General features: G+C 45.7%; 2 protein-coding genes across 6 annotated transcripts; one reads left to right on the forward strand and one right to left on the reverse strand.

Moving 5' to 3' along the window:
* The first annotated feature begins 4,197 nt into the window (after positions 1-4,197).
* Positions 4,198-25,716, forward strand: LOC310679882 (eosinophil peroxidase-like). Its single transcript, XM_083445779.1, has 17 exons — positions 4,198-4,233; positions 6,999-7,098; positions 7,907-8,000; positions 8,163-8,338; positions 8,431-8,563; positions 10,294-10,423; positions 10,876-11,082; positions 11,814-12,174; positions 12,963-13,123; positions 14,761-15,019; positions 16,281-16,451; positions 16,590-16,827; positions 19,054-19,265; positions 19,759-19,923; positions 20,904-21,035; positions 22,390-22,486; positions 24,517-25,716. Exons 2-17 carry the CDS (start codon positions 7,029-7,031, stop codon positions 24,608-24,610), a joined length of 2,700 nt encoding a protein of 899 aa, XP_083301905.1. The 5' UTR covers positions 4,198-4,233; positions 6,999-7,028; the 3' UTR covers positions 24,611-25,716.
* RAB3IL1 (RAB3A interacting protein like 1) lies at positions 25,634-55,887 on the reverse strand. Of its 5 annotated transcripts, none has more exons than XM_083445793.1 (12): positions 55,306-55,670; positions 43,027-43,276; positions 41,215-41,310; positions 40,277-40,354; positions 37,603-37,821; positions 36,954-37,082; positions 34,810-34,938; positions 34,574-34,686; positions 32,955-32,978; positions 31,956-32,055; positions 30,412-30,478; positions 25,634-29,514 (listed from the first exon to the last, which is right to left on the reverse strand). In XM_083445793.1, the coding sequence occupies exons 1-12, from the start codon at positions 55,314-55,316 to the stop codon at positions 29,432-29,434; spliced, it is 1,299 nt and encodes a 432-aa protein (XP_083301919.1). In that variant the 5' UTR covers positions 55,317-55,670; the 3' UTR covers positions 25,634-29,431. The 5 variants fall into 5 exon arrangements, with proteins under 5 accessions (XP_083301919.1, XP_083301921.1, XP_083301922.1 ...); XM_083445795.1 differs by having other exon boundaries at positions 36,954-37,031; positions 55,306-55,668; XM_083445796.1 differs by lacking the exon at positions 36,954-37,082 and having other exon boundaries at positions 55,306-55,887.
* Between the last annotated feature and the right edge of the window lie 8,105 nt (positions 55,888-63,992).

Genomic DNA, 63,992 nt, shown 5'->3' on the forward strand with positions numbered 1-63,992 from the left:
CAAAATAAAGGAGTGACTATTCTCACCATACAGCCAGCCATATATACAGTCAGAGCCCATCTGACCTAGGAGTCTCATTCTGAGGGCAAGTTACTCCTTCTTTTTCTGAACTCCTTTTTAGCTGGAGATACCAGGCCTTAAGGGGACACATGTGGTGCTGTGGGTTAAACCACAGAGCCTAGGACTTGCTGATCAGAAGGTTGGCGGTTCGAATCCCAGTGACGGGGTGAGCTCCCATTGCTCGGTCCCAGCTCCTGCGCACCTAGCAGTTCGAAAGCACATCTAAGTGCAAGTAGATAAATAGGTACCGCTCCAGCGGGAAGGTAAACGGTGTTTCTGTGTGCTGCTCTGGTTCACCAGAAGCGGCTTCGTCATGCCAGCCACATGACCCGGAAACTGTACGCCGGCTCCCTCAGCCAATAAAGCGAGATGAGCACCGCAACCCCAGAGTTGGCCACGACTGGACCTAATGGTCAGGGGTACCTTTACCTTACCAGGCCTTAAACCTGGGGCTTCCAACATGCAAATCAGGTGCAGTTCCACCACAGCCACCCAAAACTAAATGTACATATCAGCTGCTGGAATCACTTTTCTAAGTCTCCACTTCAGCATGTGTAAGGCTGTCTCTTCCTTTCTAGGGAAAATAACCTTAATAGGTTGGAGATGTTGAACTAAGGTTGCTACTCATACACCCATTTTTAGCATCTGGATGAAAGAAAGACATTTAACAGGTGGGGGAGAAGCGGCAATGGAAGGACTTCACTTACTGAATTTCTGCCTGTGGTCATTGCTTTCTAAACTGCCCCCGTTTCTCTCTAAACTGCTTCCTGGGGCAAGGGCAGGCTAAAAATGTTTTTAAAAAATAAATATGAAAATTTCTACCAGGAGGGAAAGGTTAGTTACCTCAGGTTGCATGCACTTGTTTTGCTGCATTAAAAAACAAGAACAAATAAATTGTTTTAATTGAACTTTGTCAACAGAAATACAAACTTAGTGATGAACACACAAACCTTGGTTTATAGAGTCCACGTTTTAAGCACAGTACATTGATGACAAAGATGAAGATGCGATATTGAAAAAGAAGAAAAACCACCTGCCATTACCTTTCTTCTTATCAAGAAGCTTAGTGCTGAGCAGGCTAGGTGGCATAAAATGTGTTTATAACATGCAATAACAATTCAAATCTTAATGGTAAATCTTGATAAGAATGTTCTTTATGACAGGCAAAGAAGATTAGTCTGTGAGAGCGGGGAAAACAAAGCAGTTGTTTTTGCCTGTTTTGCTTGCTAGCCATTGAGTAAAGTAAATAAACTCTTTTATGGAGATAGAACCCTGTTTCTCCAACTCCTGGCACACTTTGGTTCTCAAATACAGTGGTACCTTGGATTAATTACTTAATTCGTTCTGGAGGTCTGTACTTAACCTGATACTGAAACTGTTCTTAACCTGAAGCAGCACTTTAGCTAATGGGGCCTCCTGCTGCTGCCGCGCCGCCGGAACACGATTTCTGTTCTCATCCTGAAGCAAAGTTCTTAACCTGAAGTACTATTTCTGGGTTAGCGGAGTTAAAGTTCTTAACCTGAAGCATATTTAACCTGAAGCGTATGTAACCCAAGGTACCACTGTACAGTTAGAGGCATGTTTCACTCTTACATTGCAGGAGGTTTGGCTTTTTTAAAGCACCAAACTAGTTCTGAGGACGGCAGCAGTTTCAATGTGTTTTAAACAATGTGTTGAACCAATGGTGAATACCCCACAAGCAAATCAGAATGGATGTTCATTGTTGTATAACCACCTCACAAATCCCTCAGAACAAATGCTTAGTAAAGACTGGGCGTAGTCTAACCTGCATGTAAGCTTTATGCAATCAAACTACGTCAGGGGTCAGCAAGGTTTACCGGCCATGGGCTGGATCACTCCCATGGAGATTGTCCATGGGCTGGACTGGGGCAGCGCAACGCCGGAAATTGCTTCTGCGCATGCCCAGTTTAGCACAGCGCATGGGGACTTGCTGAGCAGGCAGCTTGGTTCAAGGGCGGTTCATGGGCCGATAAAACGGTCTTTGTGGGCCGCATCTGGCCCATGTTGCCGACCCCTGAACTACGTCATCTAGGGGAGCCTGTTATCATTACCGAGTGAGGGTCACCGAACGTTAATGGTCCCTGCTCTTGTGGCTTTCACAGCATGCAGGAACTGCCAAAGTTGAATTTTCATGCTTAAAACTCTAGATGGCTTAAACTTCTCAAATTTGGTAAATGAAATGGTTTCAATTGTTACAAGCATTGATCATCTGTTTGGAATGAATGCTCAGGTTTACCCTCTTCAGCATATGGCGGAAGGTATACAGGGGTGTCCGAACTTTTTTCAAAAAGGGCCAGATTTGATAACGTGAACATGCATGAGGGCCGACCAAAGTTGTTGATCTTTTTTGAAGTTGTTTAGCTTTTTTTTTTTTTTAGGATTTTACCCTAAAGTTGTTGAACATTTTTTAAGGATTTCCCCCCCAGAAAAGAAACTGTTGCAGGGGCCACATTAAACCAACCGGCATGCCAGATTAGGCTCCTGGGCCTGACTCTGGACATGCCTGGTATATAATGAAAGTGCCCAATGTACTTCTGTGGGAAGGAAATTCCACAGTTCCAGAGTTTGGGCCACCCTAGCCCACAAAAAAGTCTAAGGATAGTGGAGCTACCGAGAGCCCTCTGCGCTGATCTTAGAGGCTGTAGGGTACAGGAACCATGCCTTCTTTTGCACGAGACCATTTTAGTTCCCACACTAGCCCCCAGTCCTTGCCTTGAGCTAAGGCTGGCTGCAAAACCACCCTGCCCACTAATATCACTGCAGCATCAGGAACAGGAGCGGATGAGGATGCCTGCTGAATACTTTTGCAAGGGAAAAAAATTGGTTTGGGGGAAGAGTGGAGCAATTCATCTGAGCATAATACCCGTGTTTGGCTTCCTGCTTGAGAAAGATGTGCCAATGGGCCTTTACCCTTTAATCTGGATCCAGTCCACATATTTGGGGCTTGCTTTATCTTTCAAACATGCCGTTACTCACGGAGCTGTCCACACTTGTAAATAATCACCCAATCTTTTGGCTTCGAGGCTTTCCTCTGAGGTATCTTCTCGAACTGAGCACTGTGTTGCAAACGTTATTCCCGTTTCTGAATTTTCCAGCACCCCAGCTGGCATTTTTCTGATCTCCATTCCTAGCCAGGCTGCACCTCGGATTCTTGCAGCATAAAAAACAATTTCTGGTTAGCATTATTAAGTGCAAGAACTGCCCTAGTGCCAACTTTTGAGCCCTCCGGGGTGTCACTGTATGGCCTGGGCAGCTGGGGGGAGTTACGCTGGCAGCACTAAGCTATATAAGAACATTAAAAAGAGCTCTGCTGGATAAGACCCAAAGCCAGCATCCTGTTCTCACAGTGGCCATCTGGATGCCCATGGGAAATTTGGAAGCAGAACCTGAGTGTGTGCAATCCTCCGTTGTAGTCCATTACTTAAGGATGAGACCTAATGTGTTTAGGAAACAATACAGTGGTACCTTGGGTTAAGAACTTAATTCATTCTGGAGGTCTGTTCTTAACCTGAAACTGTTCTTAACCTGAGGTACCACTTTAGCTAATGGGGCCTCCCACTGCTGCCGCGCCGCCGGAGCACAATTTCTGTTCTCATCCTGAAGCAAAGTTCTTAACCGGAGGTACTATTTCTGGGCTAGCGGAGTCTGTAACCTGAAGCATCTGTAACCCGAGGTACCACTGTAATGGTTTGCCTTTGTGTTGGCTAAAGCTCCCCCTGCTGGCTGACTAAGGGCACTGCAAAAATAGCATTGGATGCACAGAGGTCCTCTTCCATTTGATCACAGCAACTGTGTTAAAAAGTGTTCTACATTTTCCAAATATGAAGCTGTTTTCTGGACCTCCTGTTTTAACTTGAATTGTTTTATCCCATCTCCAAAGAGATGATCTTTGTTTTCCAGAGAGAGAGAGAGAGAGAGAGAGAGAGAAGACCATATCAAGAAGATAAAATAACCTCATGCTCTGTAAAACTAATTAGGTTTCTTTGAAGTTACCTTGAAAGGGCTTTGTTCTGGCAAGGTGATAATAACATTCTGGAAATGCCTCTTTAGAAGCCAGCAAATAAAAGGAAGGCGGCTGGAGAAAAGACTCAAACCTTGCAAGGCCTTTGGGGGGCTTTGGGGGACATATGGACGATAGGACACCAAGCAGTGGTAAGTCCAGGGGCTTCATTGGGGTGCCCCCCCCAGAAGCCTGACTAACTATAGGGTAAAAGCACCCACTTTTGTTATGTGCAGAAATTATGCCGCCTTTCCATGGCTGCAATAGTGTGTGCTAATATTCTAAATATTTATGCTTGGAGGGGAAATTGGGGTGGGAACTGCTGGCTTCATCTCTGACCTCTGTGCATTGATCCTTACTTCAAGGGACTAAACACTCCCAACCAACCATTTGTACTCTCAATTTTTGCAGGGTACAGTTTGGCTGGGACTTCTGCAAAGAAAGCTGCACATGTGTACATTTCAGCTCCCATAGGCTCCTATGTGTGGGCAGTCTGTGCGCTGTAAAAACGGAAAATACAGGTGTCAATGCATGTGGAGGTGCCCCTGGGTCTGCTTCTGTGCAGAGGTTATGATCAGTGTGTGCCACAAAATTCTGTGCACACTGGTGTACACCTCTCCACACATGGGCCAGCTGGACAGGGGCAGAGGTGGAAATAATTGGGTGGATCTGTTCTGTGTGTTGGGGAAAGCTGTACCTTTTGAATTTCTGCCTGTGGGGTTCTTTAAAGGCTGCATTTTATTGTAACCTCCCTTCCCCAACCGCCTGATCTGTATTTTGTCAGCATTGCAGCCCAGATTACTCAGTTCATGGTCCTTTTATTTGATCTTTTGGTATAGATTATATTGCTTCTGGCGTGCTCTGGTCCATGGGGTCACGAAGAGTCGGATACGACTGAACGACTAAACAACAACAACATATTGCTTCTTGGTTGAGGACATTCATTTGTATTTTTCTGCCCCTGATCTTTCACCTTCAGCCCCTCGCAGCCTTCCTGCCTGTCTGTTATTTGTTTCCTTTGGGTAAAGTCACCAAAAGTAAAGTGTCCAGAGCGAGGACGACTTTAATAGTTGTGCAGAAGTGGGAATAGTCGCAGGTGTAGCTTTGCCATGCTGAAATGCCTTCTGCTGCGCAAGTGGGAAGGGTGCAAGAGCCCTGTCCTCTTTGTTACATTTAATACACGTGGCTTCTCCCCAAAGGAATCCTGGGAACTGTAGTTTGTTAAAGGATGCTGGGAATTGCAGCTAAGCTATGTGCTTTAAATGTGTGGGGTGGATGTGACATCACTTGGACACCTCATTATCTGTGCACTATCTCAGTCTTTATTTAGCTAAAGTTTCTCATTCTGCCTTCTGTATCCTGGTATTTCTGTTTCTTCCTCCTCTCCTGCTGGAATTGTGGGTGCGCTTTAAAAAAAATATTATTCCCTTTCTTTTCTTAGCTCATGCATAGCTTCTGCATGTGCAATCTGTCTCCCGCCTGTATGGAAGTTATAACATCTCTTGGGTGCTGCTTATTACATTGCAAGTTTCAAGACAAGGTCATTATAAATATAAAATAAAATAAAATGCAGTACCCTAATTTCCATATGTGCTTAATTAATTATTCCTACTAGTGCTGCTAACTTTTTAAACTGCTCCTGTGCTTTCAACAGTGGTTTGATCTGCACACACTGGCGGGTGAATAATGCTTCTCTGTGCTGTGTTCAGCTGCTGATTTCTGGAGCTGACATTCCTCTCTAAAGGCACAAGAGCAGGAGGCCTAACTGGTTTGTGTTTTTTTTTTGTTGGGTCACTTGGCAACCTTAATTCCCACTAATAAATCAGGCTTCGAGGAGAATAAATAGGTTGACTGACTGCCATTTACTGCCTGTTCTTTGGGAAACCTGTCTGCGATGAATGTTATATAAAGATTATCATATCTCTCAAGCAAAGAGGAACCCTTTCTGATAGTGGCTGATGGACACATAGCCCTCCTGTTGCCTTTGCCCCAACAGCTGATTTTGCTTCCTCAGCTTACCTGCTAATCTCTTCTTTTTCAACTGAAAGCAGGCGATGACAGGGACCGTCACTGATAAAGGGCTGGATATTTGGGCAACCTCGTAAGGGTGATGCAATGAAATCTATTCCATCAAAATCAGATGGCCTTGCACTTCAAAGAGTGATGTGTGCGGATCTCTGAATCCACTCTCCTTAACGCAATCTGACCTAGCAAATTACACAGGAGAGAACAGATAAGAAAACTGTTACAGGGAGTGAAACCAGGACCACAAATGGATATGGAAAGGTTACAGGGAGAGAAAAGCAGGGGCACAAGCCGTTCAGGAAGGCTGCATCCACAACCCTACATTTAAAGCAGCAGGCAGGGATCTCGCCATATTTCCTTTCTCTAATCGGATCCCTCCTTCCTCTCTGGAGGGTGGAGCTGGGAGGCAGAAGGAGAGTCAGGCTGCTCATCTTTTCTCTGACCCCCTGCTGAGGATAAGGCATATCACTTGCCAGCTGCTAACAAACTTTTTCCCAGAGTGCTCTTAGGCAAAAAGCCTACTGATTGAGGACCAGTTTCTGTCCTTAGGCTGTGTGAGCACATTACTGGCTTAAAATTATCTTTTGCAGTTCTAGTTTGGGAGAGAAATGCATCGAAATGAAGCATTTCATAAGAAACAGTAGGGTAGACATGTATGGATTGTGGCTCATGTTTTTTGTACACAGCAATGAGAGCACACTGGAGGGCACACACCTGCATGTGGATCTTTCGATGACATATATTGTTTTTTACTTGCTTATTTCCAGCTATGCATAATGTTGAAGTTTTAAATCATCTACATAAAACACCAATTTTATCTGAAAGGGGGTTGCTGATAATTTATTCACAGCACTGTAGCAATTATTAATCCGTGTATGTGTTCAATCCTCAGCACTCTGTGGCGGCTTTTCCAACCCAAGTGATGCTCCCTGGACTTGTGCCAATTGTGGTCATATCCCTATTCAGCACTCATGCCAATCTGGCCCATGCAGGTAACCTATACTGTGCACTTTCAGCTCTAATCAGTTATAGTTTTCAGTATAAAGCTGTCAGAAGCAAAATTACAAAACTGGCAAATAAAAACCTTTCTGTTAAGTTGTGGGTGAACGTATCAGACGACACAGTGATTCTTCAAACAGCTCTTGTTTATTCACAGGCCAGAACAGAACTGAACTGAAAGGTTCAGCCAGCCTGCTTATATAGAGCTCCACTAGAACGCAACAGTAACCATTTTCTGTAACTATCCAGTCACTGAATGTCACTTTCCATCCCTTATTTGCATATGTGGACCTGAACTATCTACAGTATCCCCCTGCTGGCCCAGGGTGAGAACTTCAGTACATAACATTTTCCATTTTTTAAGACCAGTCCCAAAAACTAGAAATCAGGAATTGGCACCAGTCAAATACTCCCAGAGCTCAAAAGGTCAAATGCAGATGGTTAAAATCCATTGGGATTGAGAGGCTCAAGTAATTGTTAAAAGCCCAGTGGAATAATAAAGTTATTTTCAGTAGTCATCTGAAAATGGTGAGAGAAGAAGCAGTCTGCAAACTCACCAGTCGCACTTCAGTTTGGGATGGGATACAAAGCAGAGGCTCATGAGATGATCTCTTAAGCTGCGCAGAGGCATATGGAAGAAAGCAGCTCTTCAGGTATCCTGACCCCTGGCCATTAAGGGCATTAAACGTAATCATAAGCACCTTGATTTGGGCCTAGAAACAAATAGGTTTGTACTGGGCCATGGAAACTAATGTGGACCCTTGTACTTCTTTTCATTCTGGGACTACTATTTTCCCTCAGAAAACGACAGCAAACATGAAAGGCCAGTGGTGAAAGAGGCCCTGGCACGGGCAAGGCAGCTGGTCTCCTTGGCGTATCATCGCTCTAGAAGCAGGTATGAATTTCCAGGTGATGCAGGAGGCAGAGAGCATCTTTCTTTCCCTACTTGTCATGCTCTCTGCTCCTGCCCCCCCCCCCCCGCTGTGCCTATACCCCAGGCCTTGTGGGGGTTTCTGGTCTTCTTCGTTCAGCCATGCCTCATTCTGTGAAATCCTAGGGGGAAAGCAGTGCTGACCAAGGGATCCCTCAGTGCCAGCGACCTGCTGAGCCTGTTCAAGCACCCCGAGGCAGAGACCAACGCGGCGGTTCATGCGGCTGAGCTGATGGACACAACAGTGGAGCTCATCCGGCAGCTTGTGTACAAGCGGGAGAAGCGTTATGCCAACATGTCAGGTGTGTCTTGCATCCACCACCCAGCCCGCGAAGTACCAGTCTTCGCCTCCTGACCTTCTTGAGAATCTTCTTTCTCCCTTTTCTTCTGCAAGGAGTCTTAAGTGGCCATGATCTCTCCACCTTGGCAGAAGTAACTGGCTGTGCTGCTCAGCTGCGGCCCATCAAGTGCTCAGACACCTGTTTGACTGAAAGGTACAGATCCATAGATGGGACGTGCAACAACAGGTAATTCTGCTGGCCCAGTCCTTAGGCCTGCAATCTGCAAAAGCAGTGGCCATATTATTAAATGCAAAATTGCACTTTTCAAAATACCCTTTGACCTGCTACTAATTTCAAGTAACTCCTGAAGACCTTTTTAAGCCAGGAGGCCTCTTCAGTTGCTTCATTTTTTTCAGGACAAGCCTGTCTTTTTTATGATCCTTTTGTGTTGTTTTTATGACATTTTATGTTTTATTGTACTTGTAAATGTTGCTGTATTTTGTTGCTGATGATTTATATGATGGGGCAGTCTATAATTTTTTTTTTATAAATATCATAAACTGTGAAGAAAGTCAGCTATATTTAGCTGCACCTTTTTGCAACAGGTCTTGCAGGTAGTGGGGGAAATCATAGAGATGATTTCACACTCCCCATTTTCTGCTAATAGTAGGATGTTCCCTCAGGGCATTTTTACAGTCACTTTTTTTTTGAAAACAGAATACTGGGGGTTCCTGATTTTTATTTTTGTAATTCTTGTTTGTATGCAAATACAGAGAGAGTGATTCCAGAAAACTTTTTTTCATTCTGATGTGCTTGCATGAAGTTTGCTGGGAAGTTAAACAACCCTGTGGGAATACTGCTGTAAGACATGGGATACAGCAGTTGAACACAAAATCCACAGAAGACCTCCAAATGAATCATTTTGTTTTTGATCCTTAGGCCCCACATCTAGCATACACAGAGCAAACTGAGCAACTGGTAGCCAGGTTGGAGTCAGCTAAATACTGCCAAATGCTATAAAACAATCAAGAAAGGTAGAGGAGGAAGAATGGGGAAAGGCAGAGAAAACAATGATATCTCCAGCAGAACCCTCAACATATCTATTTTTGTTTCATAACAATTTAAAACACCAACTGTGGGGAATTGTCCCTTTGCCAAATGGAAGCAAATGATATCTGTATATTTTACTGTCTTTATTTAACTACCCAACCTCAGCCCAGCCCTTCTTTTTAAAGTTGTCCTTTAACAATTTCAACCCTCCATAAAATTTCATCTTTATTTTGAACATGGCTAGTAATCTTTTATATATATTTAGTCACGTACTCGTGAGGAATCATAACTCCATAAACATCATAACATAACATAAACATCAATCATACCTCCATAAAACTAAATAGCAGTATATTGAAATAAAGGTTATATACAGTGCTAAACCAATACTGAATGGTTTTTTTAAAAAAATAATAAACGAAGTTTTAAAACCACACAAAAATTATCTGCTCACAAACCTCTGCCCAACACACAGTACAAACGACCCCCATGGGTGTCTTAGGCTACGAATCAATACACCACAGAAAGCTGCCTGTTTGCTGTTATTTAGGAAATCCTCTGTATCAAATAAAGTGTCCCCTGTGCTTCTTTAGTTTGCACAGATGAGGTATTAAAATGTGTCCACCTGGTAAATTCTCTGGTGAGTAAGGGATATCTTGGTTGAAGTTTTCCCACTGAAACAAAAACTTGCAGATACAGAATGGGCATACCCAGGGAAAGGCTGACATCTTTTTCTCCCTAACATCTATTGCTTTCGATGAGTCAGTGTCTTGGATATGGAAGACCATACAGTCCTCTGATTCCCTCACCTGCACTCTCAAGTAGTATAATTCAGGAGCCGTTTTCCCTCTCCACCTTCTACTTATGTGAGCCCAATGCCACCTGCCCATTTTCTGCAGTTTATGAGATTTCATTGTCCCTTGCAGGAAGAACCCACTTTGGGGAGCAGCAAACACAGCCTACGCCCGCTGGTTGCCCGCAGACTATGAAGATGGCTTCTCTGCACCCAAAGGATGGAATCAATCCAAGACCTATAACGGCTTCTCATTGCCTTTGGTATGCAGCAGCGGGCAAGACTTGGAATCTCTTATGAATGGAGATGGCAGTGTTCACACAGGGTTTATAAGACAACTCCAAAGCTTTCCTTCTTAGCTTGCTTTAAAATAAATGTTAAGATGTTAAAAAAAACACCCTTTGATTTGCATGACATGTCAACATTACTGGGTCTTTACACAGAAACGTTGGAAAGTGTATCTGTGAAGGCATGAAAGAGTGAGGAGCATGTAATATTTTCATAGTTTCCAATTGACAAGTTAGACGCTCCATGGCAACTGCAAATCCCATGTCTCGTAATACTGTCAAAAAATACGCACTCGAGATGTAACTTTTTAGAATTTCCACGAAAAGCATGACTAGTTTGGACTGCGTTTCCACAGAAAGTAGAAAAATACACTGCGTTATTCACAAAGACCAACAGTGTTCATATTTGAAATGAATTGTTCTCCCAGGTGCGCCAGGTGTCCCATGAAATCCTGCACACACGGAATGAGAACATCTCCCTGGACAGCTCCTACACCCACATGCTGGTGGAGTGGGGCCAGTGGATTGATCACGACATGGATCTCACCCCCCAGAGTGCCAGCACCGTTTCTTTCACGGACGGAACAGACTGCTCCCACGGTTGCATCAACCGGAATCCCTGCTTCCCCATCCAGGTAAAGACAGCGATGAACAACAAAAAACTTAGGAAGAAGAAAACTCACCGTAGTCCTCCTAATAGTAAGGACTGTCGCCTTTACCTTTTACCAAAATGTAAAGTAGAGCCGGTTTATATATGTCGCAACCCCCATGAGAGTGTTTCAGAAGTACATGGATTCACAAATACTTTCGCCCACTGTCATATCCAGACAGGTCCACAGGGCTTGCTTATAGAGCTTTTTAAAATACAAAACCAGAAGTGAAATCTATACAACGTAATTCATTCCATGAGGTGACTTTACAGTCACGTTGAGCATGAAAGCAAAAAAAATGAGGCCTACCATTTTGAAATTAATCCATCCATTGCTAGGTCCTTTTTTTAAAAAGCTCAGAGTACACACCAGTTAAGATCATTTATATATGCCAACACATATGCAGAGATGCCAATTTCAGCTTGCTGTCTCTCAGCAAGAAGGCAAAGTTTAGGAAATAAATAATGAAGGAATAGTTTTTTAAGGCTGGGAAGAGGAAGTACATTTTGGGGGCTCAGATTCTCCTGGGTCACTCTGTAGCTATGTCCCGGTCTCGGGGTGCAGTATGGCATGGGGCAGAACCACCTCTGTCTTTAGACTCTGATTCTGTGTGGGAAGCTGTGGAAACTCAGTAAAGAATGTGAGCTCTCCATTCTTCCTGGCCGCCTGTCAATCAGACCCAGGGCTTCTTGACCACTCTGCTTCTCCTGTGCCAGATCCCTGCTGGCGACCTCCGTCTGGGTGGGGGGACAGTGAAGTGCATGCCTTTCATCCGCTCTTCGCCAGCTTGCGGCAGTGGACAATCCAGCTTCCTTCAGGGGCAGCTGCAGCCCCGGGAGCAGCTGAACAGCCTCACCTCCTTTGTGGACGGCAGCATGATCTATGGCAGCACGGCTTCGCTGGCCAAGAAGCTCCGCAACTTCACCCAGGCCCTGGGGCTTCTGGCCGTCAACCAGGAGTTCTCCGACGGTGGCCTTCCGCTCCTGCCCTTTGCTGAGAAGAAATCCCCAAACCCTTGTGCCTTGACGCGGGACTCCTGCCTTGCCAATGCGTCTGACGTGCCCTGCTTTGTGGCAGGTAAGAGGAAGGCTTCTCAGCTATTGAGAATATAGCTGGGATGGGGGACCTGTGGCCCTACAGGCATGGACGGACTCCAACTCCTAGCATAATTGTCTATTCGCCATGCTGACTGGGGACTCGTGGGAGCTGGAGTCCAACAACATCTGGAATGCCACAGGCTCCCATCTCTGCTGAACAGTGTGGCCCGATGAAGAGAGGACTTTCGTTTCTTTAACGGAGGTGATTTTTTTATCACAGACAGCCCCTGCTCAGCCCTGCAAGACAAGATGCCAAAATGCCCTCTTCTGTGCAGCTGTTAAAGTAATTAGAGCCCCGTTCTCCTTTGCAGTGGGTCTCCTAGCTTTGTACAGGAGTCCCTTGAATGTGTGCACAGCCTTTCAGGATTAATGGGATCTGCTTTGTCTGACTTGTGGTTTGACAAGTCCAATAGCACCACCTATAGGCAGTAGGGTTCTCCCCCTCCATAACTGACTTGTGTGTTTGGTCCATATATGGGAGCTTTATGGGTGAGTTTTCAGAGGGATGCCAGTCATGGTGAAAAGGGACTGGGGGAGATGGGTGGCTTCTACCTCAAGGTATCAGGGGGAAATATCTGGAGCCAAAATTCCATCAGTGGGACCTCCACTGATGGAAGTGAATGGTGAAAATACTAAAACAGGGCTACCGCCACCCAAAACATGTATGTAACATCTCTTTTTTCCCCTTTTTGCAGGCTGCTTAAAGCCTGCCAAAGTCTGTGTAACTTCTATCTCCTTTACTGTGTGCACTGGTCTCTTCCTTGCCAGGAGACTCGCGGTCCAATGAACATTTAGGCATTCAAGTCCTGCACACAGTGTTCCTGAGGGAGAGCAACAGGATCGCTACCACCCTCCACCAGCTCAACCCCCAGTGGAGTGGGGAAATTCTGTATCAGGAGACTCGCAAAGTCATTGGGGCCTACCTCCAGGTGAGGGCCTCAGGCATGTCGTTGCTTAGTTCCTTCAACAGAGGGCTGGATACAGTTCCCATTGGGGGGCAGATTATACATAACATCCACGTTGTATGTATGTGTACATCTGCCATGGAAAATGGCAGTCGTGTTTGGGGACTAGGAGGGTTGGGCTAGAATGAGGCCCCCTCCCTCCAACTCTATGGTTCTACAATGTAATGCACCACAGTTGCTGTGATGTCAGGACATGACTAAATTTTACTAGATATTATGGGGAAGATGGAGGGGATCTAAACATGCAGCTTTGCATTCTGTGTCACAGTTTGGCTCCAAATACACTGCTATTGCCAATCACTCACACGCTGCTCCACCTTGCTTGCTTTGCGGAACCTGCTCTTATGTCAGATAAGAGCTGGTAATTCTGAAAACACTCAACAAGCCATGTTAATGCAGGCGGATATGTTTGCACAAGAGGCGCTCTAATCTTACCAGGCCTCTTGTGAAGAAATGCAAGAACCGCAAAACTAACACCAGGGTCAAAGTGCAGCTGGCAGTGAAATAGAAAAACTCTTTAACTTGCAGGACACTGATCTCCCTCCTGGGACTCAAGCTCCCTTCTAGAGCGTCTGCAAGGGATGGAAAGGGGGAAAAATCCCATTCAAGTGTTTTCTCTGAGGCATGGTTCAGTTTCACCAGATATGAAAGTCGCTGAGAGGAAACGTTGACACTATTAGAAATTTTGTTCTCATAAATCCAGAAGGTTTTTTACAAATTCATTTTTAAAAGGTCATCAATATTATGCTATCCTAATAGGCAATGAAGCACCTGACACCAGTTTGGCTGACCCAGTGTGGTGGCACAGAATATTCAGAGACATTCCAATTGTTTAGGGAACAGAGCTCACAGAATATTTTTGCAGTCTCAGAGGAAAGGGAATGTTATTTTAGCATGTTTATCCTCACAGCCAACCTGTGAGATGGATGAACATGAAAGCTATTGCCTGGGAATAAGCCACCGGTGAGCTTCATTGCTGAGCCTCTTGCATGCATCCCAACACTTTTATCTATGGCACTGCAGTGGTTGAGGCCCAATGAGCAATTTCTTCCCAACAAATCTGTATCTTCCATGGTACAATTCTGCGACTGAGCTGCCATTTTGACTGCTTCTCTCCACTTTAGCCTGAGCACAAATGAAATAATGCTTTTTGTTTGTTGCTCCTGTTGCACATCTCCATGGCTCCCCGCTTGACTGAGATTCCTCCTCTGGCAACCATCCATCCAGTGAGTAGCAGTGGCACTGCTCAGGAAGGGACTCAAAATGGAGGCACACAACCATTTTACCACAGAATGCACTTGTTGTGTGGTAAAATTATCTTTACCACTTGGCAGGATAATGCAGCCAGCCAGTTACCATGTGGTTACATATATGCTATAGTAAATTAGCCGTTCATAAATGGCCACCCCTAATAGAAGAGCAAGGCTCTTTTCCTCTTACCTTCTCCATGTGGTGTGCCTTGTTTATCAGTGTTCATATCTACTGGACTTAGCCTGGTACAAAGCAGATAGAAATAGCATCCATTGGTTTCACTAGATGCTCAATCAAGCCCACTGAACTCAAGTATATTTCTCCTTTTTATGTTTGTTCACTTGATGTAGATTATAAACTGGAGGGATTATGTCCCAAAGATCCTTGGCCCAGAAGCCACTGAGGCCTACCTTCCTCCATACTCTGGTTACGACGAGTCTGTTGACCCCCGTATCTCCAATGTCTTTGCCACAGCTGCATTTCGCTTTGCCCACGTCACCATCAATCCTTTCCTCTCCCGTCTGGATGAAAACTTTGAGGAGAATCCCAGCCACCCCAGCATATCTCTTCATCAGTCATTCTTCTCCCCATGGAGGATCATCGAGGAAGGTACAGAACTGGCAACACATGAGATGGGAGCGGGTGGAAAGGGCATGTTGTCTTTGGTGACATCATTTATCAAGTTACACAGTGTTATTCCCATTGAACCCAGAGACCAGCAATGTTTAGGGCAAGGGTGGGAAACCTGTGGCCCTCCAGATGTTCCCCCCAACTCTCATCAGCCACAGTCAGCATGGCCAGTGGTCAGGGATGATGGGAGATGAAGTCCAGCAACATCTGGAGGACCAATGGTTCCCCATTCCTCATCTAAGAACTATTGTACTCAGATAGTGCTGAGTAAATCATGTTTTTGAGTGTCTGAATTCCAGAAGTGTGGCTGCCTTATTAATTTGTTGCAGCAAAATCAACTAGAAGTTCCTGCAGTAGGACCTTAATATTTTTATTGTGGCTTGAGCCTATAGCAGACTTCATTGAGTGTATGTGATAAAACAGGCCTAGGGAAGCCTGTCACAATGCATTTGGCGGGGGCCTTGAGATCCTCCTGGTGACAGGAATCTTGTAAGGGAGTGACAAGGCTGTCATAGGGTTACCACCTTTATTCACTCTAAAAACAGCCTGAAACAATACGTTATTTAAATAAAGTGTCTGTACTTTTTCTTTTTCATTTTAAGCCTCTGCTGTTGTTGAGGAATTTGAGGGAATGTGAGACTGAGTGGCATCCTTTACATATGGCCAGGAATGGTCCTGTGGAGAGAGAGAGAATTGTTTGCAGGGTTACAACATTTAGAGATGCTGGAAGGACATGTGCACCATTTCTGTTAGGCTTAAAAATCCCCAGGGTTTCTGCTTATAGACACTCCACCTCTGAGTTATGTGAATATAGTCAGCCGCAGGGTTCAACCTACGGTGCTTTGTCATGTCAGTTGAGTGCAGCTTGTTTCTGTGCCTCCCTGGGCCTTGTGGGAGGATGCCATCTTTCAGCCATCCTGTGGCACCACCCCATATCGCCATTGCTTGTCCTAGAAACTGGGGCAAATGTAACACAGACAAGGGGAAGAGCTTCGGGGTGTAACACATGAAAAGGGCCCTTGCTAAGCTGATCGTCATGAATGCTTTGCACACAAAACACCTGCATGTTGTGTCTGGTGCTGAGAAGGCTGTGCACATAGATTATTACTAACAGTGTTTTCTACTGCATCATCTGCTTCAGAATGCCAAATATTGTGTGAGAAGTTGCCCTAGAGCTTTGCCATAAAGACTGAATGCTGGTTTGTTTTCGCTGGCTTTGAAGTTCTGTCACAAACTTTAGGAGGAATCGACCCTATCCTACGTGGAGAGATCTTCACCCTTGCAAAGCTCCAGACAGCCACTCAGATGATGCCAGAGGAGCTGACAGAAAAGCTGTTTCATCCCAAGAAGGCCCTGTCCCTTGACCTGGCAGCTCTGAACCTGCAAAGAGGCCGGGACCATGGACTGCTAGGTGTGTAACACTGCTGCAGGGGTAGAGGCAGGAAAGAGAGAGACAAAGAGAAAGAGGTCATCAGAAGCAGAGGGCACCTCCCTCTAGAACTAACACTTGATGTTCTCTTCAAATGCCATTTTCTGGTGCTCCCTGCAGGTTACAACTCCTGGAGGAGGTTCTGCGGTCTCCCAGAGGCCCACACTTTCTCTGACTTGCGGCATATCCTCAACAGCAGCTACCTGGCTCACAAACTACTCAAGCTGTATGGGACGCCTGAGAACATTGATGTCTGGATTGGGGCCATCGCAGAACCTCTCCTGCCTAGTGCCCGAGTGGGGGAACTGCTTGCCTGCTTGCTGGGAAGGCAGTTCCAGGCCCTGCGAGATGGTGACAGGTAGGGAATCTTTGAGGAATGTAGTCTTTGCAAATTCCAAGATAGAAACTTGTCTGCTCTGTACCTCCCAGACTAATGTGCAGGTCAGAACTTTGTTATCTGCTTACCGTGGCGCTTCTCAGTTGTTTTGACACTGTTGTCAGCTATAAGGGTCATAATAAGGTAGAAATGCATGCTCAAGTGTGTATTTAACTGTAAATTTGAAGTGGGCTTTCGTTTACAAAAAGCCACAGAATAATGAGGAAATGGAATAGAAAGGATTTATGGGTGAACACATGTGGAAGTGACATGGATCAAAAACGGACTGATTCAGTTATTCCTAGCAAATGAAAGATGCAATCACTGAATAATGCACCCCCACCCCACATGTTCAGTGCAAGTTAACAAGCACAGGGAGGGGGGGTAGCCAACCATATCAGGACCACAGCAGGTAGTACAAGGTTAAAGTTCAGCCTACATAAACAGAAAATAAATAGATCCTTACCCTCAATTAGCTTCCAATTTAAAATCTGCAGAAGGATGAATGGTTCTTTGTTGTTTAGTCATTTAGTCGTGTCTGACTCTTCGTGACCCCATGGACCAGAGCACGCCAGGCACTCCTGTCTTCCACTGCCTCCCGCAGTTTGGTCAAACTTATGTTCGTAGCTTCAAGAACACTGTCCAACCATCTCGTCCTCTGTCATCCCCTTCTCCTTGTGCCCCCAATCTTTCCCAACATCAGGGTCTTTTCCAGGGGGTCTTCTCTTCTCATGAGGTGGCCAAAGTATTGGAGCCTCAGCTTCAGGATCTGTCCTTCCCGTGAGCACTCAGGGCTGATTTCCTTAAGAATGGATACGTTTGATCTTCTTGCAGTCCATGGGACTCTCAAGAGTCTCCTCCAGCACCATAACTCAAAAGCATCAATTCTTCGGCGATCAGCCTTCTTTACTGGGAAAACCATAGCTTTAACTATAGGGGCCTTTGTTGGCAAGGTGATGTCTCTGCTTTTTAAGATGCTGTTTAGGTTTGTCATTGCTTTTCTCCCAAGAAGCAGGTGCCTTTTAATTTTGTGATTGCAGTCACCATCTACAGTGATCATGGAGCCCAAGAAAGTAAAATCTCCCACTGCCTCCATTTCTTTCCCTTCTATTTGCCAGGAGGTGATGGAACCAGTGGCCATGATCTTAGTTTTTTTGATGTTGAGCTTCAGACCATCTTTTGCACTCTCCTCTTTCACCCTCATTAAAAGGTTATTTAATTCCTCCTCACTTTCTGCCATCAAGGTTGTGTCATCTGCATATCTGAGGTTGTTGATATTTCTTCCGGCAATCTTAATTCCGGTTTGGGATTATTCCAGTCCAGCCTTTCACATGATGAATTCTGCATATAAGTTAAATAAGCAGGGAGACAAAATACAGCCTTGTCGTACTACTTTCCCAATTTTGCACCAATCAGTTACACCATATCCAGTTCTAACTGTAGCTTCTTGTCCCACATAGAGATTTCTCAGGAGACAGATGAGGTGATCAGGCACTCCCATTTCTTTAAGAACTTGCCATAGTGTGTTGTGGTCGACACAGTCAAATGCTTTTGTGTAGTCAATGAAGCAGAAGTAGACGTTTTTCTGGAACTCTCTAGCTTTCTCCATCATCCAGCACATGTTTGCAATTTGGTCTCTGGTTCCTCTGCCCCTTCAAAATCCAGCTTGTACTTCTGGGAGTTCTTGGTCCACATACTGCTTAAGCCTGCCTTGTAGAATTTTAAGCATAACCTTGCTAGCGTGTGAAATGAGCACAACTGTGTGGTAGTTGGAGCATTCTTTGGCACTGCCCTTCTTTGGGATTGGGATGTAGACTGATCTTCTCCAATCCTCTGGCCACTGCTGAGTTTTCCAAACTTGTGGCATATTGTGAGAAGTACAAAACTAGACTGGATATTGTGAGAGGTATGGTATATATGCTTGGAGTTAATGGGTTTTTTGCTGGACTGCTTTGCTGCCTGATCCTGGCAGACCAGTCCACAAGTAGGGTTCCCTGTGGCAGTAACACCAGCTACACAATCCACATGACTTGACTTCTCGATTTCACACTTGGGGCAGGATGCAGGGTGAGGGAAAGATTCCTTCCTTCCTATACATTTCCTTATCTTCTGGCTACATTCAATAGCATGAAGCAGTGCAGGAAATAAATGAATTCAGCCAGATAAGGTATTCATGAACAGGCTTTTGCTCCCCCTTTTCTTTTGCAGGTTCTGGTGGGAGAATGAAGGAGTGTTCACCCCTCGCCAGAGGGAAGAGTTAGCAAAGGTGACTTTGTTCCAGATCCTCTGCGACAACACCCACCTCCACCACCTCCCTGCGGACGTCTTCTCAACCAGTCACTTCCCAAGTGACTTTGTGTCTTGCAAGAGCTCCCAGATCCCAAGGGTGGACCTGACCGCATGGAGGGAAGATTCAGCAGGTAGAACCTGGAGGGCCCACAACTCAGAACACAGTTCACAGAGGGTTTGAAAGCCTGTTCTCAGCCACCTTCAGGCACTTAAGAAGGGAGTCTCAGGGATGGGAAGGGGGGTGTATAACATATATACTGCATACACTTGAGTACCCCCAGAACAAAGTGCTGATAATAAATGTAAATTTATTACAGTTTGTACCTTTATAATAAAGCTAGTAATAAATTTCTAATACATCTGCCATAGCCCAGACGTTTGTCACTGTGCCTGTGTTCTGTGTGTTCACAACCAAATATGCATACACTGCCCTGCCCTATCCAGAAGAAGTCATTATGTCCTCTCTTTGTTTCTCCCTTCCCCTCTTGCAATATTCACTCATTCCCATTTGGGAACATGGAACACTAAGAGGTCTGCATCTGGGAATTGGTTCCAGTGCAGTGCATCTTTCAAACTGGTGCATTTCCTAGGAAGTCCTTCTGCTGTGTTCTTCTCTCTCCACAGACACACCTTGTGGGCCGGTCCCTCTGGTGGAAGGTGCCCACTACGTCCAGTGTAAAGCCTCGGTGTTCTTTGAGTGTTGGCCTGGCTACATTCGGGAGGGTCCTTCCTCTATAACCTGCAATGTTGAGGACAGAGAGTGGAGCACTGTGTTGCCTGTTTGCAGAGGTAAGACCTACCACAGGAAGAGCCTTGGGGACTCATGTATAAAGAATGTCATGCTTTTTTAAAAATAATAATAATTGGGCCACCCCTCTTCAGCCTCACTCCTTGCCACTTTTTACCTCATGTCCCTTTCCCACCTTTATTTACAGCTTTGCTATCCCCTTCCCACCTACATGTGTGACATACATTGCAGGCAGATTTCTTGTCAAATCTGTATGGATGCACTTGTAAGACTTGGCCTTACAAGTGTATCCATACACATGCTTGGCTTGCACCTCTGACGCTTGTGTGTTGCGGTGGTGGTCACGGAAGCCTCTGTCCAACTCCTCCAGGTCACACTGCTATTCACGCCCAGATCAAGAGACCCAACGCCTTGTTGCATTTAAGAGGCCCTATAGCAATGCTTTTAAAAAGTGTATTGTTCTATTATTATTAGCCAGTTATGTGAAACTTGAAATTTAGTATTTTGTATGTGCTTAGAGGCCCCCTAGTAATCTGAGGCCCTAAACTGAGGCTTACTTAGTTTGTGTGTCAATCCAGCACTGCAACTGTGAAAAGGAGCTTCTCCACCCCCATCATTCAGCCCGGACACTGAGGTCCAGCTCCAAGGGCCTTCTGACAGTTCCCTCACTGTGAGAAGTGAGTTTACAGGGTTGACAGGGAACCAGGCAGAGGACCCTGTGGAACGCCCTCCCGTCACATGTCAAGGAAATAAAGAACTACCTGACTTTAGACAGATAGTATTTTTAATATTCTGTTGGGAGCGTCCCAATAAATGATAATAATAATTATAGTACAAAAGTCTATCTTTGATGAGAGTCCCAAATAAGGAGGCTCCAGAGATGCTAGTCCTATGTCAGGGAATCAGGAACTTTGGACATTTTCTTCCCGTGAGTTTCATTTTCTTCATTGATGCTCTAGGGACTGCTCTAAGCATTTCCTTTCTTTCTCTTTGCCCCCCCACCCCCTTCTTGTCATTTTAGACATTGATGAATGTGAGCATGGCCAAGAGAATCCCTGCCCCTCTCTGCAGATTTGCGTGAACATACCTGGGAGCTTCAAATGTGCCTGTCAGGGCTCCCTGATTCCGTCTCAGGATGGCACCACCTGCATTGGTAGGTTGGGTCGAGGGACCAGGCTGTGAGGAAGCCAGAAGGTCTAGCAAAGCCCTTGACCTCATTTCCTCACTGGGATAAGCCAATTGGAAGGGTTTGGGAGATGTCAGCATCCTTATTCAATCTGCGTTTCTCCCTTATCTCATTGTTTTGATTGCTCAGAGAAATCTTATACTTGGAACTAAAAGAGTCATTCCTGGAGTCTTCCTCCATCATTGGGGTGGTAGACTGTAGGCCTGGGGGGCCCCCAGCTTCTCTTTCTAGCCCTCAAGACTCTCCCCACACCACACGTCTCCCCTTGAACACTGATAATGCCTTTTGCTTGTCTGGATGAAGGATAGAAAGGTATGCATTAGTGTGCACAGAAACAGGGAATTTTTACTTTTGTTGCTCTGCCCACTTTTAAGAAGGTTAGATGAGGCTGCTGGATCAGACCAATGACCCATCTAGTCCAGCATCCTGTTCTCACAGTGGCCAACCAGATGCCTTTGGGAAACCCACAAGCGGGACCTGAGCCCAAGAGCCCTCTTCCCTCCTGCGGTTTCCAGAACTGGCTTTCAGAAGCATTACTGCCTCCAACTGCGGAGGCCGAGCAGAGCCATCATGGCGTCAGTATCCCTCTCTCTTCCATGAATTTGTCTAATCTTCTTTTAAACCCATCTAGGTTGGTGACTATCGTTGCCTCCTGTGGGAAGCAGTTTAACTATGTGCTGCATGAATTAAGTACCATATTTTTCACCCTATAAGACGCACCAGACCATAAGACGCACCTAGTTTTTGGAGGAAAACAAGAAAAAAAATATTCTGAATCTCAGAAGCCAGAACAACAAGAGGGATAGCTGCACAGCGAAAGCAGCGATCCCTCTTGCTGTTCTGGCTTCTGGGATAGCTGCGCAGCCTGCATTCACTCCATAAGATGCACACACATTTCCCCTTACTTTTTAGGAGGGAAAAAGTGAGTCTTATAGAGCGGAAAATACGGTACTTTTATCTTTCTCAAATCTTCCAACCTTCAGCCTCATTGGATGCCCATGAGTTCTAGCGTTATGAGAAAAGACCTTTCTCTATCCACTCTCTTCATGGCATGCATAATTCTATAAACTTCCGTCATGTCGCCTCTTGCTCACCTTTCCTCTAAACTAAAAAGTCCCAAACGCCGCAACTTTTCCTCACAGGGGAGTCGCCCCGTCCCCTTGGTCATTTTGGTTGCCCTTTTCTGAACCTCTTTCAACTCTATAATATCCTTTTTGAGGTGAGGTGACCAGAAGCGTACAGTTTTCCAAAGGCAGTCACACCACAGGTTTTGCAAGGCACGTGAGATCTGCCCTGAAAGTGCTGCTGTTTTCTGTCCTAGGGGGCCAAGGAGTCACTGTTACTTCATTGGCTGCAGCTGCAGCTATTGTGGCCGGAGCTATTTCTCTCATCGCCGTAGCTGTGGCACTGCATAGAAGGTATGGCTGAATTACACCTCTGGAAATGTTTTCTTCCTTTAAAAAAATGTATGTAGTCGCATTGGCCCACTTAGAGGGGGAAAGCCAAAGTGAAGTAATAGATTCAGTAGGACCAACTTTGTAATATTTTCTTGTGGTTTCTTCTCTTTTCAATTATCTGCTCACGTAACTTTTCCAAGTGACACAAATGGACCTCTGGCCTCTTCTGCTGTTTCAGGAAAGCACAAGGGGTTTGTGCTTCCCCTCTCCATGTTTTGGGGATGTACATTCTCCCTAGTTTAGATGAATCCTTGAAGGCCAGGGAAGAGGATGGGAAAGTCATTGAATATTGCTGCAGCTTGCATGTACTTACATCCAATAGTATTCTTGTTTTTCTCCAAGTCACATGCATGTCAGTGGAACTAAATTCCTAGTTACAGAAGTGTGTTTATATAGTGCAACCTGAGGTACAAAGCTATATGGAATGTCTGGTTGCCACCTGATTGCCACATCTCTCCTCCCCATCCGCACTTTGGTGACTTTTACTTAAAGAGGAGGGTTTTAAAAATCCCTGCTGCATCTTATTGGCTGGGGAACCAGAGCACAATGTAATCCACATCATGTGTCCTCAGACATTACTGGAGAGACACATGGAGACCTAGGCTGACTTCTGTGTGGAACAAAACCTGTATGTTTCTCCTAATACGGAGATGTTCACTCCTAAGAGCAAGAGTGGAGTAAAGCAGCTGTGTTTAGAAATCCTTTGAATGGAAGCTCAGAAAGTTTTATTGCCCTCATACAGGGTTTGGCTCTATTTCTAATACAGTGGTACCTCGCAAGACGAATGCCTCGCAAGACGAAAGAGTTTTTTGTTTTTTGAGTTGCAACGCAAGACGAATTTCCCTATGGGCTTGCTTTGCAAGACGAAAACGTCTTGTGCCTTTTTCTTAAAACCGTCAATGCATTCCTATGGGAAACCGTGCTTCGCAAGACGAAAAATTCGCAAGACGAAAAAACTCGCAGAACGAATTAATTTCGCCTTGCAAGGCACCACTGTACAATGGAGCTTTCTTTCTTTTTTCTATACCACTTTTAATCCATAATCCCATAATCACAATGGAAAACAACACCCCCTAAACACAGTTTAAAAGCCATTTTTTGCTATTATTTATTAAATTTCTAATCCTCCGAAAAGAGAAGGCTATGCATAAAACAAGTATTAAGACACTCATTTAAGTTGTGAAATGCAGAGTGGCTCACTATACAACTACAGCTATCCGGAGGTGGGGACTCCTATTGACATTTGCTGTTTATTTGGGTTTTTTTAAAAAAACTATTTACAAAGAGATTTATCGCTGCAAAATGTTTTACAGTTCTGTACATTTTGGATTAACTGCAAGTGTTCTCTTCTGAAATGCAGGGTTGCACTGCAGCTATAGGCTTGTTTGCCCCACCAAGTCAGTGGTGGGGCCCCTGTGGCTCTCCAAACATTGCCAAGCTGAAACTCCCATCACCCCTGACCATTAGTTATGCTGGATGGGGCTGCTGTGGGTTGGAAATCCAACACCTAGTGCCCTGCCTTAATAGGACAACTATGAAACATACTGTTATGATTCTTAGTTTCCCCTTTGAAACATTAAGGGCCAAGCCAAACAGCCTATACCACCTTCAGCCCAGAGTGTGTTGTCCCATGCCATTGCCTCTGTGTGCACTAGTGACACCCACATCTATTATCTCTCCATGCCAGCACTTCCAGCAGGGGTGGGGAAGCTGTGGTCCAACTCCCAACAGCCCTAGCCAGCAGCCTGGAATGATGGGAGATGGACTCCAGCAGCATCCCAAGGGCACCTCTGACTCACAAGTGTGTCTTTCCTCCTTTGGTAAAGATCTCTTCTTCCACAACTTCCTGCAGACTGAGCTGCTCCAAATGTGTAGCTGATTGGAGAACTGAAGATGGCCCCTGTTCTCTAGTCTCCAGCCCCATGCTGCTTGAAGAGCCTGCCCTGCCCCTTCAGCACTCATGACCATTTGTTTTGCTGTTTGCTTCCTAGGTGCTTCAGGAGCAAGGAGGAGGTCTCCCTTTCTAGAGATAGTCGCTGTCCCCAGGATTGTTCCAAAGAACGCCAGGATTCTGACTCAAGTTAGCTCTCCCCAAGATCTCTTCCAGGCCTTGCATCTCAGGAACCCAAACCACTGTGGCTCTGAATTAGTATTATTTTCAAGTTTAAAGATTTCTCAAATCATTCTTGCCAAATAATTTCTAGAGAATGCCCTTCCTCCCCATCTTTCTAGAGAGTTGCAAAGAAGATTTGACCACTGAAGATTGGTCAAACTTAGGGGCTTCGCTGGGTGCTCTGGGCACAGCCCATGGCGTGATTGGAGGAGGGGGAGGCAGGTAGCCCTCTAGGACTGGCCCTAGGGAGAAGCCTATACTGGCAACACTTGGTTAGAAAATACCTGCAAATAGATTAGGGTCATATCAGGAGGGGGTTTTTTTTATGAAAGGAAGCAATTTTCTCTCACCCAGATCAGAGTTTGCTTATCCCCATCAGGGTTCCAATGCACGTGCAGTAGAGTATGTCCAGGAGGAAACTTGAAGCAGAAGAAATGGTTGGTGGGGAACTTGCGACATTCCCGATGCTGTTGGACTACAACTCCCATCATCCCTAACAGTTGGCCATACTGGTTGGGGCTGATGGGGGGTAAAGTCCGATGCCATCTGGAGAACCACATGTCCCATCTCAAGAGTTAAGCAGTGCCACATCTGTTGGTGCCATTCCTCTGTTCCAAAAGCAAACACCTGAGACTACTTATTTTTATACTGTCAATGTTGCATTACAAATGTCCATTCGTCTACTTTGCCCCTTGGCTGCTTGTCTAGCCACGAACAAGGCAAGACAGAAGTATCTGTGTTCATTTGCCAGCTGGACCCAACAGGCCTTTGAAGTCTCAGCCTGAGCTTGGCAGTTCCTATCCTTGGTTAATTACCGCTTAATCTATTCAAGGCCCAGGTGGCAGGTAATCCTGACACAAACTGATGGTGATCCAAGCTTAGTGTGTACTAGAGTTAATTCTGGGCACACCTCTTCCCTACAGGAAGCTAAAATCATCTCATACTTAAGAATTAATCTTCGTAGGGGTTGAGGAGAGAAATACAATGAACTCTGCTTTGAAAATGTGCTGTTTATTTTGCAGCTGGAATACATGCAGGCTTCAAAAGGAATAAAACAGCCCTAAGGCAATAAGAACCAGCCTCACTGTCAGTACTGCAGTCTATTTATTAAATAGAGATCAGTATATTTTATTAAAATATGAACATGTGAGTAAGGAGATAATAATGCAGCCAAGAGAACAGCTCAGCAGTTGCCCCTTCCCGTAAGAGACAGGAAGCAAAACAGGTGCTTCCTCCAGCAGTTTGGAGAGAGTGGCTGAGAGTGGTGGATGAATTTAGAAAGCCAGGCTCTTCAATAAATTTATCACCATCATTATAATTGACGGGACTCCCACTTACAGCATCTGACCCATTAAACGGAGACCAAGGAGAGCCACGTGCAGACAACTTTGAGCACAGGCCGGACTCAATAGAAGGCAGCTTCCAATGTCATTACCTGCTTCCAGTACAGTAATGTCTGTTTACTGTAAGGAATTTCCAGATAGCACTCCTAATTTGCTGCAGCAAAACCAGGGAGATAGTATTGGAAGTCTTTCTATAAGAAATATGGCAACTAATAATTATGCTTATCAAGGTGTGGAGATGATGCGTGACTGAATGCTTCTCCTGCAGCAGAACTCTTTCTTGGAGAGGCACTGAGAGCTTGCCCATCACACTAAGCAAAGCCATGACTTAACATGAACATGCTGGTGCTTAGGCTTTGCTCCTTCCTGGGTTTTTTTTTTAGTTCACTGTTGCATGGAGCTAAGCCAGAGTCTGGCTTAGCATGTCTTCAGTCCTGGGCTCTTTGCCTAGCTCAGAAGCCAAGTTTTGTCCTACGATTACAGATTGCAGTTAAGGGCATGAGACCTTACTCAGGATCCCACAAAGGCCAAACCTTGGCTTAATTGCTGTCGCATGTGGACCTAAGAAGTCTAGGGAGGAGCAAAGCAGGTGCGAGCTCTTCTCAGGGAGCCATCACGTTCTAGTGGTCATGGTAAGTCAGTCTGTGGCTTGCCATAATGTGCAAAGCAGCATGTAGACTATCATTAACCAGGAGCTGGCCTGGTTTGATCATTTGTAGAAGACTCCAACTCCCATTAGCTCCAGCCAGCATGGCCAATAGGCAAGGATGATGGGTGCTGTAGTCCAGCAATATCTGGAGGGTCACAGCTTGCCATGTGGAGCATAGTATGGGAATCCTCTCTTACTGAATCAAGGATTTAATGTTCGCAGTGAAATTAGCTGTAGGAAATAAGGGATAAACCCCTCCACAAATGCAGACAAGGAAATGGGAAGCAGGTCAAGGTACTAGGAATTCTGCCATTTCAAGATTTGCTGGGTGTAAACCTGCTTGGCAGTTCACCATCCCTGCAGAGGTGAGGAGCAGAAGGCCCCCGGCTGAGAGCAAAGTCAAGAGGATCCCTTGAGAAGCTGTCCTTTCACTTATGACAAGCCTTGTCTAAAGCAGGAAGAGGCAAGTGTTGCAACGTTTTCTCCTGTAAGCATAAATTCCAATAATATTTTCTCCCAGATACATCTTTGGGGAGAATAGCTTTTTAAGTTACATATATAAATTTATATTTATATATATATTTACTATAATCCTTAGCATGCAAGTGCTACTACATGTGATCAAGATGAAACCAAGCCCTGGGCCACTGAGCAGCCAAGTGGCAGGGAACCTACAATTCTCCTCCAGCCATCGAGGTCTAATAGGACCTGTAATACTAAGGAGATACTGCACTCAAAAGGAAAGGAAAGAAAGAAAAGGCATTTACTTCAATGATACCAAAAAGTGCTCTCCATTGCACACAATCCCAAAAGGCAGGCGATTCTTTCCTATGAAAGCAGATATGGTGTTCCTCCTCCAGGGAGTGGAATTGGGATTGCCAGCCACAAGATCACACAAAGCCAGGCGTACAGTGCAGGCATCAAGGGGCAACCAGCAGCACTGGGGTGTTCAAGACGTTTTAGCACCAGCCAGTAGTTTCTGCCTAATGGAACCAGAGGGGATGATGCAACCGCTCGCTATGGCCAAGATGATTTAAATGTACTTCACTGTATTTATAGTGAGATGCTCTGGCCATGGATGCTGTCAGGGCTTCACGGATACCAGGGTTCACCGTTGAAGCTCCGTTCTCAGTGCCAGAGCTCATCTGTGGAATATAGCATAGTGAGTGCTTTCCAGCATGGGCAGAGCGCCTCCCCTTCGCTACTGAGCAGCCACCAGCCAGCCTCCCATTTGCCTGGGAATAGGAGGAAATGGCTCTCAGGGCAGAGGATGCTGCTTCCAGCCAGAGCACAACCCTAGCTGCTCCCGTTTCAGAAATCAGGCACAGCATCCAAAAGATAAGCCTCATTCTCCCCTTCCCATTAAAAAAAATTCATATCAAAAGCTAAGTGAGGAAGACTTTTCACTTCTGTCAACATTCAACAGGTCTTCCAACTCTGATTTACAATTTCAGAATCAAGTGTGGTTCTCTTTTTTACAGTACCAAAACAATTCAGGGGCCAAGATTTATTTGCATCACTTGAATCCGAATATTATCCCCATCCCCCCCCCCTTAAAAAAATATACATGCAGGATGTACACGAGGGGTGGTGAACTTGGTGTCCCCCAGTCTGTTGTTGGACTCCAACTCCCATCATCCTTCACCATAGGCCGTTTCCTAGGGATGATGAGAGGTGCAGCCCAAAACCTATGGGGAAGGTTGGGGAAGGCTGAGCTGTACAAACCCCAAAATTGTGCCAGGATATTCAAGATGTGAAGTCCTTCTTAAGCTCCAACGTGAATGAAGCAAAAGAGAGAATGTTTCATACAAGAGTCTATAATACTGTCAAGGCAGACACAAGCACCAAATGGGAAGCTGGAGCGGAGCTGAAATGTGTTGCACAAAATACGACAAGAGTGTCGTTTGGACAGCAACAAAGCACAGTGAAGGAGCCTGTGGGGAGGAGGGTGTCAGCTGAGGACAGCTGCTCCCTAGAAAACTAATGTGGCAGCAGCCAACTCTCTGGCCTGTAGAGTGGGAGCAAAAGCATCTGCGGTCTCGCGCAGCTGACCTCAATGTGGTTGTGGGCCACTGCCTGTTATGCAACTTCCCCACTTTTACATCACAAGCGAGGCTCCAGCCAGAGTTTTGGCCTAGAACAGATGCCTGCCTACACAGAGCAAGGTATCGGATCTGTCACACAACCAAACGGCAAACCCTGAGCTATAAATAGAAATCAGCCCCCGGCTGATTCTTGCGGGCTCCTCAGGAGGAGAGCTGCCTGGGAAACAACTGGAAGAACACACACGTAGAGGCCATCAAACAAGGCCACCGTACAGCACTGACACCCTCGTGCCCAGTCACGGTTGGAGTTGGCAGCTGTGTGGAAGAGTCCAAATCTCTCTCTCTCTCTGTTGTGCGGGAATGCCCAGCTATATTTGCATTGCAGAGCAGCAAGCAGATAATGAGCCCAAGGGCCAGCCATGGCCTCAGAACCTGTAGAAGCAGATCTTTGAAGAAGACTTGATATATAATGGCTGTGGAATGCATAGAGACAGGGGAAGGGAGGAGTCCAGAGACGACTTCATTCAGTTGAGCCACAGAAGGGCTGGTCCCTTGGCTACTCCGCATCAGGCTAAGCACTGTCAGGAAGCTCTGCAAATAATGCAACGGGGAAATCTGTGCTTCTTATCTCTTCAGTTTACATCAGGCAGCTTCAGTTTATATCCTGCCAGCACCAGGAGATGTGCTGGATCAAGCCCTCTAGCTGCCTGGCGGAGTAGTGGTAAGGTGATGCCCTTCCAGAGTGCCAGTCCGCAGCTACATCTCACTGGGGAAGAACCCCAGCTTAGCTATGGACATTTCCTTTCTGAGACGCATGATTTCCCAGTACATCAATTCCACTGCAAGGGGAGAGAGGAAGAGAGAGAGAGAGAGGAGAGTGAAGCACCAGAGAGAGCCATAAAGTAGAAGGCAAGTACGCCTCTTTGCTCTACACTGGGGTGGAGAACCTGTGGCCCTCCAGATGTTGTTTGATGACAACTTCCATCACCCCAAACCATTGATTGTGCTGGCTAGGGCTAATGGGAGCTGGCATACAATAGATTCTACATCCTCCTTTTGGAAAAGCCAACCCATCTAGTGTCTAGGAGAGCAACACAGCAGGCTGATGTTCAGCTTGTCTTTTTAAAAAAATACATTGATTAAATGTGCATACCACCCATCATCCATTAACATTAGAAGCAGCACCTTCTGAATGTCACTAATGTAGCTAATGAAGGCTAAGGATTGGCAAAGCTACTTCCCTTGTGGGTTAGAGGCATGGTGTTAGCACACTCTTTTAAAGCATATGCTTTGACATTTCTGACACTGCATCTTTCCCCATTCACTGATCTGGCAAGTATCTGTAGACCAGAGCTTGGTTTCAAAGGGGCCAAATTCTACCAGGATCAAACCTGGACTTGCAGCCAACCAAACTTCTCCTTCACCTTGCTCATCTCATTTTATCTGGTTTCCCTGCCCCTCGCTTTGCATTCTGCCTCACACTTCATTTGGCTAGTGTGGAAATGTCATTCATCTTCAGCCTGCCTTGGGTAAAAATGACAAGCTGTGCCCACGGGGTGGAGAAGAATCGACCCCTCCCTCTTGGGAGCTCCTTGCCAAGTCTCTGAAGGAAAAGCTGAGCTCTGAGTCAGCAGTTCCTCCATGCTAGGAAGTGGTTGCACAGTCTTAGGAGCTAGCCAGTAAGCAACAAGCCAAGACTTCACATCCAAAATGGGAAAGGCCTACACTTCACTTACCATCCTGCCTCACCAGTCCCTGCTGGATGTAACGGATATAGGTGAAGAAGTTGCATACTGCTGTAATCTGGGAAAATAAAGAGGGAGGGAGTACTGGTTAGAATGTTGGACTAGGACCAGGGAGACCAGGGTTCCAATCCACACTCAGCCATGAGGCTCACTGGATGATTTTGGGCCAGGCACTGCCTCTTAAGCCTAACCTACCCCACAAGGTTGTTGTGAGGATAAAATGAAAAGGGGGGACGGACCATGTATACCACTGTGGGCTTCATGGAGGAAAAGTGGGATATAAATATAATAAAATATTATTAGTAACAACAACAACTGACATACTGATAACTAAAATATTTACAATATATTGATATACATTTATAAGTTACATATTTATGCAGCCTTTGCAAAGAATGGGCTCGACAGAAGAGGGAAAACATGTCTCAACAGGAGGAAACAATGGGTCTTTGGATTCACTGCAGGATTATCCTGGTATCCTACAAAGGAACAGAAGCCACACTAGAGAAGGAGAGGCAAATCCAATATGACTAAGAGAGTTTCATGAAGTTTTTAAAAAATGGAAAAAAGAGGCTCAGGTATGTTTATAAGGATAAACATAGCAGATATGGCAAAGAACATTTGTGTGTGTGTGTTTCAGGGCTTTTCTGCACACTGTGAGCAATAATGTGTTCTAACGATTGTGTTTTATGCAAACACATGGCTTATAGAATATCAAATATTCCAGTGAGAGATTTGAATATGTATTTGGTGGTACTGCTATGATTACTATATGGGGGAATAGAATGAAGAGAGGTAACTCCTCAGACCCATTCGCAGACTTCCACTGAAAAAGTAAGGAAGCATTTTATTTGATTACTTGGAACCCATAATGAATTCCTTAAATGAAAAATGGAACAGTGTTATGTGGCTATCTTCAGTTCAACAGCAAACTCTGTTGGTGAGTGCTGATAGATTGGAGCCAAACCCCAAAGTTTATAGAAGTGCAATATATTTAAAAAACCTACTGAGGAAAAACCCACAAAGAACAGCCCAATGCAGACTGAGCCTGACCAACAGCAAAAGAATTCTCTGTGTCAGTTGGGAAAGCAAAATGGAACCAGGTTTTTATTTTGGGTGAGGCGGGTAGCAAGAAGCGAATGCCTTGCTAGAACCCTTTAGCATCCTGAAGGATCAGGTGACTGGCTGGGTCCATGAAGAGGAGAACCTCAGCTGGGAACAGGTCCCACTTGTGTAATAGCCACCACTTCACAGCTCACTTAATGCATCTGATGAATTCAGCTCTGGTTGAGCCTGAAAAATACATGTTAGACTTAAAAACACATTTGTTTTGTACACGAGCAGTATGTACAAGAGCACTGGGTGCTTCAGAAATGGCAGAAGGACATCATGTTCTCAGCAAAACAAAAGACTGCACACATTTGTAGTGCAAGTGTTAGCTTCCACAGGATCATGCTGAGGACCAGACAGTTCCATGTGATGGTTGTTGCCCCTGCCCCTCTGCAAATAATTTCAGGGCTTCTTGGGAGACTTACCCTGGCCCTGCAGGAAGGGGAGATGTAGTAGTAATTCCCAGAGTCTCCCAGCTTGATGCGATGCCTACAGGCCCGAGACAGGCCACTTAGAGCACATTTCCTGCAAAAGGGGAGAAAGAAAAAGCAGGTTGTCCTCAAAAGACAGCTCATCAAAGGAATGAAGAAGAAAAAGAGAAGCCAAACTATGCTGGTGATTAGTGAAAGCCAAACCAAGAGCACCAGTTTAATGCATGATGTTATTGAGAACGTTGGGATATGGAATTTTAGAGACATATTCTTCAAGATACTGTACACCATATTCTTGTTTCATCACTTTCAGTTATTTGCTACCCTTAGCAAACAGGGGATACAGTGATGAAGGCTGCAATCCTAAGCATATTTATTAGGGAAGAAGCCCCACTGAACTCAGTAGGGCTTACCTATAAGCAGCGCTTTTTTCAGGGGGGGGGATACAGGGGGATGCATACCCCTAAACATTTTGTGAATCTAAATTTGGGCTCATTGAGGCAAAGTATTTCAATATGAGTAGGAAAATGAGAGTACCTCTAAACATTTAATTTTTTTTAGAAAAAAAGCACTGCTTATGAGTAAGCATGCTTAGGATTGGGTCATGTGTGAAATGGAGGCTTCCCAGGCTACTTGCAGGCAGGCAAACTTTCTTGCATCTGTGTTTGAAAGTGAAAAATGTTAGTGAAGCATTAGGTACATTTTTGGCAGTTCTGAAAGCCAAGTGGGTTTAATATTCCAGAATAACATTGAAAATTATTGGCCAGAGGTCTCTCTAGGCTTTCATACCCAGCACCACAGAAAGTCAGGCCATCAGCTTCAAAGACAATTCCAAGCAAGGATGACTGATATGCTTTCAGTGGGTTAACCACCAGGAATTTTTAAGAGTTACTTTCTAGTTCCAACTTCAAGGCCATTAGTAAATAGGCAAGTTAGTAACTTATTAGTGGAGCAAGGCATCCTTTCATCGTTGCCTTAAAATAAGTAACTTACGTTACAATTTGGGACCGGAAGCCACTGTGAGAGGAAACAAGAGGAGGAAACCAAAATCAGGATGAAAATACAGAAAGTGTTCTGTTTGGCATGCCCCAGAAAACATGGTTGATGCCAGAGAAAGACTTTTTTTTAAAGAGGGGAGAGAAAATCCATGTGATTTCAGTCATGCCCTTGGCTTCTGATACAGTGCTGCCCCGCAAGACGAATGCCTCGCAAGACGGAAAACCCGCTAGAAGAAAGGGTTTTCCATTTTTCAATGCGCTTCGCAGGACGAATTTCCCTATGGGCTTGCTTCGCAAGACGAAAATGTCTTGCGAGTCTTGAGATTTTTTTTTCGCTCCCCAACCCCTTTTTCTAAGCCGCTAAGCCTTTTAGCAGCTAATCCGCTAATCCCTTAAGCCTTTAATAGCCGCTAATAGCCGCTAAACAGCTAATAGCGCTAATCCGCTAAGCCACTAATAGGGTTGCTTCACAAGACGAAAAAACCGCTAGACGAAGAGACTCGCGGAACGAATTAATTTCGTCTTACGAGGCACCACTGTACTATGAAAAATAAGTCTTCACCTACATGAGCTGTTGCTCAAAAAGGAGAACCTTGAGGTTAACCTGCCCATCAGAGGCCCTGCTCTCCATCCTGTTGAGACCAGACAAGTGGGGACATAAGTCAGGACCATTTTAGTGATGGCACAAAGACTGGAATGCCTCCACGCTCCCTTGCTTTCTGCTTTTAAGTATGCAATAAAGAGCTTTTCATTTGAACAAGTTTCTAATGGTCAATATTCTCTTGTTTTTATGGCTTGCTGCCTTTTTAGCTCGATATGTAATTCTAGCTTTATTCTATGGGATGTATTCCTTTGTTGTTCCTCCTTTCACAGAAGGCTCTTTGCACTCAAAAACCATCCCTGCATACTTAGGTGAATTTATAACTACACTGTTCCAAATGTACCAAAATGCCCCCCACCCCCGAAACAACCTTCTGGGGCAGCAGTTATTAAGCACAGGGATTTCCTGATGGTGGCACCATATTTATTAGCATTGGGTATTATTGTTTTACAAATTTATAAACGACTTCATCACCTGGGGCTATGAAAGCAGTGTCCAAGATAAAAAGTAATAATACAAAAAACAAAAATTCTAAAAACAAAAATATCTGCAAACCCTTATGGGGAATCTGTGGCCCTCCAGAGGCTGTTGAATTCCAACTCCCATCAGTCCCAGTCAGAATGGCCAATAGCAATAATGGGAGTTTCTAGTCCAACATCAGAGCCAGAGGTTCCCTTCCTCTGCTTTACAATTCCCTCCTGGTTTGCCTATTTGATTGCCAAATTCATTGCAATGCAGCTTTATTTTTGTGCCGTTCAAGATTTGATTCCCCTCCCCACTTTTGCTGTCATTGATTTCTATCCTGCTTTGATTTCTCCTTCCTATCTTGTGAGTCACATGGGGCATGCTGAAAAGTGGGATATAAAAGGAAGGAATAAACCAGTTGCACTCCATGAAGAGCTAGCCAGCATTTCCCTCTGCTAGGCAACTGCTCCTGGAGCAGTGAAGGAGGCCAGATGTGTATCTGTCTGAGGAGGGAGGGGAGGCCGCAGAGGCGGCCAATGCTTCCTTACTTTGGTCCGCCGCATTCAATGGCCGACACCTTCACCACAGGCAGCGCCTGGGTAGCCACGGGTTCAATGGTGAGCGTGTTCTGCTCCACAGCTGCCTGAATCAGCTCTGAGAGCTGCAACAAATAAAACAAAGGCAGGGAAGTCAAGGCAAGGTTCCAAGGAGGGAGAAGTTGCTGGAACAAATCCCAGCATGTCAGCTCTCTCAAAACCTCGGCCCAAACCTTTTTTAATCTCACCTCATGCTTAGTAAAGTCCAGACATGGGCCTACATCTTCCTGGTAAATCCTTTCGAGGAAAGAAGATGATTTATCTAAAGTTGGAGACTCTTTCCAAGCCTGGAATTCGGCAAACAAGATGGAATCCACCTACGGCGACAAAGAAACACAGAAGAGGAGACAATGGGGTGAGGGGAGAGACAAAGAAGTCAGCAGGGTTTAGCGTACAAGAACCAAGAGGTTACCTCAGACTAAGCAAAATTTGGTGTGCAACCTGTGAGGCAAACAAGCAGAATAAGTGTGGCCTGTGGGTCAAAACAGCAGACTTCTTTGCCTTGGAATCTGTAAGACTCCAGACACGAAACAATGTCTACAAGAAGAAAAAGAGGGCCATGCCAAGGGAAATAGCATTAGGAGACAGCATACTTTCTATCCATCCTAATACCAGATAAATTTAAGCAATGGGAGCGTTTACCTTTAGCTGCAAAATGCCCAAGCCAGTATGTGTCCACACACCCACCGCAGGAGCTGTGGAAGGTTAATTTCTTCTTCTGGATGTATGCTTACTGTCGCCACCCAGATGTTTTGGATTCCCGACTCCCATCAGTCAGCATGGCCAATGGCCAGGGAGTTGGAGGCCCTTGACATCTGGAAGGCCACAGGTTCCCCAGCCCTGTGCCAATGGGAGATAGAAGAACAGCAGCCATTAAGCGGGTTTATTCCACTGCCATCCCATGTGGTGCCTGTCTGCTGTGAGCTTAGCTGCCACCTTGCTTTGCTGGAGAGAACTCACTTCCCATCCAAGCAAACAAGAGTCACCCAAAGTCCATGGGGGAAAACAGGCAAATTTTATGGTGCTGATCTTGGGCCCAATTCCAGAACCCAGAAAAAAGCATGTTGGGAGGGGAAATCAGCATAAGGAGCCCTCCATTGAAGGTCTTTTATGGGACACTGCAGAAAGGCAAAAATACTCCAGGGAGCAGGCTCACAAGACAAAAGACACCCATAGCTTAAACTTGCAAGGGGTCAGGTAAGCCCTGATTCCTTGAAGATTCTGGTCACCTCTTTCTCGGCAATTACTTTCTGGTTTCTGAGCTCTTGGGTTTCCACACTGTGGCACTGTCACATATTACATCCTACGCCCTTCCAAATTGTGTTTTTTTATGGGAGGGGGGCACTATTGGGTTGTTGTTTTTATTTTTATTCGGTTTTATATCTTGATTTTATTATGTGAACTGCTCTGAGACCCCTGGGTATAGGGCGGTATATAAATTCAATCAATCAATCAATCATATCCAAAGGCAAGAATACTTCTGCTTTTTCTAACACTCAGTTTTAAAATCCAGAAGTGACTCCAGATTCTCCCTCTTCAGCCAGAAAGTCACTGACGGGATTCCCCAACCACTCCCAGCATGCCTTGCTCTAAAGGACATACACCAGACTTTAGGGCACCCTGGGATTCAAGGCCTATCAGCAAAAGCGGCGCTATTTTTCTAGAGGAGGAGGTGCCAGAACTCACAATGAAAGCCTCCCTTGTTCTCTTATAATGGCAATGGTGCCCACCTGAAAAAATGCCCTGAGCAGATACAACTGTACTACGCTGTGTCCAGTCGTATCTTTAAACGAGTTAGCTGCTTCCCAAGCTGAATATTTAAGAAGAATTTGTTCCCTCGCCTGCCCCCGCCACGCTGAAGAGAAGAAACAGCTACAACACAGGCATGAAAAAAGTTCCTCCTGGCCCCCCAGGGAAAGGTCTCAACCAACAGCATACAAGCGCTATGTTACAGAGACTGCTCACCTGATACCGGGAGGCAACTTCAGAGCCACAATATGGGGTGAGGGAAGGGAGGAAACAATTAAAGAGAAAACAGAACAAAAATGGGTGTTAGTATTAAAGAAAGAACGGAAAGCAGTGGGGAGCTGTAAGAGGCTACTGCATCCAAGCCTTCCTGCTTTCCCCAAGCAGGACAAACCGATGTCAAGGAGAACGAGGCTCTTGTGCCCTTGAGGGGTTTTGTAGAAGAGATTTCACCTCAAGCTTGCTTAAAAGGCTTTGCCTGCCAAAACCATCTCTTTGCCAGAGAGACTAGAAAGGCGGGCGAGCCCCGTCCTCCTCCTCCCCATCGGGTCACCCTGCTGCCACCCCAAACGGAGAGAGAGATTACCTGCCATGAGAGAGAAGAGGAGAAGGAAGAGTCTGGTGCCAGGGACTGCCAGCCTGGCTCATAGGTGATGTGGATAGCCTTCGCAGGGACGATACAGAGAAGGAGGGAGAGGAGGGTGGGCACCCCAGACTTTGAGGAATGGGAGGGTCAGACAGATAGGCAGACAAGGTAGCAGGGTCAGGAAGGAAGAAGAGACAGAAAGACAAGGAGAGAAAGCAAAACGGTGTGAGAGGGAGAGAAGATTTGGAAGAGGAAGACTCCGTTCATAAGAAAGCACAAAGCCCCAGGAAGCTGCATAAAGGTGGTAGTCAAAGCAACTCACGGAATTTTTCAGGTCCTTGCCTACACCTGCTTTTAAGGTCCCCCTCAACCACATTCCTGGTGCAATTGTTGGCTCTGGCCCGGGGCAGCTAAAGAACCTGGCCAGGCTTATGCAATGAAACGAGGTCAGTTTAAGGCTATTCAATTGCTTTCTGTAGTGGAGCAGAGAAAGGTCTGCAAGTTTCAAGATAAAAAGGACCTTTCCCCTCTGAACCCTAACCTCACCACACACCCCACTCATGTGCACACCCCCCCCATGTGACGGATGCTAAGTAGCCCCTCCTCCCAAAACCTCAAGCGAGAATGCTGACCCATAAACTTGACCCACCTCTTTGAACTCACTGCTGACTGGCTCCACAGGCAGGCCTTGGCTGGCGGCGGTGGCAGCGCCCGCACTGCTGGTGCTCTTATTCCGCCCGTGCCCTTTTCTGAAGACTGCCTTGGAGGGGCTTTGGAGCTGGGGGTGCAACTCCCGGTTGGGGGAAGAAGGCGTAGACGTGATTACCAGAGTCTTCAAGGCAGTCACCTCCGCCTGCAGCATGTCAATCTGGGTGGCAGGAGACAAAAAGGGATCACCGGTGCCATGTTCTCCATTCATCAAAGGACCTAGTTCCACGCAGGAAGCAGCTGCTCTGAATGCGACCCAGGGACCTGCCTGCCTGTTTCCTGCAGAACATGTAATGGCTCACCCAAACCCACTCAGTTCTGTTCTCTAAAAAGGAAAAGGGCGTCTGATGAAGTCAAGAGCATCAAGCTGTGCAGCTGAAGCTGCATGCGCTCCTTGTTCCATGCAGGTGCAGAAACCTATCTAAAATATTAAAAAATATCTAGTGCTTAGGAGCACAAAGGTAAGACTGAAAGTGCATGAGTAATGCCTGGTGAAATCTCAGAAGCCAGAGGTGGGTCAGATGCCCAGAGGTCAGGAGGCATGGGCCGCAGTACTCCACAAAGTTATTCACCCTCATGTCATGCTAATGTGATAGCTCCATCAGGGCAAAGATAAAGAGGTGCATTTTCTGCATTTGCTGAAAGCTGCACAGTGAAGATGCCTGATGCACATCTATGAGGAGGAACACCAAAACTTAACAGAGGAATCAGGAAATATGCAAAACTAAGCGTGTTTTATTATGGACACGGGTTGCCAAATTCAGCTCTCACTGATTCAGAATTTATATTTGCACAGTATACTAACGTGGTCCCCCCCACACTTATATCTGGGATTCTGTGCTGTGAGTTTTGTCACCTGCCCCTCACCAGCCTTGGCTGTCTGTCAGGAGTGCACTTTCAAAAAATCTAGTCACTTCTGTGTTGAACATATGCAAGCTGGTACAGTCCTACCCACAGTTTCCTACCCCACCCCCACCCCCACTTCTAAAATGGGAAGGTTAAAATGTCAAAATATTTGGACTTGAAACTCAGCACTTCTCAGGAATCTAATAAAAAAATACACCCAAGAATCCAGCTTGTGTGAAGAGACAGAAACCATTTGTATGCTTTGCTTAGGACCTGTCAACAGGTGGCACTGCAGCCATATGGTAATGAGATTTTTTATTACTACATTCTGGACTACAGATCCTTTTCAGAAACCCTCAGGCATTGTCTCAGAGTTTTGGACATTCAAGTAGTTCTAGAGAAGCTGGTTCTACCAAGTTTATCAAGAAAGAGATTACAGGGACCACTGCATTAGCGAGGAACAACTAACCTTCAATGGCCTCCCTGGCAGACGGACTGGTTAGGTGGGGCCACCTACCACTGCATTCCCTTGCTTTTCGCTGGGAGCAGTTATATGGGCAGGCGAAATTTGAGACAGGGACCTTGCAAGCTTGCTGGAGTGGAACTGCACTGCTCTAGGCATTAATTATCTGTCCTCTCCCCCCAGTGCGCTCTGCAAATCTCTTGCCCTTTCAGCTAACAACAGAACGTTTGGCCATATCTGCTCTTAGCCTCACAAGCGTTCCCTGTGTCCCGGCTGGAACTGAGGCACAAAGATGCACCTCTGTCCTTGATCTTGCTTGCATATTTATTAAATGCCTCGCATCCTTGTTCCCCAAAAGCCACTTGGAACTGTGACTGAATTGAGCATTCATCCAAAACAGTCACAACATGAGCAGCCACTGCCAAGTAATGCCAGAAGCCTTCGGATAAAGAGCAGGCACAGAATCCTGGGCCAAAAACAGAGGAGTGCAGAGTCATCTGAAGAAATTTTCTCATGGTGGAGGACCCAAGTTAAGACATTGTGTATCAGGGTGGGAAACCCTTTTTTCAGGCATTCTGGGAAGCTTTCAAGGGGGCTAAACTTGAGAGGTTAGCAGGGTCAGAGGTAAGAGAGGGTGGAGCAGCAGTAGGCCATATTCCAGCCAAGAATGCAGAGGTTTACACTCACACAAACACCCCCAAAATCTCTCCTTTACAGGCAAGTTAAGAGGGGTTACCACAGGTCAAGGACATGATCCAGCCAGGCAAAAGCACATGCGGAGCAGGGCCAGGGAGAGGCGAGGCTTGGGCTGAATGGGTGTGAGCTGCAGAAGGTTTGAGGCCTAGACAGGGAAGAAACACTTAGGGAGCTGGCTTTGCTGCCTGGGCCTGAGGTTTCCCATCCTGCTGTACGTCTTTTCCAAACTCAAAAAGGTCTAGAGCAGTGGGTCCCAAACTTGCTTTGTTTCTCTTTTCATGGAACGTGACTTGGACCAATGAGAAAGTCGCCTTTACCTGCTCCTTGCCGCATATTAGCCCTTCTTTCAAACTGCCCCCACATTCTGCTGGCTGCCAACCTCTGCACATTCAGTGCAAAATCTGAAAAGGAGAGCTGGCACCCCCCCACACTTAGAGGCATGCTAAAGGTTCCCCATGTAATCAGGAAACCCAATCTCATGAAGAGCCAATGCATGAAGGTTTTCTTTACTGGACATTATGGAGAAGACAGCAGGCATGGTTGCCCTTCCTCCCATGACATGAGTATATGTAAGGGGGCCATGGCTCTCTTGTGACAGAGCAGGACTCACCTTCCCTCGGGCTTCCCTCAGCTGCTTCTCGGATGCTGCTTGCTTGGTGTTTGCCTCCCGCACCATCTTATGGGCTTCCTATAGCAGAGAGAACAAGAAACAAGGGAAAACACACCTGTATACAAAGCAGCAGCATTTGCTAAACGGCACTGTAATATACAAGTTTCCTCCTAGGGCTGGGGAGGTACTACAGAAAATTACATAGAACCTTTCTTTTTTTAAAAAGGAAGTTCCTGTCAGAGCTGAGGCACATGGTCATGAAAGCAACACGATGCAGTTCTTCACTTCTGGTGATGGTTGAAGGGGGTGGAGGACAGGAGAGAAGAACCTTTTAATGTTCCTGCATATTAAGTGCCCTGGATAGAGACAACTGTGATGCAGGACGACATCTAGGTTACAAGCGTCTCATTGGCATGCTAGTTTTCTGTGAGCGGGCACACATGTAGCCACGCCTGATAATTCTACTGCTTTGTGTAAACTTGTTTCTCAAAAGCAGCTGTGGCATGTTTGATGGGGTAGTGCTACTGTGCCACCCCTCTGGCAGTGCTTCTGTTTGCGAAGATCTGGAGGGAGCAGGGCAGCAGTGAGGGCAGGGGAAGCACTGGGCTGGCAGCAGGCCCAAGCACAGGCAACCGTCCCATCCCCACAACCAAGTGTTTCTCCCACCCTTGCCACTACCCTGCCTGCTCCAGATCTTGGCAAACAGAAGCACAGCCGCAACTGAGAGGGCAGCACCCCATCCCACACACTGTGACTGCTCAAAAGTGCCTCAGAAGAGGATGTGAAGGTGATAAGGGTTTAAATAGGTGCACTCATACAGACACACACCACGTGTATGTTCTGATTACATAAGGAAGGCCTTGAAAGTGGTTCCTAAAGGTTAACAGCACCATCTTGGGGGCTCTGGGATTCATTTCAGGCCAGGCACGAGACGGTACCTCAAACAAACTTGCGGTTAACTCCTCCAGCTCCTGCTCCAGCTGCTCTCTGACTTTTGAAAGTCTCTCGCATTCTTCATCCTTCAACTTCAACTCCTGCAGAGCAGAACATGCAAGTAAGCGAAACAGCACACCTGGGGCAAAGGCTCCTTGGCCACAGTCACAGATATAAGGAGTCGGCAGGCACCAAGTCGCACCTCATGAACAGTGGCTTTCAAAGGCCTTAGCCAAAAGCCTCTCCGTGGGCATGCTAAGAAAAGACCTTCTCATGCTGGTGAAACTAAGGCATCACCCCTCATCCCCACAGCTACTGATCGAGGGTTTCTAAGACACCATAATGAAAAACAGCGTGTTTTCCTACCTTGGGCTTCCATATATGTCACAAAAGATTGAACAAAGATACCGGTACTTAACTCTCAGCATTAACTCTTATCTCTGGCCTACAGGCAAATATTTGGTGGATGGGAAAAGGGGAGTTAGGTTAGAATCTATGTCTCCCTTAGGCCAGCACGTATTGTATCTTCTTAGAGAAGAAGAAGAAGAGGAGTTTGGATTTGATATCCCGCTTTATCACTACCCGAAGGAGTCTCAAAGCGGCTAACATTCTCCTTTCCCTTCCTCCCCCACAACAAGCACTCTGTGAGGTGAGTGGGGCTGAGAGACTTCAGAGATGTGTGATTAGCCCAAGGTCACCCAGCAGCTGCATGTGGAGGAGCGGAGACGCGAACCTGGTTCACCAGATTACAAGTCTACCACTCTTAACCACTACACCAAACTGTCACACCCTCAACACCAGTTTGGATGTTTGGTTATGAAAAAACTACCAGTGCTGTGGTCTGCCTGCTCTGCAACCTAAGGACATAAAAGCTGTCCATAGACCAACAGACATTGAAAGAATAATATCAATTGATTTCTCCAATTTCCTTTAAAGCAAACCACACTTCTTTAATTAAAAAGTGCAGTTGTAACTGGAAGAACAGCATGAAAAAGAATAAGCAATGTGCACAAGTCCAAGGTATCAGGCCACCACGAATGACCAGAAATATAAAATGTATTCCTATAATGCTTGAAGCTGCACACATGCATTTATAATGCAAACCACACATTATGCAGTGGCATCTTTAATTGAGACTGAGAGATAAAGGCAGACGCTCTTTTTCTGCAATTGGATTCTGGTGTTTTGCCCACTCAGCACCTGTCTTACTCACAAAGCAGCATGAGCCTGCTTTTGACAGAACAGAATCAATACAGAAGGCAAGCAGGTTAGCCTTACTGTGGAGTGAACCCATGTTCCACTCACTCAACAAGATTTCTCCTTCATTTCCTCCCCACCCCCAGCCCCCTACACTCCCTGCATGGTGCAGTGGGGAGGTGGTGAAGGTGAAGTCCCATTGCATCAGCATTCATTCCACTCATGCACAGACACCACTGGATACAACCCAAAATGTCAATTGTTCCTTGGAGCAGCTTCCCACTGCATGCTAATAAGAGACCCAGAATGCCCCTTAGTGAGCAATGCAGAAGAAGCTTCACATAGTTACAGATAGGTGGGGATGGGCCACAGCTCAATTGCAGAGCATCTGCTCTGCACCGAAAAGGTCCCTGGTTCAACCCCTTGCATCTCTGGGGAAGGAAGAAGCCCCAGGAGCTGCTGCCAGTCAGTGAGAACTACCTTGAGCTACATGGACCCAAGCTCTGACTCAGAAGGCACTGCCCTGTGTCTGTGGCTTGTGCTGACCAAAATATGTTTGGAGCTTACCATGGCATTTGGATGTGGCCTTCCTGTTCTCCCATCTTGACCAAACCTCTTACCTTCTGAGCTCTGTGGAGCTCTTCTTTCAGGAATTCAGATCCCTTCTCACGGATCTCCACAGAGGAGCTGCGCAAGCGGGAGACGTTGAGTTGAGCCACAGACTGGTTCTCATCCCCACCTGCTGAGTCCTTGGCAGAAGGCTCTGGCTGCTGCAGCTCCTGGCCCCTGTTGCTTGGTGCAAGGGGCTTCCATTGTCCCACCACTGGCTGCTTTTGGAGATGCTGCCGGGTCTCCTCAAACTGGGCCTGGCTGTTGGAAAGAAACCAATGAGCTTTGGGTGGCTAAAAAGGGCTCTCAACACATGGAAGATATGTTCCCATTCCCCCACCACAAGACAAAAGACCGGGAAATGGGAAACACAGGAGTGGCCCTCTGCCGAGAGAGAGAGATGTGCTCAGAGATTATATGGATCAGGTTAGCCGACAAGAGGGAAGACACCTGCCTTATACTCTGGAGAGATGCTGCTGTCAAGTGTCAACAACAAAGAACGCCGGCAAAACGCAGGAAGGAACTACTGAGTGCAATGCGGGGCTACCAGTTTCACAAGGTGTGGCACTTAACATTTAAGAAGAAGTTGACACCTAAGTTGACAACACTTTGGGGTACCTCAAAATCCAACAAATTGATTCCGACTTGGTATTGGCTTACGTTGATACAAAAGAAGACAATCAAAATCCAGAATCCCATTATGCTAGAATTTGGAATGTGTGAACCTTTGGCCTCGCCTATCTACTCTATACTGACTTGTATTCGATTGAGAATTTGCTTTTGGATTTTTAAAAATTTCTGACAATTTTCCCTAATTGCCATTTTCCCTGTTTTTATCAGCTCTTGATTTTGTACCTTTCTGGTGTAGGTTTGTAATATGCTTATTACTTTCATTGAAGTCAATTTCTCATGGACTGCAGGTAAGTGGAGAGGGAGGGTTATGTTTTTCTCATCAGTTCTAGGGGAGCCCCCAATGAATGCATTATTGCTTTGAACTCCAATTGAATTGTATTTTTGCACTTGTTTTTTAAAGGTACAAAGTGAGTAGTTTAAAAAGAGGCTCAATGGGCAAATGAGTACCATCTGGTATAACCTAGTTTCCTATATTAGGCGTATAAATCTCCTTTCTACTTCTGATGGAAACAAATAGGTTCCACCACCATCTATCCCTTGTCCAATTCACAGCAGCAATTCACACATTAGATTTTGTAGTTACCACACTACACTGGCAAGAATATAAAATAGCACCACTACAGCTCTATGGGAGGAAGTCATGCTCATTGCATCAAAAAGGTGAACATCTGCAAAAGCTATTCAGGAGCCAAATTCCATTAGGGATTCCAGATGTTGTTCTGCAGGAGCCTGCATGCTCCGAATGCCTGCACACCTGGCCACAGAGGGGCCTCTAGGTCAGAATGCTGCATTATTTCCTCACCCTGTGAACTACTGGCAAGCCAGTGTCTGTTAACAAGCTTTTGAGCCTTACGACATCACAGAACACTGCTTCCTTCCCGCTCTGTTGCCCAGTTCAGAATAGTACAGAGAACTTCCAAGGAAAGGTCAGGGTGCAATGGCAGAGTACACGAATACGTTTCAGAAGATCCCAGGATCAATCCCTGGCATATGCAGACAGGGCTAGGAAAGATCTCTGCCTGAAACCCTGGAATGCTGCTGCCAGCCTGGGTAGACTGAGCAAGAGGGACCAATGTTCTGGCTTGATGTAAGGAAGATTCCTATGTTCCATAAAAGTGGATGTGTGCATGGTGGGGAGTGGGGGAGAGAAAGGGAGAGACCCAGAGCACACAAACACACATACAAGACAGGATGGGTGTTTCCCTAAGAGTTTCCAATACTCTCATTAAAGCTGGAAATGATCCAAATTCTGAAGAGTTTGCAGTTCTAAACGAGTGCCAAAAGTTTACGAATAAATCTTGGAAGGTCCATCCAACATGTTGCATCTACTCCTCCTTTCTAGGGAATAAAAGATAGCTTTCTAACATTGTTTTTGTTGGGGAGAAAAGAAGAAACAATGGGCAAGCAATCAAGCTACAAGTGAATTAAGGGACAACATTCGGGTTTGCTTAGTTCAATGCCTGTGGCTCCCCCAAAATATGGCTAGACTCCAGCTCTCATCAGCCCCAGACAGCATGGCCAATGGTCAGAAATGATGGGAGCTGCTGTCCAATGTTATCTGAAGGGCCACAGATTGCCATCCCTGCCTGGGAGAAATGCCCCTATTTTCTCCAGTGGGTAGGACAGTCCTGGTTATCTCAATGGGATAGCACACAAAAGCCAGAGGCAGTCTGTGGAAGGTAGATACTGAAGGTAGATACTTCTGAATTGTTGGTATAGTCAGTTCTCTAAAATCAATTCTCAGTCCTTTGGAGCTAATCCTCAGGTGTGGGGGACGACACCAGATGGGCTAAGAAGTCTGTGCCTGAGCTTTAACCACTTCGCAATGAAAGCGGGAGCTCTTATTACTACAGGGAATATATGTGGAGGAGTATTCAGTCCTATGAACTCCCAATTGTAATTTGAAGTGGTACAGTTCATGCAAACATTTGTCATCCCATCTGCTGATTGTGAGAACGATGCTATACTAAATTGAGAAGGTATGTCCTTGGGCTTTGGGGGGGGGGAATGAGTTGAAGGAGGAAAAAATAAGACACACACAAACAAAAATCACCGTAAGTAGGTAAAAATGGCATATGGGGAAGAGACACAAATAGCTTGGTAAAGTCTAGGAGTTGGATCTTAGTTTAAAAAAACAACAACAATATATGTGCTGTATAGGAGAGGGGGTGCAGAAGCAGATAATGAGGACATGGCCTTTGCCAGGTTTGCAAGGACTAGATAAAGGCAGCCAAGTAAATGTGCATATTCACTCAGAATAAAGTGTCCCTTCCTGCAATGGTACTGGCGTCCTGCATGGGAGTTCAGTCTTAGAAGAACTCTTGCTGCTATCAGCTTGCAAACAGAGGTGCTAATCTCTCTCTCTCTCTCTGTGTGTGTGTGTGTGTGTGTGTTAATCTCACGTAGCAAGAAAGCTATTTTGTGCATATGTGGAAGAAGCCAAAATTTGATCCCAGAGACAGCAAGATGGCTACAGGGGTGGAATGTTGGATTTGGCCAGAGAGGCCTGAAATGAAATTCGACCTTGGCCCTGGATACCAAACCTCTCTCTCTCTGCTTCAAATTTCCACCAACAAAATGGAAATAATAATAGTATATTTCACAGGATGACTACAGAGGCAAACACCAGAGATTTTGCAAAGCCATTTGAAAGTTTCTTTTAAAAAAGGAATTCCCCAAGCATAAATAATTAAGAGCAATACACTTATTGCAAAGCCTTTCGACTAGGAAGAAACCTCTCCAGGGAAGAGTTTGGAGAGTAGAAGAGAATATCATGGTCATGGCTGCTATTCAGAGAGCCCTGTGGGTTAACAATGGGATAGAAATCATTCAAAGACCAATGATAAGAAAATGCAGGCTGTGCTTTTGTTGAATTATAGTCAATATCTTATTAGATCAGATCCTGAAAAAGATGTCTGAAGGGGGAAAGGACGTGCAATTGATATAACCAACTACGTGATCTCAAAGTATCTCATACCCAGGTTAGAAAAATCTCTAAATTTGTCAATTCAGAGCCATGCGACCTACATTTTTAACAGGTGCGGGTGCATCAACTCTGACATATCAAAGCAGGTGTTGCTTTTTTAGAAAGAAGTAAAGAAACAGGCACCTTAGAAGACAAGAGATGGATCTGGGTGAGCTGAGATGCACCAAAGAGAGAGGCTGAGCAATGGCAACTGTATTTTAAGATTAGCAGAAAGAACAATCAACAGGGAACCAGTTCTGCAGAAAGGAATATGATATTTAATCTGGCAGCTCTTCCCCTTACAATTCCAATTTTGACTCCAAGTAAAATAGCACACTGGGCAGCCAAGCAGCATGAGTAGGAGAAGCGATGGAAGGCGTCCAGAAATTTAGGCTCAACACTTATGAGCCATTATAAAAACAAAAAGATACAAGGAACACAGATGGATATTAGCCCCACGTATCAATATCTTGGCACACTCTTAACAGTGCCAATCAATTGTGGTTAAAAGACCAGGAGCTCCCTCTGTAAAAGATCCAGTGCTGCCTCTGTTTCCTGAAGCAGATCCGTCTCTCCACCTTAAAGGCTCTTAAAGGGTACATTGGCACAAATTTTAACCCAAGATAACAAGGATTTGTAACTAGAGTTTGGAACAGAATATCTGTAAAGGGGCCCTGCCAGGGAAGAAGGGGTGAGTGAAGATCTACAGCAGGACCCAACCGGGGGGGGGGGGGTTAAAGATCTACATCAGAATGGGAGGGGTGGGGAATAAAGATTTATATCAGGAAAAAGGGTGAGTGAAGATCTACATCAGGAACAAGATCTGCACTGGGAACAAGTCATGAATAGGAATCTACAAGAAAACAAAGTACTGTAATAAAAGTTTTAAGAATGAAAGTTTAGGATAAAGATAACTCATTCAATTCCTTAAGCAGATGAGGAAAGTCACGATTCATTCAGGCTGGCCCCATTTCCTTTGCAGAAATGGGAAACCTTGGTCTGCATGAAGAAGGCAGAAGTCTTGAGCAGCTAGCCTAGCCCATCTCTCTTATTTACAGCCAAGTTGATAAATTATGAAGCAGAATTGCAGATCTTCATATTACAAAAAATAGCACTTTCGAACTGCAGCTTTCAAAAGGCAGGTAAGGTCTCCCTGCACCCTCCCCCAATCCTAACAGACTTTGTTCCCTGCTTCAACCTGTGTCTCATCTCATGCACTTTCTAAGTCAGGGGTCAGCAAACTAAGGTACACGGGCTGGATAAGGCCCAAGGGGCTCTTTAATCCGGCCCGAGGACCCTGCCACCCACCCGCCCAGTCCCCATGCTAAACTGGCGTGGGGTGGCAGTGCCTTGCCGCGTGGGGACTGACTTCCACGATGGGTGAGCAGGCAGCTCCGGATTGGCTCCAAGAAGCTCCCACAGCCAATCTGAAGCCAAGTACGCCTCTGGGCGGGCAGCGACGCTAGCCAATCTGAAGCTGCACCAGGTTTCTTCAGCATGCAGACGGTGAGGCTTCAGATTGGCCAGCGTTGTGGTCATGGACCAGAAACGAGAGGTGCCACCACGACTGCCGGCTCTCAGCTGCCGCCGGCTCCCAGCTAACACCAGAGGAGTTAAGAAAGCAGGGGGAGGGGGAGAGGCTAGGGGAGAGAGAAAAGCCCCCCTCTGCCAGTATGTGTGTGCACGTGAGCATGCATGTGTGTGTGTGTGTGTGTGTGTGTGTGTGTAGTCCGGCCCGCCAGAAGATTTGAGGGACAGTGAGCCAGCCTGCTGGTAGCAAAGTTTGCTGACCCCTGTTCTAAGTCTTCCATCTCAAGTTCACATTTGGACAATTCTGCTTTGGCACGCATCTGCAAAGCAGAGCTAAAAATGAGGGAGTGGGGATAATAACTGAGCAGTGACAACAAGTCCATTTGTTCTCTTCTTTTCTCTCTCTCACCCTGCAAATCAAATAAACCAGGAACTGCTGAAAACATCAGGTTAAAAAAGGGGAAGTATGTGGGGAGAAGAGTTAAAAAAAAGTGCAAGTCTGTTAGAAATAGTGAAGGATGAATGCTGACACAGAGAGAAGCCATATATTTGGAAAGTATACTTTGGATCAGGCACAAGGGGAATATTCATGGGGCACATTGAGACAGTCACTATCTTTAGGTGGGATTCAATCACATACCAGCAGATATAAGTTGAACACTTAAAAGTGCATTTGGTGCTCTTGCACAACATAACCGTTTCCTTAAAAATCTGGGCCTTTTGCAATGAGCTTATTGACCATGAAATGCACTGGAAAGTGTGGGATAACACCTGTTTGACACAATGTCATCTAATCTCCCTGCAAACAAATCAGAATCAATGTTTAATAAATAGCTAAATTCATCTAATCTCCCTGAAAACTTTGCAAATAAATCAGGGCAGATGCTCAACAAACAAGTCATCTGGAAACTACCAATGAGGCACTAACTGTTTACACAGCAGCAGAATTAGGGTGCAAATATCTAACTCTTAGTGAACAAATAAACCTGTTCTGAACCATCTTGAACCAACCTGCAGATGGGGGTTTAAATTGCTTGCATGTAGAAAACTGTATGTTGAAAAGACAGACCTTCTCCCTTACATCTAGTTTTCTATATTCTGGGGGCTTTTTTGTATGAAGGAACACTTGATCGTGCAATTACATAACTGTAATCTGAAGTGGTATAGACTAAACTCTGGTTTACCAGTTTAGTGAAAACTAGGCCAGTCTTACCCCCATGCTAGGTTTAACCCTGATCAACAATTGGGATATTTTCAAAATATAAATGTAACACACAACTTTTTATTGGAATGTATGGTTTCACAGGATGCCATCTTAACTGAAAACTAAAAGAACCAAGATTATTCCAAATTATTCCAAATTTAGAACGTGTATGGCAAAATTGGCAAGAGTATAACTCTGTGGATGGTGCCAAAGACCAAGGAGCAAAGGTAGCTTGCCAACTGTTGCCCCCCAAACTTCCCTTATGGGGTTAATAATTAATTCATTTTCATCCCACACTTCCCCCCCAAAGGAGCCCAGGGCAGCAAACAGCAAGAGACAGAACAATAAAAACTTTAAAACATCTTTCAGTAAACTTGATGACTTGGATTCCAAAGAAGTGCCGGAAGAAGCAGAGTGCTCAGCAAAATGTTATTTTTTTGCTGCTTCCTCCTCTGCCAGCCCTTCTGAAGGATCCTCCTGAATGGAGCATGCTGAGTTGTGGGGGCTGAGGAGGAAGGAGGCAATGCTGATAAATTGGGTCAGGCACCTAATTATCCTTTGTTCTAAAACCCCTGCAATATTGCCTTCATCCAGGCAGGTTTCCCCATGCAAAGTCTAATGCTGCTGCATTAAAGGCAAACAGAAATAGAAGTGAGGAGAAAGGCACCAAAGAAGCATTGCAATGGTTTCTTCCTACAACAGTCCCCACTTTGGATGAGGCCACATGATTCTGGTACACCCTTGTCTTGCCCTCTGGACAACTAGAGAAGAACCAGCAGAAAAGTGCGGCTCCCAGATACCAGACATGTTCAGTCAGCAAACTCAATGCTAAAATAAAGAAAACCATTATCCCTTTTGTAAAGACCCTTGAGGTAATCATTATTCCAGTTTTAGGATGGAAAAACAGAGTTTGCAATGAAGCACGGCCAAAATCATGCAACTAGTCCACAGTAAGGTTGGATGACATGCCTAGGAATCCTAGGTGCAAGTTCAAATGCCCTATAGGGCATTCTGCCTCATTTCTGTTTCTCCTACCAGTGTTGTAGGTTGGATACACCTATGTTTCAGCCTTGTGTCTCATGCGGCAGCAATTCCCTACTCCAGGGATGGGGAGCCCATGGCTCTCCTAATGTTTTGTTGTTTAGTCGCTTAGTCGTGTCCGACTCTTCATGACCCCATGGACCAGAGCATGCCAGGCACTTCTGTCTTCCAGTGCCTCCCGCAGTTTGGTCAAACTCACGTTCGTAGCTTTGAGAACACTGTCCAACCATCTCGTCCTTTGTCGTCCCCTTTCTCCTTGTAGCCTCCATCTTTCCCAACATCAGGGTCTTTTCCAGGGAGTCTCTTCTCATGAGGTGGCCAAAGTATTGGAGCCTCAGCTTCACGATCTGTCCTTCCAGTGAGCACTCAGGGCTGATTTCCTTCAGAATGGAGAGGTTTGATCTTCTTGCTGGACTACAATTCCCACCATCCCCTGACCATTAACCACACTGGCTGGGGGCTGATGGGCAGTCAGAGTCTATCCACAGCTCAGAAGTTCCTCATCCCTGCTCTACGGAGTAGATTCCTAATTCCTGGCTCAAACTGCCAAGAATGACTACTGCTTTCCTTCCATACGTCATTTTATTGTGAACCCAGAGGCTATTTAAAAGGGCCTTTTTGCCAAATGGGCAACAAAGCACTTTTAAACTTGATTCACGTTTGACATACACCCTTTAAAGATACAAAAGTACAAAAACATTATTCACAAAAAGAAGCAAGCCGAAGCACAACATAATTGGGCTAGCCTAGTTTGAAAGGGCTTCAGTCAGCAACAGTTTTCCAGCGAAGGAAACTGCCAGCTGAACAAAATAGCTAAGGTCCAAAGCATTTCCTACAGCAAAGCTAGGAAAGGGGTACTGCATATCAAAAGCCTTTCTTCTCACCCCACATGAAGTCCACTGCCAGCTCTCTGGGAATACTTAAGAGTTGCTTTAAAATGGTAGAAAGCGGCTGCTCTCTCCTTCTCCTCCTGTCCCCCTCCAAGAGTTGTTGGCAGCAGCATGTCTGTTCTCTCAAATAGAATTCAGGCGCTGCTTCACAAAACGTGCAAATGATGAGTTTTTATTTTTATTTTGGAAGGAACACTTTCAAACGAACTCAAGAAAGGTGGGTGGGGAGCAAGAAAGCATTTGCCTCATTGCAAGCGTCTTCTAAAGACAGATTTTCCTCAGGTGCTCATAAAACCCAAAGTTGTGGACTCCCATTCAGGTTAAGGTGGAAAGCTGAAGATGATTTTATCCTGTAACATATGTATGAGAACCCAGTGCAAACTTTATGAGCAGCTTTCCCAGCTCACCACTGCACATGGGAGTAAATGGTTCTTTATATAAATAAGGAGCAGCCCCAGCAATACTTTCAAGCAGTGTTCTTATTCTTTCGGGAACAAGTTTTCGCTTCTTCTCTTCCCTTTCTGATGATTCCCCCCATCTTCCTTCAAGCCCATCCCCATCTTTTGTGTTGTTTTTATGACGTTAGCCGCTCTGAGCCTGGCCTCGGCCAGGGAGAGTGGGATACAAATAAATTATTATTATTATTATTATTATTATTATTATTATTATATCTCTTCCATCCTGCTGTGCTGCCTCTCAGCTGCAAACCCACCATGCAACATGTGTCATATCTCCAGATAAATGCCCATGGATGGCAGCTTGTCATTTTACTCCTATTTCTGCCCCACTCATTTATCACACATTGTTTGAATTGGATGACCAATTGGAAGCTATGGACATCAAGACGAGGACACAGATTCACACACTATGCTGTGGCTTCTGTTAGACTGGATTAGAATTGCCCCCTTCTGCTTATCTCAATAAACTGTCCCTGATTAAGTTTTAAGATACAGTACATATTCCCTTTGAAGACGATTCTCCCTAAGTGTATTACATCTGCTACATTGTTTAAAAGGACAGAAGTGCTGTCAATGTTCTGACACAAGTAATAACTTTGTTCTCTTAATTGTTTCACAAATGCAGTCTCTGTTTGGGATCCCTTCAGGTAGCAACCCTAAACTGGATGTGGACTTCATCCTGCAAATCTAGTTCAGGAGCCCAATGCATATCATCAAGTGTCTTCACAATGGGAAGTATTAGGTCAGATTCTGCCAAAATGAAGCAGGGTGGGTGTAAACGTGCAAGATCTGCATTTTTAAGATGAGGCCCTGGCGGTTTCCTGCAGAACTGATCAGACAGAGCTGTTTCCTGTACGAAAAGCCTGTGGGACACTTTCAGCACAATTCTGCAGGGAGCACACACATCAGAGCGTGTCCCAATGATTCTCATCGTCCACTCCCAAATCTGCTAGGAATACGTTCTGTCACCAAGAGAACAAAAATATTCCCTTGCCGATGCAAGGATAAGCCTGCTCTTTGTCATTCTACTAATCCTTGCACTCCAGAATAGATGCCATCTATGTTTCACTGTACAAAGTCTTGCCTTCTTTTACTAATGTGGAGAGGTAGTTAGTAGCTGGAAAACTACAGCATCATAAGGTTTGCTATACAAACTGACAAAGTTTCACTGCGGCCTTCTGAATACAGGATTGTATTACAGTAGCACCAACTCTTAGTACGGGAACAATGCTGACAGGTTTGTTTTCGGGGGCTCACTGCTGTACTTTAATTAGCAAATCATGTTATTCCTCAAACTTCTGCTTTTACAGTTCAAAAGCCTGTCTTGCGCAGATGTTATATACACACCCCAATTTGATTCTAAAGCTTAGAACAAAAATAGGAATCTTCTGCACCAGTGAAAAGTTGTTTTTTTCCTAGCCTAATTGCTGTACAGCAGGGGTGAACAAAAATGGGGCGGGGGGGAATCACAACATGCAGGAACAAAAGGTTAACTCTTCCCTCCGGACCTATGAGATATACAGCGAAAATCACCCCCTGCAGCAAATAGGCTTAAAAGTCAGCTCCCATTGACAACTATGGAACCTGCTTTTTAAGCATAATTGTTGTGCAGGGGAGGCTGCAAGGAGGAAAGGCACAGGCCAGAGTTTCTCTAGCCTCATTTGACATCCTTAACTAAAGCTAGCATGTGGTGCAAGAATGAATGGATGGATGCCTAGACAAATTTTGATGCAGACCCGCATAATTTTTTCCAGGCACAGGTAAAATGTGCACACTTTGCAACAAATGTACCCAAAAGTTTGAAATTACCATGCTTCTTAATAGCTACTGCTTCAGACTGGATCCCCTTGCACAGAATTCCTTGAATAAGCCTTGCCACGAGAGCCCCCAGTATCTGGTTGTCACATGATGCAGGCAGCATCTCTGATGTCCTAGAGACTTTGACAGCATGTCAACAATTAAACCAAGGTCACTGCAGGGTTTTGATGTGCCTCATTTATCTCGTTTTGCCAACCAGAAAACTTTTCAGCATGGGGGTGGGGGGTGCAATTCCCTTCTCTGTGGCTAATATTTCTGCAGCAAACTTGAGGTCACTGTCCCCTATTCACCAGCAGCGATCAGACAAGCCACTGGCATCCAAAGATGAAGAACTGGATATTCAGAATTTTCCATTTCCTTCCTAGAAGCAAAATCACTTACTTTAACCCTCCCTTTGCAATCCTGAGCATGAGGGCATGAGAGTGCCAAAGCTGTTTCTTCCCAGGAGCAAACAGCTTACTGTGTACTGTAAAACTCATGGTCCTCCTCTCAAGCCAAACACCAAGAGAGTACCAAACTGCTCTTGAACAGAGCCCCTAAGAATTCCAATAAAATCCTGGGGACTGAGTCTATTGCTACACACTGGCACTTAAAAAGTGATTTTGACCCTCTAAGATGCTCCAGTTGTTCTGCTTTCCAACTTTGTGAATTTATGAGAAAACACAAAAGAGGACTCCAACGTATATCCCAGCCAATTTAGGCTTTCTATTCATAGTGTGGATTGGTTTTGATGCTTAAATGAGTGGAAATGCCCTCAGGGGAAAACAGGTAGCACATCTAACTAGGAATTTCATCAAACTGGAGGCTCATAAGAAACATCTTCCTAACACTCAAGCTACCTGTGCTGCCCTGCATCTTAAACCCATCCTCCGTCCTGTATATCTGCCCTTAGTGGCAAAACATGAAGTTATTCCAAGTACAGGTCAGTCAAGGTTCCACCTGGGACAGTCCTTTCTCCCTTGGCTGTGTACACACTACCTGCTTAAAATGCGGCCAGGTCGTTTGTTTTTCTCAATTCGGTTTGAAACTGGATTGTTTTGTTTTTTTATGGGGTGGGGCATGTAGTATTAGGAACCGAAATGATTTGCTGCTTGTGTCCTGCCTACACCACTTCCCAAACTAGCTGTGGGACCGCATTGCATGCTGAGTAAACGGGAGCCTCTGTCTGTAAAATGGGGGTGACAGTAGCCTACCTTGCAGGGTTGGCGGGAAGCTGAAGGAGGCTGGGTTTTTAAAACGGAGTTTGGACGCTAAAACTTCTGGAGACAGGGTTATTAACGCTCTCCGACGTTGCGGGAACTAGACGGCAACCCGCACCCGAAGGAATTGCCTGGCTTCGGGCAGCGGCATCCCGAGCGTCCGGGAGAAAGTTTGCGACCGGCAACGGGGGAAGGCGAGCGGGAGGGAGGCCGCGCAGAGCCTCGACGGCACCCGGAAGGTCCAGGGAGTCACCTCGCCGCCCGCCCAGACAGCCGCGTCTTCCCTCAGGCGGCGGCGCCAGCGCTCAGGACCCCGTCTCTCTCTCTCCCTCCCTCCCTCTCGGATCCCGCCACTTTCCCCCACTGCCTCGCGCCGCTCCTTCCCTTCCCAGGAGCAGCAGGACGGGCTGCAAAAGCAAGCGGCGCATTCCCTCCCCGAGGTGCAGCTGAAACAGACAGAGGACAAAAGGCCAGGGAAAGTGCCAGGGCCGCCTCTCCCTGCCTCCGCATCCCGGTTGGAAACGGGTCCCCGCGGGAGGGCTCCCGACCTACCCTCTCCACATGCTGCCTCCGCTGCGCTTCCAAGGACGTGGCCCGGAGAGAGAGAAAGAGGCTCACGAGGAGGAGGAGGAAGGGGAGGCGGGCGCAGCCATGGAAGTCTCGGGGAGACGGCGATCGATCCGCCTCTGCCTGCGCTCCTTCCCTGCCAGCTCCGCTGCTGCAGTGGCGGAGAAGCCCTTCCAGGCAACTGCTCGCCGGCGCGTCTCTGCAGCGGGGCGGGGGGGGGAGTCAGCCGGCGGGAGGGGTCACGTGACCTCTCGGGAGGCTCTCCTCCTCACCCCCCCCCACTTCCACAGCGCCAAGATGCACGTGCACATTCAGCTCGCCGGCGAGTCACGTGACCGCCCCCAACAACACCCCCCAATCCATTCACTCGGGTTCTGCGCGGCGCCCGAGCGTGGGCCTCCTCTGCGTTTCATTCGAGTGACGGGGCCGGCGTGACTCTCTGCACAACCCCCAATTCCTTCTTTCCACGCCAGCGCTGCCAGCTGCCAGCTTGGGCTTTCTTCCCGGATTCAGGCATTCTTGCCAAGATGCGCCCCCCGCCGCCTCCGCTCTTCAGGCGTCTCACCCTGGATGCAGCAGGACCAGAGCAACGGAAGGAGGAGACGTGGATCGCATAACGCTAGCCGCGCAGCTCTACAGGATTGCTGTTGAGACGGAGATACCGGGCGCAACCGAAGTCCTTATAAAAACTCTGCCCGGACACTTGGGAGAGGCTGTGTGGCTCAGTGGCAGAGTGCCTGCTTTGCGTAAGGAAGTTCCCGGGTCCAGTCTCAGATGGGGCTGGGAGAGACCCCTGCCTGCAGATCTGTCAGTCAGTGAGGAACCTAGAAGGGCCAGTGGTGACTCCCTATAAGGCAGATCCTACTTAGTAGCCTGGTGCCGAAGTTGATGGGCATTGCCATTCAAATGGCATGCATGTGCCACGTCTTCTGATCAGTTATTAAAGGTGGGGCTTACCTGCCCCCTCCCCAGTATTTTATTCAAGTTGGCACCCCTGGCTGGAAACACAGGCATAGCCAAGGGGCTGCAGCTGCCCACCCTATATCAATCAATACAAATCTGAGGCTCTCCCCCCACCCAACAAAAGCCTGCCCCACTAACAAAAACCCTGGCTAGGCCCATGGCTGGAATTATGGGTAGAAATTCATGGACCTACACACACCCCTCCTCTCCCCAATTTTAGGCAAACTGCCCTCTCATAGCCTTATAAAAACAGTGGGAGGGGGGTCACCAAAGGAAAGGGGCCAGTCTCTCTCCACTGACATAATTTGAGCAGTTTTTATATGATGACAAATTGCTTTTAAATGTTGCCAAACCATGAGCCTTTAAGGGCAGCGTGGCTTACCAATCTTGGGCTGTGCCTGTTTACTCGGAAGAAAGCTCCCCCTGACATCCTCGAGAGCAATTGCTCAAGTGTGCATTAAAGCAATCTGAACAAATACATCTGTGTAATTGGATTTCAAGACTCTGAAGGTCAGGGGCCCATCCTTCACATTTTGACTTGGAAGTCAGCGTGAGTTCATTGGGAACAACTTTCAAGGAAATGTGCAGTGTGACAGGCAGCCTTGCAGCCTCTGCTTCAGCGGGGAGGCAGTTCAACAGCGTGTCAGCAAAGCATGACAGGCTTGCTATACCTGATTCAAAATGTTCAAGGTCTCGGGTGAGGGGAAGCACTCAAAGGAACACACTGTTATTGTGATCCACCATCGCTATGCATGGATTTTCAGATTTACGTAGGCAAGATATGTTGCTGTTAGAGAATTAATACACCTTTATATTAAAGCCCTACTGAAATGTGACAAGAAATTGATGTTCTAGAGAAACTTCTTCCCCTTCTTCACCAGACCTAATAGAGGGAAGGGTCTGTTTCCCTGGAATTATCCTTCACGAGTATTTAAAGAGGAAGTTACCTATAAAAGCTCTTGTCGAAAGTACATTTGAAAAGTCTTTTACGGTGGCATAGCGCTGCTGAAACATACTAGAATTCAGGAAAAGAGTGGCTGTAATAATGCGTTGGATCAGAACTATGTATTTTTCATGCATTTCCACAGGACTTTAATGTAAAGGCACATTATTTTCCTGGCTTCCTTAATAGCAAAAATGACATTTGTTTCCCCTGTATAAACACCACACACACTGATGGTGTATAATAATTTTTTTAAGTGTTCCCTCTGTTGCCCTTGAATATTGTGGTAATAAAGAGAAGCAAGTAAAGAGGGAAGAAGAGACAGATATGCTATGTAAGCAACAGACTGTCTTTGGCATATCAAGATGTCCTTGAGGCTGGGTAATGCTGATGTCTTGTCTAGATGTAGTTTCATGGAAAGCCAGAAGCAAATGAAAATGTCAGGTTTTTTATGCAAGGGGCTGTGTTTCTCCCTCTTGCATTTAACTCATAGCTGATTGTCATACCTTCTTCCTGCAGCATGTTACTCCCATTGGACAAATTCAGAGTTATTGATAAAATAAGACATGCTGCCCCCTTAATCCCATGCTCTTCAAAAACAAGGTTCCAATTGCTGTTGCATAAATATCAGCTGAAAAAGCAGCAGCCCATCCATGGCAAAAGTGGAAGAGAGGAGCTGGTAAAAATTAAACAATAAAATGAACCATCAGGATTCTGGACTAGATACACCTTTGGTCTGATCCAGGAGGGTTCTGAAGCTCTTGTGTTCATATATTAATATCAAAATCCCATTTCATTCTAATGCATCAAAACTATATAGTACTTCAGAGGGTCAGCAACACCTGCTACACTCAAATGCAAGTTCATTTAACTTTTAAAGTAAGACCAGACTTACTGGGCCATCCAGTCCCATCTTGAACTGTAATTTTAGACAGCAGCTTTTGGGGGCTCCAATTTTCCTGCCCCAACCTCCACTAACCTTCTACATTTTAGGACAAAAGAAAAAAAAGATGTCCAAAGCTGTTAACAGGTCTGAAGAAAGTGGCAGATTTCTATGTTTCTTGCTTCTTGTCTCATGCATGTGAACTCATTATTATAAAGCCCAGAAGTTCCAGCTACCTAATCTTACTCCTTGGCCCAACAAGTATGCATAGGATTGCAGTCCTTATCCTCTTGGTAGCATTTTAATCCAGGATGATGACCGTAATTCCGCAAGCCCTTTTATGCCTATTACATGGATGTACAGTATGTGAGTGGTGTGCTTCCCTTTATTTCCCAAACAAATTCCACAAGAGGAATTTACAAAGCCATTCACAGTGTTACATGGGGGTAAAAAAAATCTCTTGCTGATTATATGGGTGTTCTCCAGATCAGGGGCCCTGTTTCTTATCCTACCATTAGTCACTAATGATAAGCAGGCACGACAAACAACTGTTTCTCCATCTTTCTGACACCCTTATAAACATTTTGAAAGCTATAAACTGGTTTCTCCCCAAAGTCCTTTTCGGTAGGCAAAACATACCAAGTTTGTGTAATGTTTGCTCCTATGGTTTGTCTCTTAAGTCCTTTTATTATCCTCGTAACTCTGCCCAGAATCCTTTCCAGTTTGTCAACATCCTTCTTAAATTGTAATTCCTGGAACTGAACATCATCCTCCAGATAAGGTCTTTCCACTGTGAGTGTATGAGGTTCTTCGACGTTGTGCAATGGCAACTTGAGCCAAGTAAAAATGCATTGTTTAACTAGCTTGGGGAAAAGGAACAAATGTAGAGTGTGTTGCAGCCACTTCACAGGTTGGCAAATCTAGCAATTCCAATACGTTCAGTGAGATCCCCGCATGAAATTACTGCTCTATGTAGGAACTGACATGCAAATCCGGCATTTACACAAATATAAGCCCATTTTCCATTACCCATGTTGAGGTGAAAGAGTTATGGAAATTTGGACATTGTATAAGTGTGCCCATATGCCCTCAAATCACTTCAACTAAATGTGAGTGGAACTGTTCTGTTCCACTCAAGTTAGTTCACTAGGACAATGGGAATTTTTCCATCTAGAGTCTGACAAATAATCATTTCAGATTCCAGAACAAAAGTGCAGCTCAGAACAGCTGCTGGCCTTTTTTCTAATGTGCGAAAGTCTCATGCTTAGCTTAGGACTGGCTGGTATCCTTGACCTGAATCATCACAAGAAATCTTTCCATATGGACAAAGTCTCTTATACAAAGAAAGCCCAAAAGAAAGTGTGCTTCTTCCCCTTCCAGGGGATTTTCTGGAACCACCACCAGATTCCATAGCCAATTTGTTGAGGAATCTGTCCAAGATGGGGAATCTGCTAACTAATTCCAGTATGTACAAAATTTGGTAGCATCCCTACTTGCTGTGTAGAGTGGCAATCACGAGTACATAGTTTTGCTCCACTCCATATAATGAACTGTCAGCTTTATGTGAAACGGCCACCGGGAGCCATGTTTTAAAATGGGAAAATACAGACTACAGTCTTGGTAGCGACCCAGTAAAAGGTAAAGGGAGCCCTGACCATTAGGTCCAGTCGTGGAAGACTCTGGGGTTGCGGCGCTCATCTCGCTTTATTGGCCGAGGGAGCCGGCGTACAGCTTCCGGGTCATGTGGCCAGCATGACTAAGCCGCTTCTGGTGAACCAGAGCAGCACACGGAAACGCCGTTTACCTTCCCACTGGAGTGGTACCTATTTATCTACTTGCACTTTGTGCTTTCGAACTGCTAGGTTGGCAGGAGCTGGGACCGAGCAACGGGAGCTCACCCCATTGCAGGGATTCAAACCACCGACCTTCTGATCGGCAAGCCCTAGGCTCTGTGGTTTAACCCAGTACAAACTGACAAAAGTGGGAAACACCTGACAAGAGTTCATCTAACTTTATTTGTATGCATGCATATATTAATGTTTTAAAATGGTGACAGCAGGCTATCAAAGACAAGCCATATGTCCTCAGGTTAAAAAGAAAAGAATGTTGCTAATGAAGGATGGAAAGAATTCAGAGACAAACAGACAGAGCAATCTAGCCAATAGCTGGTTGCGTTACAGACCCAGTTCATGGAAGCAAAATAATAATAATAGTAATAAATTTTTATTTATACCCCACCCTCCCTGGCCAGGACTGGGCTCAGGGCGGCTAACACCAAATATGAATTACAATAAAACGTAACAGAAAAACAACAAACAAACAAACAAACAAACAGTTAATTAAAATACAGCTTAAAATGCAGCCTCATTTTAGTATGAGCCAGCACCTAATAGTCTACAAATCACTTTATCAACAACAACAACAACAATATTATTTAAACTGAAACCTTAGGAATAGCAACACACACCCCCCCACACACACAAATTGGCTTCAAAACGAAAGCAAGGAAATGATAGCTGAGGGAGAAGGAATGTGCTAATGAAAGAACTTCCAGAGGGATAGCTGGGTGAGTCTGCTCTAGCAAAAACCACAAAGCATCTTCCAGCACATCTATTCCAAGCATTTTATTTATTTACGTATTTCTTCACTACCTTTTAAGTCATGGCCCTAACAAGGCAGTTTAGAGAACAACAACATAATGAAAGATGTGAAATGCAAGGAGGTCCAAACAATGTTAAAATGTCAGCATAGAAACTAAGGCATCGCCTATATAATTTAAACATGAATCAAACAGCAACTTAAGACTCAGATATATAGCATTAATGTACTAGAATCCACTTCATCAAGCACTAATGGAAAAAAATACTTCTCAGTTGACTGTATCAGGAGGAAAAAGGAGAAGTCCCTTCACTGTGCAGGCCATTTTGCCAAAACCAACTCCAGAGCAGTTTCAGCTGTGCAGCTGGAGGAGCCAATCGATTGCAATAACATATGGCTGGGGATTTAAATTGGCACCAGATCCTGACTGTGGCTCCTTCCCTTCTGAAATACATAACGGTCTGGAATGCAGGATCCCCTCAGACGAGTGCTGAGACAGCTTTAATTGGCTCAGCAGGAAAGACTGGAGTTTAGAGAAATAATACCGCACAGGAAATAAACATGGACAGCAGCCGGGGGGGGGGGGGCGGGGGGAGAGGGGTTTCAAATGGAGGTTAGATGGAAGGTTAGATGGTTGTGATTTGAAGCCTTTGTGACACATGAGCTTTAAAGAAAGCTGGAAAGCCTGCAAGCACGAGGTTGAGAAATTGGTAGGTGAAGCCAAATTGCGTATGTGGCCCTGATGCTCAGGGTGGCTTTTCTATTTTTTTATACAGATCAGGGGTGGCTAACAGGTCATAGAGCGGGAAGGCAATGCAGGCCAAGGCAGCATCCTAGGAAGGGCTGCAGCTCAGTAGCAGAGCATCTCTTTGGCATATAGAAGGTTTCATGTTCTACCCCTGACATCTCAAGGTAGGGCTGGAAGGAGATGGCCCTGTCTGAAATCCTGGAGAGGCAGTCAGTGCAGACAATACTGAGGCAAATGGATCCGTGGTCTGACTTGGCACAAGGCAGCTTCCTATGTTTTTTTATGTTCCACCCCTGGGCAGATGGCCATCTAGCCTGCACTTAAGTAATTCCAGCTGAAGGAGAAGCCACCTCCTTCTGAGAGAGTCTCTTCTTCCACCATCAGAGAGCTCTTACCACTGGGAAGTTTATCCTCATGTAGCAGAGGGGCCTGAACTGTGCCCTCATGGCCTGTAGGCACATGATAAGGGTCATGTGCTCAAGCTATCTGAGTGTAGCCGTGCATGGTGTCTGTATGAGAGGCTGCTTGCGGAGGACTGTTTGAGCTCCTTGAAAGACGTTTGTATTATATTGGTCTTCTCTGCAGCCTGGGGGAGAGAAAAGAGGTCTAACCCAGCTCACTGTTCTCCACTCTTGCTCCCAGCCACTAAACTAAAACACATTTTTAAAGTTAAAATGGCAGATTTTAGGGTGTTTTGGTGAACCACAAAAAAACAACCTCCAGGGGGGTGGATACAGCCCCCAGGACACAGATTATCCAACTCTGCTAGAGTGTTTTGACAAGCAGTTAACAACTATGCACAAGTCACCATCCCATCACTGCCCTACTGAAATTCTCTTTCTCCTTGCCTGTTTTATTATGGGGTTAAAAAAAAATGCTGCATACTTTGTCTTTGGTTGACAACCCCTAAAGGTCATCACTTCAATTCTAAGCTAGCATCTGCATGAATCCGGAGCAATTCAGGAACTTATTTGGTGCCCAGAAATCTGCCAGTGGAAACAGACAAGGAGAGTTTCCATGTTTCTTACACATCATGTAAGTTTGGCACCCCCTTGTTTTGTGGTTTGCAGATATTGCTGCCTTTGCATGTAAGCATCCATTGATGGACACTGTTGAAGCTAATATTTAAAATAATGACTGGGAAGCAATAACAACTTGTCAGCAACCAGATTATCTCTGGTGGCTTAGTTATGCGAAACTGTCTGTCAAACAGCAACTATGGCAGATAGAGGCTCCGTATTTGTTAAACACAATAGCCACTGATGAAAGGCAAGCTAGGATGTGATAAGCTTATCATTTGATTACTCCCACGGCAACCATCTTAAATGGCGGCAAGGTTTGTAAGGCAACCAGAAATTGTAAAGTGTGAAGATGATGATGATGATGATGATGATGATGATTATTTCTACCCCGCCCATCTGGCTGTGGGCGGCTTTCAACAGAATATTAAAACTGAATAAAACTTCAAACATTAAAAACTTCCCTAGCGGATAGACTGCTAGGACTTTCATGAACTGATGATGAAGATAGGCTAGTCTATCTTTTGCCCGGCTAGTGCCCTCCCATCAGCCTCAGCCAGCTTGGCCACTTTGGCTGGGGCTGATGGGAGTCATAGTCCCAAATGTGTGATGGGAACCAGCTTGGCAAAGGCATCATGCCAGTGCATCATCCTCCAGAGTCCAACTGCCAGGACCACAGCTGTTTGATGTATACCTGTGCCCGAGTGTCCCCCCTGTTTTAGTCTTCTGGTTGCTGAAAGTGATGAGGTAAATTTATTTATGATGTTCTCCTGTACAGCTTGTATTTTAAATTCTTTATGCAAGCCACTCTGGGATTGCTATTGCGATAAAGAGCAGGTAATAAATATTTTAAATAAACATGAACGGATGAATAAAGAAAGGCATGGTCTCTCCACCAGTGCCCCTGCCAAGATTCACACACAAAGACACTTGGGAAGAGCACTTTATTTCCCTCTCATACCATTTTGCCTCCTTCAAAGTTATAGCTATAATCCTGCCCACCCCTCCTTTCTCCGTGTTGCCTTTTGCTTTCCTTAATCCTTGTCTCCATACACACACCATGCCTCTAGTTGGTTCTGGCTCAGAACACTGCCCTGTTTCGAGAGTGGAGAACAAAGCTAGCAGCAATGAATGAGGAGGAACCTCCAGGTTTAACAGGGCTAGGGGACCGTCACGATGCAGATCAAAAGACAGAGTTCTTATTAGGGGCACGCGTGTGACCTTGCTTCCCCACATATCTCCCTTGCTGGCTCAGAAGAACACAGAACTCCAATCTTTGCTACCTCCAAGGACCAGAAGAAAGGAAATGAATCATCAGCACAGAGGGTGCTCTGGTAACTTATTAGGCCATGTAATAATTAACTCCCAGATCTTAAGCCATCAGAGTAGAAGATCCACAAGTTCAGAAGTGCAGAAAATTAAAAATTAGCAAAGTGAGAACCGAAAGAGTGAAAGCTCTGCAGAATGCTCAGGTTGTTCTGCTTTCACAGAAATGCTGGTGACAACTGGGGTCTCACA

The sequence above is a fragment of the Podarcis tiliguerta genome, assembly GCF_965153285.1.
Source record: "Podarcis tiliguerta genome assembly, chromosome: 1".
NCBI classification, from domain to species: Eukaryota; Metazoa; Chordata; class Lepidosauria; order Squamata; family Lacertidae; genus Podarcis; species Podarcis tiliguerta.

What these genes read in the sequence shown, in the direction of transcription:
- RAB3IL1 (XM_083445793.1), bottom strand. An exon ending in TAACCGCAAGTTTGTTTGAG is followed by an intron (nt 40,355 to 41,214) that starts GTACCGTCTCGT and finishes TCTCTGCTATAG; the next exon opens with GAAGCCCATAAGATGGTGCG. An exon ending in ATTGAATGCGGCGGACCAAA is followed by an intron (nt 32,979 to 34,573) that starts GTAAGGAAGCAT and finishes TTCCTCTCACAG; the next exon opens with TGGCTTCCGGTCCCAAATTG.
- LOC310679882 (XM_083445779.1), top strand. Translation starts at nt 7,029, where the DNA reads ATGCTCCCTGGACTTGTGCCAATTGTGGTCATATCCCTATTCAGCACT. An exon ending in TGCCAATCTGGCCCATGCAG is followed by an intron (nt 7,099 to 7,906) that starts GTAACCTATACT and finishes ATTTTCCCTCAG; the next exon opens with AAAACGACAGCAAACATGAA. An exon ending in CGTGCCCTGCTTTGTGGCAG is followed by an intron (nt 12,175 to 12,962) that starts GTAAGAGGAAGG and finishes CTTCCTTGCCAG; the next exon opens with GAGACTCGCGGTCCAATGAA.